The sequence below is a fragment of the Pleurodeles waltl genome, chromosome 12 (assembly GCF_031143425.1).
Source record: "Pleurodeles waltl isolate 20211129_DDA chromosome 12, aPleWal1.hap1.20221129, whole genome shotgun sequence".
Classification (NCBI taxonomy): domain Eukaryota; kingdom Metazoa; phylum Chordata; class Amphibia; order Caudata; family Salamandridae; genus Pleurodeles; species Pleurodeles waltl.
The window spans coordinates 86,513,826-86,585,914 of NC_090451.1; the positions used below are offsets into that span (position 1 = coordinate 86,513,826).

A 72,089-nucleotide genomic window follows, 5' to 3' on the forward strand; every position below is an offset into this window, starting at 1 on the left:
ACTATGTTGTAATAAAGGAAGAGGTGAAACGTGGAACTTGTCAGAATTCAGAATGTAGATGTGGGAATCCATGCAGTTACATTACTGTCCACGAACATTCTCCATTCTAAAGGGAAAACGTGGTAGTACCACAATTATGTTTCAGTCCGTGGTGTTGGTAATTTGAATGTGACATAATTACATGGGAGTGCCAAGAGCATTCATTCCAGATGTCCATTGAGAATTCCAGCCCAAGGATAACAGCCTTTATTATATTGCATTATTTTTAATAACATTGCATGAAGAACACTTTCTTATCACAAATGTTGCAAATTATTTAGCTTATTGATATGTGACTGCTTCTTTCACCTCACACCCCTTTCCTCCGTAATGTCCATCACCAGTGCAGTACATGGGTTTGACTGTTCGTTTTCATTTTAAACATTTATCAGCTATTTACAATGTATTGCATTTTAGATTTCCTTTTTAAAAATAACAACTCAAATAAAAACATTTACAAATTCTAATTCAAGAAAATCTTTCTCATTCTCATACACTTGAGAATTGGGCTTATCTATTTCCATTCATGTTTTCACAAACTAACTCCTGTTTCCCCTTAGAAACTGTGCAATATTTTGTATCTAAATAAACTATGCCTATTTTAAACATTAAAGAGCTACATTAAAAGTTATCCATTGTCCAGCTCTGTATTTCCCAGGTTGAAATCCATCTTCCTATCTTCAAGTTCTTTTTCGCAAATGAATTTGTATTTCTTTTCACACCTGTCATCATTCCAGTCCTTCGGAGATCCACAATATTCATAAGAACCCACTGTAGCACAATGTTCTTTTCCTTCGACGTTATCAGGTTGCTCACTGTTCCAAAATCTAAAACATAAGGATTAAGAAATGTATTTCAATTAACTGAATTGTTTATGTACCTGCCAGATAGCTTCAGAAGAATACCTGATGAAGGATGAAGGCTTGAGCTCCAATGAGCATCACCTCTACTGCATCTTAAAGATGGGACTTTCGAGGAGTGCACATCCCTGGTTTTAGATCAGTCAGGCTCATGTTTCCTGTTGTACAATGTATAAGAAGTCACCAACATGGGGTTTCCCCAAAATTATTGCCTCCAGTCAATCTAATGTGATAACACATGCAGCCTCGTAGGCCAGCCAGGTGTGATATGTTTTACAATAACGCTATGTTTTTTTATGTGCTGTGTTTCAATTCAAACTACTGTGTTGCAATTCAAACCTCTTTCCTTTTTCTCTGCAAGTTACATTACCGTTTTATGCCTCTCTAAGGCTATCTTGTATTTTATTAGTCTTGAGTTCAGTCTGAGGATACGTTGATGGGTCCATCATATTTGTATCCTTTCTCTCCCAGTTTCAGAGAATGTGTTTTGTTTTTAACATTCCTCCTTCTTGCTCATATATCCATTCTTCGCCTCCAGGTCTCCCCATCCCTTTTTCCAGTCTATTATTCCATTTAGCTAACTAAGTTGGCACTGATTCCCCTCCTATCTCCCTCATTTCCTCTCTACAATTAATTTCCCTCTTCGTTTGATCCCATATTTTTACTGGACACCTTTCCCTGCTTGTTTTTCCAACTAGGCCCTCGTTCTGTATGAGAGTTTCCCTGAAAGTGATAACTCCAAGTTCAGTTCCAACAACTATGATCACAAATGTCTCTGGGCCCGAATTATTGGACCTGCCAGAGACAACGTAGGCCGAAGGAAGCATCAGCGCCCAGTCCCAGCCCACCCCTTGATAAATACTGGGGAACCGACAGTGATCCGGCATTCCCCGAACCTCCACCCACCAATCCGCTTTTCCCATCGTACCTTCAGAAGACACACTGCCTCTTCTCAAGGCAGGCAGAGAATGTACGCAGGTTCACCCCCGAAACTGAGGTAAAACCCAGCCTAAAGCGCCAGGTATCGCCAGTCTATGTTGATATTCCCCGCTCAAGAGTGAAAACTTGTAATTGCGGATTGTTTGTGTGAATACTAAACTGAATAGAGATTCCAGCCCACCTTTATAATTAGGGATTCCAGCCCATCTTATAATGAAAGATTTTAGCCCACTTTATAATCAGGTATTCCAGCCCACCTTTATAATTAGGGATTCCACCCACCTTTATAATCAGGGATTCCACCCACCTTTATAATTAGGGATTCCACCCACCTTTATAATCAGGGATTCCAGCCCACCTTTATAATCAGTGATTTAATTCCACCTTTATAATGAAAGATTCTACCCCACCTATATAAATAGGGGTCCATCCCACATTTATAATTAGGGATTCCAGACCACCTTCATAATTAGGGACTCCAGCCCACCTTTATAATGAAAGATTCCAGCCCACCTTTATAAGCAGGGATTCTAGCCGACCTTTATAATCAGGGATTCCAGCCCACCTTATAATCAGGGATTCCAGCCCACCTTTATAATCAGGGATTCCAGCCCACCTTATAATCAGGGATTCCATTCCATCTTTACAATCAGGGATTCTAGCCCACCTTTATAATCAGTGATTCCAGCCCACATTTATAATCAGTGATTCCAGCCCACATTGATAATGAAAGATTCCAGCCCACCTTTATAATCTGTGATTCCAGCCCACCTTTACAATCAGTGATTCAAGCCCACATTGATAATGAAAGATTCTAGCCCACCTTTATTCCTGCACCAAAATCCAACACACTTACAATATGGGCCTGTGTGGCGTTCACTCTTACTCTACATTTTATCTCTAGGGTGTCCAATCTTCTTCCTACTCTATTATTCCATTAAGGTCGAATGCTCAAATCCCCATCTATTCTTCTACCTAAACATTTCTGTCCCAAAAACACTCCACTAAATCATTTAGACGGTGGTCTGACTAGTGTTATCAATGATTTTATCTTTATTTGCTTTGGATACAAATTCTGTTAACTCAGGTAAATAAACAGAAGATTATGAACCCTGTTATGTAGATTCGGAATAGATAAATTGTAAAGGTATATTGTTTTGCGGCTGACTTACGCCTCTTGCTGCTGTAACATACAGCCATTCACCCACTTCCAGCCATTTTCTCGATCCTGATCTGTCAGGCCAATCCAGTAGAAGGAAGCCTTTCTTGAGCTTCTGATAAACAGCTGTAGGAGAGCAAAGGTAAGAGATGTTGTAAGAGAGCACAAAGACGAGAGTACTTTGAATGTTTGTGCTGTAGCTTAGACACAGGCAGTTCCTTTATCTGGCAGACTTCTCATAAATATGCATGAAATGGGTTCATGCACAGATGCTGCAATTCATAGCCAACACTGCCTCCATTTACTCTTTATCCTATTGTAAATCATGGATTTCATTTCATGCTCCCTCTACATAATCTCCATTAACCATGTGCAAACACAGTTTCTAAGTTGTGCACATTTTGGCCCATGCACCTTTGAGTATGCATGTTCATTTTTTTGTACAAACTGATGTACATTGCAGGTCTGCACATTGTGCACTTGTGGGGTCTCATTTAATATTTCCAACCTGCAAGTCCTTAGTAAATGCAGCCAAGAGAATTTTACAATAAAAAAGTCTACAAATCTACTTCTGGAAAAGGAAAAATTCTCATTGGCCAGCTCACGCCAGATATGCAACATCTACATTAGTTGCACTAAAGTTAGCACATTGCTCGGAATTTACACTGAGACATCTTCTTTGTAGTCACCTAGAGATGTGCCACGTTTGACTATTTTAAGAGAACTGTACACAGATATGTTTTGAGAAAAGGAACACCCCACCACTCGCTTTGTTACATTTGGGTGTAGTGTGTTTCAGCACATCTCTGGTAGTAGGTGACTATCATGGCCATTTGGCCATCCTGACAAGATCAGTGACGACTACCATGATCCAACTGGGCCCCCATAGCTTCAGTCTAGTAGCATCCTACTGCAGTGTAGACATGTTTAAAACATTTTGGCTTCCAATCCGACCCTGGGAACTACAGAATCAATGATAAAAGTAAATATGGAGCAGGTCAGGAATCTAGAGAAGCTTCACATAATAATCATAGGCCAAAGAAGTTCTTACACTGCTGTGCATTCATGATGAGGTGTTCATTCATTGTAAGTGTGGCCCAGTGATCCTCTTTATACAGAGGGATACGTTACCACCCTGCAACGGAAGGCACTCCATTTTGTAACACAAAAGTGAAACTTGTAGTCTTTCTTCTAAGTCAGGACCTTCTCAAGACAGTGGGTACAGGATTGGATGGATGTTATGGCTATGAATGGGTCTATGACCTAGCACACACTACACCGAGCCCTGCTCCACCCAACTCCATGTAGTCTAGCTTGCTGCACAGTTTTGTTAAGTCATTGGTCCTCCACCTCAACTACTGCTGCTTGTGTCAGCCTGTCAGAGAATATACAGTGCCATGGGACGTAGTGCTCACTTTCCTCGTCAAGATCTCAGAGCTCTATCAGAGAGGTTAGACTGTGTGGAAAGGAAGATACAGTTCAGAGCCTACTGTTCATGAAAGAGCAAAGGTTGTAACTTCAGGCTGAATGGTGGTGCACATTTTCTCAAAGTGCTGGGTCCAACCTAGGAGGTGGCTTTGCTGTGGAGCCTTAATAACAAAAGCTGATACATTAACGTGCAGCAGTCCCAGGTTGCAAGAACCATAATATAATAATCAAACTTCTTCCAATCTAATCAATTGTATTCGACTTCTTCAATTTGTATTCATTCATCATGACTCCAATGTTCAAATGCATGTAAAATGCCCATCCATCAGTCACCTGCCTAGCCGGTAAGTGGGACATTTTCCTAAGTTCAGGGAAGGGATATAGCACCCTGTCTACATGCAAGTTCCCTATCCAAGTCACTCCCTCTTCTTTGCAACTATTTGTATTGTGAACTCGTAGAAAATCTTGCAGAGCCGGCATCTGCCACAGAGGTGTCAGTGGTTAGTACAGAGGGGAACATCTGCATACTATTGCTGGAATGTGGTGTATTAGTAAGGTTGATAGGTACCAACAACTAGTAATAAGGCCACAATCAGAATATAAGGCCCAGTCAAGGTCTCAATAAAATAATTCCTTGCTCAACCCTTGGTAGCTGGCTGGCAAGGAGCATGAGACAGGTGTGTAAATCATTTAAAAATACCAATACATTAAGTACGTAAGATACAACACACAATAAAAATCCAACACCAATTTATAAAACAAAGAATTATTTTTATGATTTAAGGAACACCAAAACAACAAAATTGCAATGTAGGGAACCAGACATATGTATTTTTAAAGAATAAATAAAAAAAATGTACTTTCCAGTGCTTAAAAACCTATAGAGCCAACATGGCACATCTGGTTGTCCTTGACAAGGACCAAGTCAAAGTTTGAAGCTGACTGCACAGGAGCCCAAGTTTGATACACTGAGCAAGAGGCCTTGGCCAAAGTTTTACCTTCAGACTTAGTCGTTTTTCTGAAGCTTTTTTCTCTTGTCGTCAGGTGAGGCTCCTCATCAGGCCAGGTTGCCAGTCGAAGATGAAGGCTTCATCCAGTGTAATTCTTCGGTCAACTCCTTGAAGCCTCGTTGATGGTCAAAAACTCTGGTACTTCAGCGGGGCAAACCTGGATTTCAGGCCAGGTCACAGTTCGATGTTGCCGGCTTGACTCTCGTCGACTGGTCAGTCACCTTTTGGGGCTTTTTACCAGATGTTCTCCAATCCTCTCCAAACTACTGGATCTTCTTCCAGAAGCCAGAAGTTATCCTTTGGGTCTCGAAGGGTCACAACAGAAATCCAAGGGTCTAGAAGCTCCGAGATGGTCGTTGGGATGTTGGGACTACAGTTTAACTTTTAAAGAGCATTTACCGCAAATACGAGGGGTGGCTCATAAACTACGCTTTGCCTTCTTACAGCTCCAAAAAAAAGTCAGGCAGTACATCGCAGATTTACCTTTTGCAGGTCGTCAGAGCACAATTCCTTCCATCACAAACCTATGGTTTGGAGTTACTTGAAGTGTGTGATGCCCCTCTGCTTGACTGGCTTCAGTCAAATATGTTTAAGTTCATTTACTATCCACCGAAGTATTTACCACAAGCTCAAGTGAGGCTGGAGTTTGGGTTGTTCCATCAAGCTCTGTTTCGTTGGGGGGCAATGATAAAAATGTGCTGGAAATTAAGCTGCCCCTGTGGATACCCTACTTGCTCTATGTTGGATGGAAATGGGGCTGCATCCTGATGATAGATCATGTTGGTAATCGGTACTCAGGCAAGCTTTGACCAATTTATACTTACAAGTAGCATGGGACACTAATATTGCTTACCCTTTGCTTAAAACATTATCAATAAGGCTTCTAAACTTTATTCTTGGACATCTGATAAAGCAGACATGGCGAGGCAACACCACAGCTGGTTTGTCTTACATACATATACTGCCTGGCATCCTTAACCTTTACTTATGACTCACCTTGCAGGCACCATCCAGCTTTTTTTTCTCCAAATCCGCATGGGTGTTTTTCCATCCAAGGATCTGGTCCCATCGTGGAAGCAAACTTGGTCATATTTTTCTTGCCGTCTTTGCGGTTTGTCAACTGAAAGCATTCTACATTTCTTCTGTATTTGTCCAGCAGTTACGCCAATGAGAAATACATTTTTAATTCCCCCATTGAAAGCTGTACAAATTAGATATTGCCATACAGCCGTGATGGTGCTTCTAAATGGGTATAATGTCCAGTTAGTGGCTAGAGCTACCAAATTTCTACTGCATGTTAAAAAGTTGCTCACCCAATTGGTTGAGACCTCGGAAGGTCTTCCCTGTGTTGTTCTTTACCAAAGGCTCATACTGGGGTTTTCACCCATGGATTGAAAGATTCTTGCGTTTGCCCTGAATAACCACGACTGACTTTTGCTTTCCTTGACATTTAAGTGTCCGGCTAGCTTCGGTCACCTGACTATCTTGTTTTAGCTTACCTTGGCACTTTGGTGACCGGTTAGCCCTGGTCACCCCACCATCTTGTTTTAGCTGGCGCTTTTAAGTTAGTAGTCTAAATATTATGAAAGCATAATTTTGCATTGGTGCCCCTGGTTCAAATTAACCCATTCAAGTTTAGCAAACCGTAGTACCCCACATGCTCAAGTTATGATATGCTGCTAGCCCTTGGCTAGCATATGCACAGGTTGGGTTTCCCAAAGGTCTAGGTCGTTAACACATTGGGTTACCGTGAATACGTCTAGATCTAATTTTCTTGTTAAGGAGGACAATTTTAAAACAAAACAAAACCTTTTTTTTAACATAGCACAGTGGTTACATTGTGTAAGCATGGTAATATTTCAATTGTTTTCTTTAGGCATTTGTAACATGTAATGGTTTTAATTAACTATGCATTCATCAACTTACTTACATGTCCTACCATATATTAATGACTTACAGGTAGGCTGTAATGACAATTGTAATTATGCTGAATTACCATGTAACTTTTAAACTGAACAGTGGCCCCTGGTCTGGTTAGCAGTGCCCAGGACACAGTCAGAAAATGGGGGTAATCAGGGCAAAAAGGATGACTTTCTCACAACTATCATCAGTTGCTGAGTCTCCCGGTAGCGCTGGGCTGGGGGACAAGAGCCAGGTGTATATGGAGATCCCCAAAAGGCAGTGCGTTACCTATGGTCTTTCACTGATGCTTGTCTTGTACATATTTCTGCGTGATGAAATGTTCTCTTGCTGCTGACAGAAGTATTTCCTACTGCTCCATGGGCTGCACTTATTGTATATGTGCAAGGGAGTTTGCACTATTTCTGTTAATATTGAAGCTGTTAGTTGTTGGAAGCGAGGCTGTCTGACATCATAGTTACTATTGTGTGTGGGGGAGAGTCAGCACTTCTGTAGCTGCTTATGGTGTGTGCTTTCATGCTTGTGTGTGTGGGTGCGTGTGCATGTGTGTGTGGGTGTGTGTGTTTATGTGTGTGTGCTAGGAAATCTCACACTCCTGTTGCCAATGTTGTACCTGTCATGTGCGGAAGGAACATAGGGGGTCATTACAACCCTGGCGGACGGTGTTAAAGCGGCAGTAAGACCGCCAACAGGCTGGTGGTCTTTTTTTGAGGATTATGACCATGGCGGTTACTGCCATGGTCATCCGCCGCTTCTCCGTTCCGCCCGCCAAGGCAGAGACGATCGCTGGGCTGGAGACCTGGGTCTCCAGCCCGGCGGCCGTGACAATACCGCCGCCGGTATTTTGACCCGGCTTACCGCCGTGGATTTCCAGCGGTAGGAACCGCCATGAAATCCATGGCGGTAAGCACTATCAGGGGCCAGGGAATGTCTTCCCTGGCACTGATAGGGGTCTCCCCCACGCCCCACCCCCACCCAGACTCCCTCCCCTACACCCCCACCACTCCTGCCACCCCCCAATGGTGGGAGGACCCCCCTCCCCGACCCCCGACATTACCTTACACATACACACCTGACATGCACGCAGGCACCACCAACACACATACACGCACACACACCGACATACATGCCAACATCCACACACACAGTCAGACACGCACACCCACATTCAAACATGTACGCACACATCCATACAGACATACCTACAGACATACACGCACTCATTCCCAAAACACGCAACACCCCCGCAAGCATACACGCACTCACACACCCCCTCTACATACACCCATGCACACCCCCATGCACCCACACAACACCCCTCCACCCCCCTCCCCTAACGGACGATCGACTTACCTGTTCCGTCGATCCTCCGGGAGGGGAAGGGAGCCATGGGGGCAGCTCCGCCGACACCACACCGCCAACAGAACACCGCCGCGCCGAATCACAGGACGTGATTCGCTGGGCGGTGTTCTGCTGGCGTGGCGGTGGAGGTGGAGCAACCTCCACTTCCCCGCCGCCCGTCACTATGGCTGTTGGCGGCTCTCCATCGAAAAAACGACGGAGAGCTGCCAACAGTCATAATACGCCGAGCGGAAAACCGCCACCACTGGCGGTCTTCAGCATGGGGGTCCCTCTGTGGTCTTGTAAAAAGACCGCCGAGGTTGTAATGACCCCCATACTCTCTGTCTGTTTCTGGTGTTGTACATGATTTCGATAAGAATGGAAGTCTAGGCTATGGGTGCTGTACCTTTCATGTGTGAAGGGAACGTCTGTCGCTGATTTCTGTAAGGTTCCCATTCTGCAACTTTAAGGAAAGCTTCTTCTACTACTGCTTGCACTGCGACTATTCTGTAAGTAAAGGAGGCTTTAACTGCTGCAGCATGTGTGTGTGGGTATCTGTGTGTGTCAACTTTAAAAACCTGCTTTCATTTATTTTGTAACACTGCATCATGCACTACAGCCATTGCTGATGCAACTATACTGTGCAATGGAAGTTTGTGCTGCTGTTACTGGTTTGGATCTGCTCTGACTTTCTGTGAGAGCAGCTTCCACTGCTGCTGTTCACTCGGTGTGCAAGAATTCTCATTGCGGAGATTTCACCCCAAGTGCAGAGACTCCCCCAGGACTGCGAAGCCCCTGCCACGAGTGCGGAGGCCCTTTGTGAATCAGGCCCAAGGTCTTCTATTTCAACAGTATCTGTATGGGTATAGCTATATAAATAGACAACCAAGCTGGTAAACAAACATGGAGATTGACAATTGACATATAGATTGATACTGATTAAAAAATCACTTTGAAGGCAAGTAAGATTACAATGGTGCACACTAAAACACTTTCAAAGTAGAAATATATCTGGGAAGATGCTTTATACCCATCACGTTATAACATTATACAAATTCTTAACTTACCTGCTCCTTCATGTTAGAGATGATGACCAGGTCGGCCTGACTTGCCTGGCAGCTGGATCTGCTATTTGCCCATGATAGCGTGGTTTGAGAAAAGAAATAGCAATTTCCATTGTACAGCTGCCAATTTATGGGACAATCCTTATAGAAGAACTCTGAAAGAGGAAGGGCAATCCATATAGAAAGAACATACAATGAGAACCAACAAGAATACGCCCGTGATCTTAAGCAAAGGAGCTTCTAACCTCATCATCCAGTGGCCTGAATGTAAATTTTAGGCAGTTACTCTCTAAAAGGGCCCCTCAAGTTCAGAGACCTGCCCCTGCATAACTGGTTTAGCTTTTTAAGATTGGTTTTGCCCAAAAGGCCATCAAACATTGCCAAAGGTCTCTGATTCTTTCTCCCGGTACTCAGTAAAAATAACATCAACATGTACCAGGAGCTGTGCCAAACCCACGGCTCCTTAACAAGGACATCACAAGACCCATCCCAGTGAAACCTAAAGTTAATCGAGACAGCAGTGAAAACAATCACCCCTTCTGGGGCCAACCTTTCATTGCCAAGATTATGGGACAACATGTAGGGAATTAATTAACCTGACAAGTTAAAGGAAATGAAACACTGAACACATTTCAGTCAGTTTCAAATCAGGGCCCTGTGTTGAAACTCAAAGGCCTTTGTTAAACAGTGTTAATGATGCTATCGAATGCACAGAAAAGGTAAAGCATATCTTCTAATCCGATTGGATGTCTCAGGTACAGTTGATGCAGCAAATTTCTTCTTAGCACATTATCCTTCCACTTCAGTATTGCAGAAAGAGTGCGAAAATGGTTCAGATGGTAACTGGAATGATGAGAGAACTTCCTAACTTTCCTTGGCCTGGCATCTCAACAATACGCTGAGACTACAACAATATATGTAATATTCAATGACCTATCTATTGACTACATTAACAAGTGTATATCTAAAATAAAAACTGGATATCCACTCTGCAACTCAAGCTAAACCAGAATAAGACACTGTCAGTATTTATCACTTGTGGCCCAAGCAGTAACACTGCAAAGGAGTTACATTTCAAAGTACTGGAAGCTAACCCATGTCCCAAACAGTTCACAAGACAAAATCACTTGGTAATACAATCAAAAGTGAACTCAACATAAATACACAGATAACAATTAAGGGAACATTTGTAAACTACAACCTAAAGCTCTTGCTAAATGTCTGAAAGAGGTTGTAGAAGCAATCCTTATATCATGACTGGAATATAGATTAGCCAGCTGACCAGGTTAGGCTTCGATTATGACAGCCCTTCTAAAATTTATCCTACGCACTGCCGTGAGATCAGTTTCCAACACACAATAAAGTATGAGCTTATTGTGCTACCACTAATACAACTTGAATGGCTCCCTCTCCAAGACTGCTGCACACTTAGACCAGTCAGCTTTAAAGAACTGAAACTTAACACAGCACACTACCTAATGAAGGAGCTTAAAACATCAGAGAAGAATAACCATATCCAGAGTACAAATAATCTCCTCATTACTAAATGGTGCAACATTACGTCAACCTTTATTCTTTTCCTTTTGTATCTGCTCCCAAAATATAGCAGGGGTTATATCCATTCATGCATTTCTCCATCACTCGTAAAATCCTGGAAACCAAACTAACGTCCTTGGCCTTTCTTTAGTCTTGAACATATCTTTGTGCCCATGACAGCCAGATGCTGTTACCTCTTAGTACAAACCATCTTTCAGTGGCACACACTTCATATTAGGTCTGCCATGGAATCTGGAGAGATGTTTGTATTTCACTATATTTATGTCAATGTCCATCTATGACATTTTGCCAAAAAGTCAATGTCCATCTAGGACATTTTTCCAACAGATTCATTACACTGCAGTGGCAGCTTTTATCTTTCAGAAAGGCATTTTTAACTTACTCTATACTCAAACCCTTAAAGCACGATTCCTGGGCTACCCAAAAAATAGGTGATTCTTTTTTATATGCTGCTTTCAGTTTTCATTGACATACCAGGGTACAGAGAGAGCTAATCAGTGGAGTTCTGACTCTCAAAAGATATTGGTTAAGCTGAAGAGCCCACTTTTTGATATGCGGTACATGGTTAAGCGCAGTTCCTCGTGAACAATCAGATCAGTGATTTGTGATCTGTGACTACTCTGAAGTTATTCACATATACAGACATATGGAAACCTTGACAACACCTTTATGATTTCTAACGCACCTCTTTCAATTTTTAAACACCTGGATTCTGTGTACAAGGTGGCCCGACTGCCATATACAATAAAAGGCCACGACTTCTTTGCTGTTCCTCTAATAGCACCAACTACCAGTTCAGCGGCTTTAGTAGGATCAAAACAATATATTACTGTGTCCGGTAGTAAGGCTTTATTAGTATCTTTCAATGCCCAAGAAGAATTACATTTACCTTTGTTAGAGCACATAGTGGCTTTGTGATAGTGGTTAGGTTAGTAATAAATCTACCATTGTTTAGAGCGGTGCAACATTTGCATAATTTGCTTTTGCATTATTATGCAAAATCTTGGAAAAATAAAATGCAAATCCATCATTTAGTGATTTTGTTTTATCTCAAATGCGTTCTTTATCTATTTTTGCTGCAACAATGCATTTTGTGCTTAAAAAAAGCACAAAAACACAATTGTTGCAAACAACAGTGGATCACGTTCTAGTTGCTTACAATGTTCCTCCACTCTTGCCATATAATTTTGCCGCAAATAGTGGGCTGATTACATAACGTGGCATAATGGAATAATTTCAGAAATTTTTCATAACAAGCTTAATGTGAAATTTATGCAATTCATTGAATTACACCAGTGTAATTTACATTTCGTCTGGGCCCCATCTTTGTGTTAGAAAACATGTTGTTTTGAAGTATTCTGAGGTGGCTATAGCAACTTGATATCTGAATTCTCCTTGGAATCCCTTATAAAACCTAAAAGCTATCTTTTAAGAAATCTCATTTCTTCTTGTGAAGGCCCAGTCCACACTCAATTATTTGTTGTAGTACAGCTCTTAGCGGTCCTTAGAGTTAATACACTCCTGTGGTGTACACAAAAATATAATCACTGACATTCATAACTTCTATGATTGATGCAAGGGATTCCCAAAATAGTTTTTTTAGGTTCTCACAAAAACATATTGCATTCTTTAGATCAGCCAAAATGTCATCTATTGTGCAGGTCAAGTCATCTCAGTTTGGGTTGAGTGGGAAGTCTTATGTCCTTGCATATTCTGAAAGCTGCCCACTGTTTTGGTTTTGTGGAAACAATCATTGCAGACACTTCGGTTGCAGTGCCTGTCACTTTCTTTATACTCCATCCTTTTGAAGCATACAAAACTTTTCTCTTACCTTCGAGTGGCTATGAAAAGATAGAAGTCCATTGGTTGGTGGTACCAGCTTGATAGTTGGGTCACTGAGCTGTTTCAGTTGGTCTGGTGTTCTGAGACCCGAGTCCATCTAATACATTTTTAAACTCCTTTAGAATATCTTAAACTCCAAGTGTGTTTATGCTACTTGAAAAATAAATCATCCCAAACTCTTCAGCTGATTAACAGCCTAGCTGTGATTCAGTACCTTTCTATGCATGATAAAATGTAGTTTTTAGTTTCTTATCTTCATGTTAAACAATGGTCTCAAGAGTGGTAGTGGTTGGGACCATGCTAACTATTAGGTGTACAGGCAGGTCATTGTTTGCCTTAAATTTGTGCATTGACCCTCGAGCATATTCATATCATTCAGACATGCTTAAGTGTTAATTCAAGCTGTTATTTGCAAGATTGGGACTTTCACACCACTTTTGGTATAAGTTCTTCACAGCTTTGCAGTGTGATCTACGAAGCATCGTATGAATACATTTTAATTTTCCTTAGTTGGATTCACTGGTTGAGTCTTGGCCCAGTTGTACTCTTGAATGGTCTTGGCTCTTATTTGCTTAGTTTGCAGCCCCAATTGATTGGCACAACAGGAGTGAGGTGTACAAGTGCACAACAGTTTGCATGACCCCAGTGGAGCATAGTTTTCGCTGGTCAAGGAGGAATTGTAATGTTTGTCAAGGAATGTGTGTGTAAAAGAGCAGTGTGTAGACGTATGGGACAGAATAAGGGCTTCAGTCATGTTTCTAAGTACTTTGCCGTAGGGTGAATAAAGAACAATGCTTGCAGCATGAAAAACAACTGCTTGGAATGGTAGTGTTGCACTGTCCCTGTGGTATGGGGTTTGGGATAATCTAAAGTCATGCTTCCAGTGGATGTGAGAATATTTCTCGTATACAATGCACACAGAGAGTGGTTGATATAAGAATACATCTAGTTTGCCAGGGATATTTCTTGGATATCAAAGGTATCTCAACATGACATGAGTCTAACTGAAACATACCTTAGCTGTCACCTGGGTCATTCTTCTGCATCAACAGATAACTCTTCATTAAGGTTTCATTGTTGCTGTAATTAATGAACACATCCAAACAAGAAGGACAGAATTCAGACATTTCTAACACTTGAAAATATTGGCCAGTGCAGCACATGCCAAAACAACACAAACTCAAGTCACCCAAATGTATGGTAGATTTGAGTTTTGCCACAGGCCCTCTATTTTTAGAGTTCAGAAGAGGTGCTTAGCAGCACAGGTCTGACTGAGAGCCTCCCAGCGTGGAGTATTTTCCAAGGAGCTGTGACCATGAACATTTGCTACAACAAATCAAGGCTCACTATAATTGACATTACTGGACTGGAGTAACATGTGACATTATCATTTAGGTGACTCAACAACATTTGTGGCTGAATAGATACAGTTAAAATATTGACCTACACATATATCAGAATCATAATACCTACTACCAACTTATCATCAGTTTACTTCACGAGTTTCGTTCAGAGATCAAAAAAGCAACATAATAAATATACAGTAGGTAGCATAATCACAAAACACAACAAATATAAAAAACAATAATATCAGGATACAGTGTATAAAACTACGAATAAAAACAAAAAACTAGTGCTTTAAAAATCAGTAAAACCACATAGCAAAGTAGAATGCACAAGCTCTCTGGGGACATCAACCAAAAATTACAATCTTTAATCGTTTTTAAAGCGGTACCCTCTGCAACTGTGCAACTTCCTGCCCAGTAGACCTTAGATTTCTCCTGGATAAAGCCTATGTTACTAAGAATCAGTAGATTTGTTAACTGGATCTAGAAGATTCTAAGGGAGCTGGATGGGAAAGACTCTTCATTCATATAGGCCAGATACTCTCTAACAATGTAGAAATTAAAAACACAATAAAAGGGGTGGTATCAGACCTACAGATTTTAAGGGTGACCTACAGCTGGCCCATACCCAGAGAGTGACATAAGGGAGCAATCCATTGCCTTCGCTGCTTAGAGTAATGGGGACGAAAAAAACAAGAAATGATCATCAGTTTTGCCAGTTACTCTGCAAGCTGGGCAAATTTTACTGCTTTGGAGTGGACCCTTCCCGTTGGCAGGAAAAGTAGCAAGAGGAAGAGAACCCTGTCTGAAACTTATATAAAGGTCTTTTGTAAAAGGAGGATCAATCTATTTGTTTGTTAAGGATCCCAGACATGAAAACTGATTCAACTTCCACTCCTCTGACTCCCAAAAGAGGGAATTCATCTTTTTGATGGAAGAAGATGTGATTACTGTTGGATCTGACCAGTACTCTCACAAGTACAGGTAATCAAAAGCCTCACACTGCCCCCACTGTTGCATGCAGTTGCCATGGAATCGTTGGCTGAGTGCCTCCACATTGACGTGCAGATAAAGGGGTTTGAGTGGGGGCAGGTGCCTCAGACAGGGTGGCCTTATGCACAGATGATGTCCTGATCTTTCTGGCAAAACCGGAGAGCTCTGGTTAATGGACACTTCAAATCCTCCAAATCTTTGGTGAGACATCAGGCCTCTACATCAATCTGGTCAAGTCTCCAATCTTTCCACTCCCCTTCTACCCCTAGGGACTGGGATGGGCACCCAAACTGCAGGATGTCACTCACAGCTTCAAATATTTAGGAGTATACATTACCCCAACCACCACCACAGCATAGGAAACGAACAGCCAACCACTAAGGTACGCACTCACAGCAGATATCAAGACGTGGTTCACCCTTCCTCTGTCCCTGATGGGTTCTTCAGCTATTCCGAAATGTTCTCACTGCCCTGTTTTGTTCATATCAACTGCAAAAGTACCCATACAACCTACCCCATTCTTTTTTCCAAAAGAAGCAATGTGAACTTCACAGATTCCTGTGGGACCGAAGCTTCCCCCGGTATTGCTCTCAATAAATGCTTTAAAACCATATACAATGGAGGCACTGTAGTAGCCAAAATCGATTCATACTATATGTCCTCACAGCTAGTAATAGTTAATGAATAGTGGTAACACTCCCCAGAGGACCGACCAACGCAACTGATAAACAGGCGCTCCAAGGAACCCATATATAGCACCTCTTCTATGGAGGCCAGAATCAGCAAGCCACAGCTACAGTGGAGGAGGAGAGTACATGTCCCTGATCACCTAGGGCCTCAGGAACTGGCCCTTGGACTACCCACACCTGTTCCACATGCCGAGCGCTAAACAGTGTGTTTTATCTCCTGCTGCACAGGGCATACGAGGGCTGTGCCCTGTCCAAGGGCAGGACCATCCTGGCGTGTTAGAAACTCTAGCTTGCTCTGTAATTTTTATCTACCGCAAAGGGGAAAAGGAAGAGCACTGGTAGCCCTAATGGAAAACCAACAGGGAAAAAAGCCATTAGGTCCAACTTCGGCAGTAATATCCTTTGAGGCATCGATAACCTCATGGAAGTGGTTGAACACATACTGCACCAGAGGGAACTCATAAAACTGGTTCCAGGCCAAAGAAGCCCCTGTGTAAAAAAGGCAGGTTTGGACTCTAGTATTATAACAAGAGAGAGAGTAGAACCCACAGAAGAAACCTCTAATTGGCCATTGTGTCCAAACCACCAATTCCCTTACAACCTGCAATTCTATGTTCAAATTACTTTTCCCCATTGATTTCTGATGCACTGCTTCTAAATGAATCTGAAACACATGCTACTTCGGCCCAGCAGCCTGCTGAATAAGTCTCTATTTGTGCCCAGTTAGGTAAGCTCTGGATGTTTATTCCCTCATAAAAAGCAGAGGTACTGGATTTAAGAGCAAAGCTTCAATTCCTTAAGGATACCAAACAGCCAGGGCCTCGGCCAGCGGGTCGTGGGGAGGGTAGAGCCCCCTCTATTCAGGGAAGAAATCCATCCTGCCCAGAGCCACAGAAGGAACTTTCACTAACCAAAGGCTGTAAGTTGATGCCTTTAGGTCCCGCAGCAACCTCTGTGACTCCAGCATGTAATCTCTGATCACTTTTTCTCACGGGTGGTTTCCAGAAAATACCTAGTATTGGCTATGCTTATTACTCTGGTCAGACATGACAGTGATGAGTTCAATGCAGCCACGCTGATCACAAGTCCAGTTTCTGCCAGCCTTTTCATGGCGGGCCCCTGCCAATAAAATGCTGGCAGAAACACAGTGCAGAGGGGCCCCCATTGCCCATGCCCTCATTGGGGGAAGTGCTTTGCAGACAGTGCACATTCTGAGGGTGCTGGTGTGCTACGGTATTGGTCTTGGCTCCCTTAAGGGAGCTGAGACCAATACCGTAGCACTGTTCCCACCGGGCTGACCAGCATGAATGTCATAATACGATGTTTGTGCCAGCCAGCCCGGAGGGAACATCGTAATGCGATGGGGGGTGAGGAGGCCAGGTTGAATGCCACCACATCCGTGCGACTTTGGCAGTCAGCTCGTCCAACCGCCAAACTCATAATAAGCCCCTAAGTCTGGTAGACCGTCTGGTGGTTTAGCCATTTGGGTAAAGGTTACCCTAGATAGATTTGTCAAACAGTTACCTATCTACTCACTTGATTTGTTCGGTCTCTAGGTTGCCCCGTGGAAAAATGCAAAATGATTCCTTTTTGATGTTTATAACACAAGTGTTCCCAGAGTCCACCGTTCTACATGAATTGAGCGATTACATAAATATGATGATTAGGGGGGAGGCTGCTCTGATTGTGGCAGGGGACTTCAATGTGTGTTTTGAACCTTTTACATTCCAATGGGAAATAATGGGGAAAAAGATTCATTTTGAGTTATTCCCCAAACTGCTGGCCCCTCCCTAAAGTAGTTCCCAAAGTAGTTCCCAAAGGTAGCTTTGCAATTGTTGAATCTTTGTTTATGTTGTAATCTTAGAGCTTGCAATGGCAGAAGAAAATCAGATGAAGATAGGCATCACACTTTCAAAAGGAGTGCCCATCAGAGTCGCATTGATTATATTCTTTTAGATTTGCACTCTTAGGAGAGCCTAGTAGATATGGATGTTATTGTGCGAACCATTTCACTTTGCTACTCACCCTTCAAGGAATTATAAAGTGAGTGAATAGAGCTCCCCGATCGCATTATGGAGAAATGTCTCTTAGTAATAATCGTAGGAAGATCAGGTGGAACTTTGTTGTGGAGAATGAGAACTTACATGCCTGTCTGTACCAGGAGGTGGCCTCTATTTTACCTTTAATAGCTGATCCAGAGGCTGCCACAATAAGATCTTGGAAGTACATTCCAACTGGTTTGACGATTGAAATGAAGGCCCATATTTATGGAATCTTAGAGTTACCTTAGCGCCATTTATTTTGGCACTAAAGCAGCTCTAACCTAACTCCATATTTATATTTTGATGCTAGACCCGTCTAGCGTCAAAATATTGGAGTTAGGCCATGTTCAGGATGCACAAACCCACCTTGCATCAATGAGATGTAAGGTAGGCGTTTCAGTCCTAAACATGACCCTAGCCCCTCAGCAGCATACTTACCTCCCGACGCAGAAACGACGCACATGTGGGAGGCAGACCTAAACAATGGCGCTAAGCCAACTTAGTGCCATTATTTAACGCCTGGGTCAGACCAGGGGTTAGAGTGCAGGTAGGCCCATTTCCATGGTGAAACACCATGAAATGGGCACAATGATGCCCACCCCAAGCCCCAGCAACACCACCACCCACTCCACAGGGACACTACAAGAGGAGGGAGCCCATCCCAGGTAAGTTGCAGATGAGTGTTTGTGTATGTGAGTAGTGTGCCATTGGGTGCCCTTCACATGGGGCCCCCTGCCTGGCAATGGGAATGTAGGGCTTTCCCAGGGGACATTGGTCCCCTGTGGTGGGCATTGGGGTGGTGGTGGGCATGACTCCTGTCTAAACTTAGACAGGAGTAATTTTTTGACAGCTTGTGCATCAGAAAGTGATGCTAGGCTGACTAGTGGCAGAATTTTGCTGCTAACCAGCCAAATGTCATTTCTGACCCACTAGCGCCATTCTCCCTAACACCGTTCCTCACACCCCACTCCCCCGGCTAGCGTTTTTTTTTTTTGGATGCTAGCCATTCCCTAGCACCATCGTGCATCATTTCATGAATGTGGTGCTTGGATGGCATTACGGAATGGTGTTAGCTCACGGTAAGAAAAAAGAAGCAATAAATATGGAACTAAGTTTTTTCACCAAACCTGTGCCCAAAAAGAATTCTATTCCCCTATCGGATCCCACATGGTACAACAAGGACTACAAAGTAGCAAAGAGAAATCTACTTAATGTGCTTAAGGGAGGGTGTACACAAGAGATTCAGATTGATGAGCCCTAAAGTGTGTTAAAGCAGCTCAGAATACAGCCGTCTGAAGTGATATTCTACAAGGTGTCCATACGGGGGACCATTCAGCCTCTTGGCATGTAATTTCACATGGCACCAAGCCAATTAAAATGCGGGCTGAACTTCACATTTTACCACATGACTGGGTGACTCATTTTAAATTCTTATGTCTCCCGTCCCCCCCATTACCACTGTTACACCAAGCCCTGCACTAGATTTTGTGCTTCCTTTGATCCCGAATATTCCTGATGTTAGCAAAGTTAACAAATACTTTTCTTTGGCTGAAATCACTTTAGAAATTAGAACACAGAAGTCAGGGAAAGCTCCTGGGTTAGATCTAATCCTACCCGATCTGTTTAAATCTGAACCTACTGTCTGGGCACCTTATCTTGCATTGCCAATTGCATTATGGCAGGTGCGGAGATTCCTTTAGCATGTAAAGGTGCGGAGATTTAACCCATATGCAAAAAAGGCTCAAAATCAAACCTAGCAAACTATTGCCGATTAGTCTTATTGACTGTACCCAAAAACTCGGTAGCAAGTTGATTCTGGACGTACTGGTCTCCTGAATTGACGACAACAGCACCTTGATCCAATTCCAGGGCAGCTTTCGCTCCAGAACCAGAACGATTGATCAGGTTTTTAGATTTTCACTGCTAATATAGAAAGAGGTGGATGTAAGAAGAGGTAGTTTATATGTCACCTTTGTGGACTTAAATGCTGCTTTTGACATGGTGCCTAGAGCTAAGCTGTGGTGTACTCTCAAAGATTTAGGGCTTTCTGGTACCCTCCTCAACATCATTATCAGGTTTCATTGTGATAACTTTGCCCACCTCGCTGAGGGGCCCAGGGTAAAATTACTGACCCCATCAGGGTTGATAAAGGTGTAAGAAAAGGCTGTGTGCTTGCCCCCACATAGTTCCTGTTATATATCAATGAATGTATTGGTTATTTAATGGCTTGTGACAAGGATTCACATGTTCTGGGGTGGGGGATTCTACAGTGTCTGCACTTTTGTTTGCTGATGACAACCTGCTGGTCTCCAGGACACCTGGAGGCCTTGAATTACTATTGGAAAACTTTAATTGATTCTGTACTGATCTTGACCTTGTAATTAATGCAAACAAAACAAAGTGTATGGCCATACATCAACATAAAGGTTTTAGAGGCATAAGGCTAGATGGGTCGGCCCTCGAGAGAGTGCATGACTGATTATCTTGGAATCCGTTTGTCCTGCTCTAACTCTTGGGCAGACCAGGTTATAAAATCACCCTCATACCGAACCACACGTCAGCTGCTATCTTAAAATTTGCTAGTAACACTACCCTGCACTCTATATCCCCCCTTCTTACAGTCTGGAGGGCCCAAGAGGTTTCTGCTGCTACTCATGGAGCAGAAATGTGGGGATATGACACCATAAACACTCTGGGAATATCGGAAAACAAATTTCTGAGAGCAGCACTTAAAATCCCACAAAGCTCTCCATTAGTCTTTAAACAAGACCTTGGCATGCAATCAGTTATCTCTCTAATCCGCCTTAAACCTATTTTAGTTGCGTTTATGGGTCATCCCAGAGCTGGTGAATTACAGAATGGCCTAAGGGTAGTCTTGGCTAGACCATAGAGTGGGGTTAGGTTGCACTGTCTGACTTTCATTAAACAGTTTTTTCATTCCATAGGTATGTATGAGTGCAGGATAGACCCAGATTCTATCACATTAACAACAGTTAATAAGGTGAAGACCGCTTTCTGGGAAAGTGAGGAAGCCAAATTGTGCAAATAGGCAAACTTGGGGCACCTGACAGAATGCATTATAGAGTTTAAGCTTTTCTCTGCCTTTAAAATCCTTCTTAGATAAGATCGAAGCCCCTTCCACAGAGTCATTATATGTAAGGTGTAGATTGGGTTCGCTTCCCCTTGCCAAGCACACAGTTAAATGGAAAGATTCTTGTGGGATTAGTAGGATTTGCCCAACCTGTAGTATGGATGAGAAAACTGATGACCATCTATTGTTTTTCCCCCAGCTATTACAAATAGCATAGGCGCTAGATTGTCCCATTATGCCGTCACCTAGGAGTTTGTCAGTTCAAGGTAGCCCTAACAATACGTAGAGCTGACATGTCCCCTGTTATGGTGTTTTCCATTATCAAGTTCCTGGAGAGCATTTGGCCAATTCGTCGTACATTTATATCCAGCCCAGTTGCTAAAGTGATTGCACTACCATAATCACACATATTTGGGTTGCACGTTTAATACATTTTTTTACTTAGTATTTATTGCATAATGAGTTGTATTTTAGTTTTTTTTGTTCACTTGATCATGTTTTTAAAATTCTGTTTCTTTGAAATGCTTTGAAACAGTATTATTCTGTTGTTACTTTAATGGGCTGTGGCCAAAATAAAGTTAAGATTGATCTCTTCTATGGGGGAAACACATGACTGCCACTCCCCCAGGCAACCAGGCAGAGGAAACACATGACTGCCACTCGCCCAGGCAACCAGGCAGGGGTGGCTCCTCCATTAGGGCAGAGGAGCATAAAAGGGATGGGGACACAGTAGTGACGTGCACTGAGGTGCAGTGCACAGCACTCCCCCTCACTGCGCATGTATGTTTGGCCGGCCGTCTCGGGCCAGCCAAACACATAAGTGCTACAGGGTCTCTCCAGCCCGGCAACACAGTTACCAGACTGGAGAGAGCCTGCACAGGCTCCCAGTCTACCTGGGAGCACTCTGGCTGGGTGCTCCCGGCCAATCCCGACGCTGTTCTGATTGGCTGCAGGGCAGGCTGGGTGCCTGTGCCTGCAGGCTGTTGGCAGAGAAGAGAAGAGGAGAAGAGCAGTGCAGTCGTGAAGGCAGTGGCGGCACAAGTAACTTTTTTTTTTTTAATTATTCACCCCCCACCCACCCGTACACCACTCCGCCCCTTTTCAGTACCGCAAGCCGCTCCTGCAACCAGGGAAGTTATTCAAACATTGAGAGCCACTCTGAGGTATATGGTAGGGGCAGGGAGGCTCACAGAACAAACACAGCTCAGGGAGGGATCTGAGATGCCACGTGTGGCAGCACAGGGTGAATTTAGAAAATGGTACACAATAGACATTTCCACCTTTGGGAATATGATGGGGGAGACATTACTTAAATCAGATAAGACTCTACAAATGAGCCATTTCTACTTACAACTACGGCATGCATTATCGCCCAACGTATTACATCTTGAAGAGCTCCCGGAGAATAACCCTGGAAGCAAAGATACTCATGTGCAGGGCCACTGGAATTATGCATCAGAGGAGGGCAAAATTATGCGGCAGGGTTGACTCAATAATGCAGCAAGAAAGGGCAAATTGTGTGGCATAATGTAGCACATTTTGTGATAGTATTATTCCAATATTTTTTCATTTTTGCTCTTGTTAACTCTCGCTGGGCACAGGTTGCACCTTATTGGTACCAGTTTAACACCTAAATATGTGACTAAGCAACAGAAAAGTGACCAGTCAACCTTTGCAAAGGGCTTTACTCTGTCTGGCACTATATGTTGCTGTGTTTTAAGTAACTTCTGAACCGTTCGAGCTAGAAACGGCCGTCAAGATACCGTGGCTGCGGCAGAAATCCGCTAAAGATATTACGACCCACATCTCGTAATCCGCCACAATACAGACACCCACACAAGTCTGCCACACCAAAGGTCAGTGATAAACTGTCGATACCAAAACCTACACTGTCACGGCAACAGGAATACGCCCACACTATCACGACCCACGAATCAACGCAGCAGTCTTTCAACTGTTGTAATCCATTGGCACTACACACCACCACGCTCAAAATACACACACACTTACAAAACACAACCACATTTGACAGTTCCAAATACACACACCTGATACACATACACACACCACACCCACACACTCACACCACTATGAAATACCCACCCACATTACCCACAACCACTTACAACACATTTTTTTGAAGACACAGAGAGAGAGAGAATAGCAAACACAACACCAGCATCCACAGGCACACAACACCATCACTCATACAACATCCATGCACCTCAAGGAACACACCTCAACACAACACATAACACAGCACAACAAACATCACCTCACACATCATCCACACCACATTATGGCACCTCAAAGACACCCCAGGTTTTCTGAGGAGGAACTCAGGGTCATGGTGGAGGAAATCATCCGGGTAGAGCCACAGCTTTTTAGATCACAGGTGCAGCAGACCTCCATTGCTAGGAAGATGGAGCTATGGTGGAGAATTGTCGATAGGGTCAATGCAGTGGGACAGCACCCCAGAAAACGGGATGACATCAGGAAGAGGTGGAATGACCTACGGGGGAAGGTGCGTTCCGTGGTATCCAGACACCAAGTAGCAGTAGAGAGGACTGGCGGAGGACCCCCACCTCCTCCCCCACAATTAACAACATGGGAGGAGCAAGTCTTGGCAATCTTGCATCCTGAGGGCCTTGCAGGAGTAGCAGGAGGACTGGACTCTGGTAAGTCAAATCTTTACTACTACATCCCCCACCCTACCTGCATGCCATCACAAACTCCTACCCCTACACTCACCCCCATCACTCCACCACCTCACATATGCCCCACCATCACAACCCACCCATCCCAATACCAAGCCCTGCATGCAACACCTATGCATGGACCCCCATCACCAAAGCATGTCCAGTACAGATACCCACCCAGGCCCAAAAATCACTAATCACACAAGGACAAACACAATAATGCAAGCACAGGAGTAGAGGGTGACTCACCCATTGCACAAGATGGCACACAGAGATACAATAACTATGCATTCACACCCCAACAGAACCCATACTCAACGTCACCAGACAGGAGGTGCCAGACATATCCAGTCCCCCCACAGAAGAGGCCCACAGTGATGACAGCAGCTCCGCACGCCTGGATCAATATGACCAGCCTGGCCCATCAGGGGCCTCTGGACAGTCGGTTCCCCTGCCACAGTCACAAACCACCACTGAACCTCCCCCCTCAGGAAACACCACCACACACCCACCCAGTGGGCCCATCCCTCTGTCCCCAAGACACGTCAATCAGCAAAGTGACCACCACTACAGGGACCTCAGGCAAGCCCACCAACCCAAGACAATCAGGGACCTGGGGTCAGTGGCAGTGGGCACATGGTTCAAGGGACAGAGGCACAGAAAAACAGGGAAACTGGGAGGACTGCTGTGCGACAGGAGGAGGACAGGCCCAGGGAACCTACTCTCCACGAGGCACTCTCCAAAATCATGGGAGCATATCATCATTCCGAGGAGACCATGGGCACGGTACTGGCCAAGTTTCAGGAGACACAGCGGCTGCAAGAGAAACACTACCTGGGGATCAGGGGGGACTTGAAGTCCATCAACACCACCCTGGTCACCATTGCAAGGGTGCTGGCAGACATGGCCAACACCATGAGGGACACAGTGGCACACAAACGGGCCCCTGACACTAGCCTGAATGATGAACAGCCCTCCACCTCCGCCGGCGCTAGTGGACAGGAGGTCCCACCACAGGACCAACAGGCCACCAGAACCCCACACCCTGCAGAAGGAGAACCAGCCCACAAATGGTCCCTGAGATCCAGGAACAAGACAGAGAACATTGCCAAGACCCCCACCAGGAAATAAGACTCTCCTGATTGTCACCCTTTTGTCCCACTATGTCACCCTGACAGCTTTGAACTGCCATTAATCCACTTCCTGTGCCCCCCTGGACAATGCACCTGTGATACCAAGAGACTGGACTCTACCATGGACATTCCTCCACCATCACCCCAGCACATTGCACAGCACCCTCCACTTATTAGCACAGAAATAAACACCCTTGAATCACAAACCAATCTGGAGTTAGTCTGTACTTTCACAAATGTGTAATTGCAACCTTTACGAAAAATATCAATGTCAATGTTAATTTTCACATACCAATGTTCGACAGTTGTTGGGCATCAGTAAACATAGCAGAAGGCAGAAAGTGGGACCCAGATCTGTGAAATGGAAAGCCAAAGTGACATGTCATGGTCCATACACAGAGGTAAAAAGGCAGATTCATGCAATGTCCAACAGTAGTATGATATGCGAGGAGCAGTGCCAGTCTCTTACCTGTGTCTCACTGGAAGTATTGCATGATGATGTTGTTTTGGTTGTCTATATCTTCTTCTTCTGCCTCCTCTGCTTCACTGTCCACAGGCTCCACAGCTGCCACAAGACCAACATCAGGCCCATCCTCCTGCAGAAAAGGCACCTGGCGTCGCAAAGCCAGGTTGTGCAACATACAGCATCCCATGATGATCTGGCACACCTTCTTGGGGGCGTAGTATAGGGAGCCACCTGTCAGATGGAGGCACCAGAATCTGGCCTTCAGGAGACCGAAGGTCAGCTCAATTATCCACCTAGTTCAGCCATGTGCCTCATTGTAGCGTTTCTCTGCCCTTGTCCTGGGATTCCTCACTGGGGTCAGTAGCCATGACAGGTTGGGGTAACCAGACTCACCTGCAAATATCGAGGGACAACTGTTAGACATACACCAACCCTTAGGGACTCACCCAGACACCTATGTAAACTGTGTTGGGACCTTGGGCTCACCTATTAGCCACACATGGTACCTCTGGAGTTGCCCCATCACATAAGGGATGCTGCTATTCATCAAAATGTAAGCGTCATGCACTGAGCCAGGATACTTGGCATTCACGTGGGAGATGTACTGGTCTGCCAAACACACCATCTGCATATTCATGGAATGGTAGCTTTTGCGGTTTCTGTACACCTGTTCATTCCTGTGGGGGGGGGACAAATGCCACATGTGTACCATCAATGGCACCAATGATGTTGGGGTTATGTCCCAGGGCATAGAAGTCACCTTTAACTGTGGGCAAATCCTCCGATGTACGATGTAGCTGCGCATGTGTTTCAACAGGGCAGACAACACTGGACAACATGTTAGAGAACATTGGCTGTGACATCCCTGATGCCATGGCCACTGTTGTTTGAAAGGACACACTGCCCAGGAAATGGAGTACTGACAGGACCTGCACTAGAGGGGGGATTCGTGTGGGATGGCGGATAGCTGACATCAGGTCTGGCTCCAACTGGGCACACAGTTCATGGATTGTGGCACAAACAAGTCTGTAGGTGATAATGATGTGTCTGTCTTCCATTGTCGCCAGGTCCACCAGGGGTCTGTATACTGGAGGGTGAGGCCATCTCCTCACCTGCCCCAGCGGACGTGCCCTATGGAGGAGAAGGGTGAGCAAAGGGTTATACACCACATAGGTTTCACAAGGGTGTTTAGAACAATCCTGATGTAATCGGTGTGTGGTACTGTCTGTCCGTATTCCTTGCCAAAAGTGGTGTGACACAGTTAGTTGCTCTGCCATGTGGCCCCCTGAAATGGCGGCTGACTGACCTGTATGGAGGGACAAGGGGAAATTAGGTAACTGCGCTGGCGTTGTGCTGTGTTGCGGTAGGCGGTCGAAGACCGCAGCGCAAGTCAGCATTGGTTATCATTGGGCCCTATGGGTTCCAGGAGCCAATGAGGATGTATGCCGGCGGTGACGGTACGCACCGCCGCGGACGTGACCGCCATTTTCTATCTGTTCACTCACTTGATACCTGACCTTCAACAGGAGAGGAGCTACACTGCAAGTGCTGCTGTGACCTGAGTCTGGAAGCGACAATGGCTACAGTGTCTGGGGAAAGAGCTCCTGCCTTCACCGCGGAGGAGGTGGACAACCTGGTAGCTGGGGTCCTCCCCCAGTACACGCTACTCTACGGTCCTCCAGACAAACAGGTGAGTACACTGTGAGCATGATGAATGGGACATGAATGTATGAAGTGGCGTGGATGGAAGATACGGGGGGGGCAGAAGCCAGCATGTGAGGATGGTCAGTGTATGTTTTTCTGGGCCAGGGTGGGAGGTTTGTGGCCAATGAGTAAGAAGAACCAGACAGGGGAGTAAAATCCATTCTTACTTCACTTTTCCTCTGGGTCAGTGCCCACCAGAAGAAGGTTATTTTGCGTGCCATCACCAAGGAAGTGCGGACCCTAGGGGTCTACCATAGACGGAGCACCCACTGCTGCAAAAGATGGGAGGACCTGCTCCGCTGGAGCAAGAAGACGGCGGAGGCCCTGCTGGGGATGGCCTCCTAACATGGAAGGGGTGCCCGTCACACCATAACCCTCCTGATGTACCGGATCCTGGTGGTGGCATATTCTGAGTTGGATGGGCGCTTGAGGGCATCACATCAGCCACAAGGGGGTGAGGGCAGTCTCATTCAGCTGACTCTGTGCACTTCGTGAGGTTTCTGGGTGGGGGAAGTGGGCTGTGGGTTCCCCTAGGCCAGGGAAAACGTGCCAGGGTAGATCCATTGTTTGGCAGGCTCAGTGGCACTCCAAACCCAAAAGTGGTAGTGGCCCTCTACACCTAGTCAGGCTCCTGTGGGTTCCGTGTGTGCATCAAATGGATTGAGGCACAGTCCCCCATGGGCATTTGCTTTTCCCCTGAACTGTTGCATGGGCTAGTGCATAGGGCTGCTCCCTATTTGTTGTGTCCACCAACAGTGGTGTTGTTGCAGGCATTGACCATGAGTCTCTTCTGTCTTTTCTCCCCTTTTTGTTTTGTCACCCTGTCCTTGTGTGCATTAGCATCATCTGGCGGAGGAGCATTGGCACCGGAGCAGGAGGGAGCTGCAACCCACATGGCCCAGGAGGGTGAATGTACGGAGTCTGAAGGCACCAGTGGGACGGAGGGCGAGGGGAGCTCCACAATGGAGACAGGAGGAGACATCAGCGACTCCTCTTCTGATGGGAGCTCCTTTGTGATGGCAGGCATCTGTGTGCCCACCGCATCAACAGGTACATCTGCAACCCCCTCTACCAGCACCGCCCTCCCAGCAGCCCCTCAGCGTGTTTCCTGTGCCCGCTCACCCAGGAGGGTGGGCATCTCCTTTGCCCCAGGCACCTCAGGCCCTGCCCCAGTTAGCTCTGCTGCCCTCAGTGAGGAGGCTATTGACCTCCTGAGATCCCTCACTGTTGTGCAATCAACCATTTGGAATGCATCCAGTGTATCGAGAGGCATTTGCAACAAACAAATGTATACCTGGAGGGCATTCATTCTGGCATGGCAGCCCAACAGAGAGCATTTCAGGCTCTGGCCTCAGCACTGATGGCAGCAGCCATTGTCCCTGTGTCAGCCTCCCCCCTCCAACTTCCACTACCCAGACCCAATCCTCTCTGCCTCAGCTTATCCCAAGCACACCATCAGACCAGCATGCACACTCATCAACACACAAGAGTGGACATGGCAAACATAAACACCACACATCCCACAGGCACTCACACAAGCACCATCCCCATACAGACACGCCAACATCCACTGCCTCCTCGGTGTCCCCCTCCTCCCTCCCAGTCTCGTCTCCACTCACACCTGCATGCACTATATCCTCAGCCACTACCTCCATCACCAGCATGCCCTTCCCCACACACCGCTCATGTGCAATTACCACCACCACTACCATTCACACGTCCCTCTTGTCCTCTTCCAGTGCCTGTGAGCCCTCCACCCAAATTACACAAACGCAAGCACACACCCACGCAACAGTCATCCACCTCACAACAACCTCCAGCCCATGCACCCTCACCCAAACTCAGAAGACATACACCTCCTACAACCACTACCTCTTCCTCCAATCCCAAGCCCCCTCTATCTTCCCATCCCAGTGTGTCTAAAAAACGTTTCCTGGCTAACATTGACCTCTTCCCTACACCTCCCCCCGTCCTTCCCCTAGGGCCAGGATGTCCAGATCCCAGCCCAGCACCTCAGCCACGAAATCATCGAGCAGTGTGGTCCCTGCAAGTCCAGTAACAACGTGGGGGGCACCCATCAGGGCTGCCAGTGTGCCACCTAGTGAGGCCAAGGATAACCCTATTCCTCCACCTGCCAAGGTGAAGAAGGGGCCCATATGCCTTAGGGAAAAGCCACACCAACCACCCAGCAAGGCCTCATCCAAGACAAAAGAGGACAGTGCCAAGGTCCCAGCAGCGACTTCCAAGGTGGGGAAGGGACACAATGCTAAAGGGAAGTCAGCTCAGAGCACGGAACCTCTGGGTGAGGGACTGGTGTCACTCCTTCTGCCAAACAGAACAGCAACATGTACGGCGGTGGCCAACGCCGCAACCACCGCCACCTGCACCACCATGTGCACCGCCACCTGCACCACCACCTGCACGTCTGCTGCCTCTGCAACAGTCCCCAGCATCATCCCCAGTGGGCAGCCATCCGAGGCTGCAGGAGACGTCCTGCTGTCTCCCTCCACAGGTGCTGACACATGCACCACCGGCAGCATCTCCGCCACAGACACCGCCGCAACCACCGCCACCTGCCCCGCGACGTGCACAGTGCCACCACAGCCGATATGAACATCATTCCCAGTGGGCAGCTGTCTGAGGCTGCAGGAGACGTCTTGGACCCTGCACAGACTACATGAGGCACCACAACCAGCACAGTTAGTACCAGCAGTTGGAAGGCAAAGTCACCACAGGGTGGAGTGTGTCTCTGCCTCCATGGAGTATCACGCTACCTGTTCCCAGAAAATCACATGGCACACACACCCAGGTGAGGGAATGGGAACTGCCACACACCATGTGCAGCACTCGGTGCACCATGCCCCCCCCAGAGCCAGTGGAGAAAAGCATCCATTACCCCAGCCCTTGGCAGGACGAAGCACTCTGGGCCCCATGCCCCCTCCAGAACCAGTGGAGAAAAGCATCCACTACCCCAGTCCTTGGCAGGATGAAGCACTCTGGGCACAAAGCCTCCACCAGAACCAGTGGAGAAAAGCATCCACTACCCCAGTCCTTGGCAGGATGAAGCACTCTGGGCACCATGCCCCCTCCAGAACCAGTGGAGAAAAGCATCCATTACCCTAGTCCTTGGCATGATGAAGCACTCTGGGCACAAAACCCCCTGCAGAACCAGTGGAGAAAAGCATCCACTGCCCCAGTCCTTGGCAGGATGAAGCACCCTGGGCACCATGCCCCCTCCAGAACCAGTGGAGAACAGCATCCACTACCCCAGTCCTTGGCAGGATGAAGCACTCTGGGCACAAAGCCTCCACCAGAACCAGTGGAGAAAAGCATCCACTACCCCAGTCCTTGGCAGGATGAAGCACTCTGGTCACCATGCCCCCTCCAGAACCAGTGGAGAAAAGCATCCATTACCCTAGTCCTTGGCATGATGAAGCACTCTGGGCACAAAACCCCCTGCAGAACCAGTGGAGAAAAGCATCCACTGCCCCAGTCCTTGGCAGGATGAAGCACCCTGGGCACCATGCCCCCTCCAGAACCAGTGGAGAACAGCATCCACTACCCCAGTCCTTGGCAGGACGAAGCACTCTGGGCCCCATGCCCCCTCCAGAACCAGTGGAGAAAAGCATCCACTACCCCAGTCCTTGGCAGGATGAAGCACTCTGGGCACAAAGCCTCCACCAGAACCAGTGGAGAAAAGCATCCACTACCCCAGTCCTTGGCAGGATGAAGCACTCTGGGCACCATGCCCCCTCCAGAACCAGTGGAGAAAAGCATCCATTACCCTAGTCCTTGGCATGATGAAGCACTCTGGGCACAAAACCCCCGGCAGAACCAGTGGAGAAAAGCATCCACTGCCCCAGTCCTTGGCAGGATGAAGCACCCTGGGTACCATGCCCCCTCCAGAACCAGTGGAGAACAGCATCCACTACCCCAGTCCTTGGCAGGATGAAGCACTCTGGGCACAAAGCCCCCTCCAGCACCAGTGGAGAACAGCATCCACTAGAGAGACTGTGGCTTTGCACTCTCCAGGACCGATCAGTGGGCAAACCACACACTTGAGAAACTTGTGAGACTGTGGCTTTGCACTCCCCAGGACCAATCAGGGGCAAACCACCCACTTGAGAAACTTGTGAGACTGTGGCTTTGCACTCCCCAGGACCAATCAGTGGGCATGGAGCCCCCTCGTGGAGCAGGGGCGTTGTCCCTTCATCTGGCTGAGGTGCCCCCCTCCCCTTCCCCCTGAGGTGCCTGTTTATTTTCGACCTGATGCCCCTGCAGTGTTCTCTTCGTTTTGAGTCAGGTATCATGTGTGGGTTTTGCCCATGCATTTTGGGATCACTGGTCCACGGACAATGAATGGAACACTATACGGACTTGTGTTGTTGCTGTACATATGTGTATATTTTGATCTTTTACAGACCTGTTTCTCTATCTGGATTTTTGATGATTACACTTGTTACAATCATTTCATTTGGTCCTTGCGTTCTTCCAGGGGATGATGGGGTGTAAATGTAATGTTGATGCATGTATTTGTGTGTCTGGTGTTGGGGGTGAGGGTGGGGGTGGGGGTGTTGTGTGTTGCATGTGTGTGTCACTCTCTTTTTCCTCCCCCCTCCCCTGTGTGCTAGGTGCAGTACGTCTTTGATGTTCCTGGTAGAAGAGGAGGTAAACCAACATTGGTAACACCTGTAACTCAGGCTCCATGGCGTCCTGGTTCCTTGTTGGGTGTCGAAAGATGAGTGGTTTCCCTTCTGTGTACTGTTTCCGCCGTGCTTTTGATGGCGTTGGTACCGCCCTGGAAAATCTGGGGGGATTGGTGCCTTATAATACAGTGAGCGGTACATTGTCTTCCGCCTGTCTGTTGGTGGTTACCGCTGCGGTGTTTGTTTCTACCGCCGTGGCGGTCGGAGTGTTAAAGTGGCTGTCTGTGTTGGTGGTTTCCGGCATGGTCGTGATTCCATTTTTTTTTTCCGCCGGGCTTTTGGGGGTATTACCGCCGCTTTAATACCGACCGCCAGGGTTGTAATGAGGGCCATTGTGTTTTATGTTTAAATCATCTTTATTAAACACATCTGAAACACAACTCATTGCAAAAGAATAAAGCAACACATCAGCATGGTCTCACCTTAGTTCAATGCAAGCTATTGTTTTAATGAAATCAAAATGCTAACCATTATTAAAAAAACTCCCCACCCCAAAATGAACCGAAAGAAGGGAAACAAGTGACAGCAGACAGATGCAGAATGAGTTCAAATGGGTAAAAAACATGACCAATTTATGTTTGTTCTTAATAGCCACCACCCTCAAGATGACTGCATTTTCTGAATGTTAAGTGCATCCGTTTCACTCCATATTAGTTGAGCCAGGGTGCCTTGCTATCTAATGAGCTCCGTTGTGTTCTACTTTCAGAGGTATCACAAAGAGATGGCTTTCCAACAGCAGAGGAGACTTTTAGAAGTGGCCATACTATGCTTTTTTGTACTACTTGTGAGAGTGTGCCTCTTTTGACATGGTTAGCCCCCCACATTTTGCCTGGTATATGATGTGATTTCAAAGTTGTAAGTGCCCTTAGCCCCTCCTAAATAGTTTCCCAGGACCAGATCTCTTTCCCAAAACTGTTGTGACCCACTGGCACAATTGGCAATACCTTTAGATGCCACTATAAGTCCCTAGTAAATGACACTTAGGTACCTAGGGCATGGGGTACTAAGGGTAGGCCCCTGAGGACAGCTGCACAGATTGTGCCATCCTCAGTGATCCAGGGACCCAGGTGCACCCAGCACTGCCATTGCAGTCAGAGTGTCATGGTACAATCCTAAAATGCAAAACTGACAGGACACACAGTCTATGTGCAAATATAAAGTGGTACACTGTTCCGAATAAGAGGAAAGAAAAGGAGTCCTGAAATTCAGGAGCAATGGTCCTCACACACCTTAGTTGGTGTCATGCTTCATCATCGGACAGCTCCTCGTCAGACCGGCGCTGCAATGTCTGACGGGCACCCCCCGAAGGGGGGCTCTTTGCCGGAGATCTTTTTATATATTCGATGATGCCGTGGGACCTAATATGGATCTGAGAAAAGGACAAATCCACAAGAGAGAGAAAGATAAGGATAAAATTGGCTCAAATCCCTCACTCAATGATTTATTGCTTGCTATTGGGAGATGGTCAAGATTAAAAAAAATGTAGGGAGTGGAAACAGAGGTAATGCTCGGACACACACAAAACATTTAAGAAAAGAGGATGGTGGAAATAATCCACTCCTCATTAGTATGCGGTCGACATGTTTCGCGTCTATGATGGTCCCACAGGATCCAGTGACGCTTCTTCAGGACCTACTAAATCAAGAAATCACTCTCAAAATATCAATATACCTATACTCCTGCTGACTATCGTTCACAGTCAAGGCGTCATCAGTCACTTACTGAGGTCAAACCGGACTGGCTTCTCTTTCCTACTAGTCACCCTAAATCAGGGGAAAAAAAGGGCTCAAATTAGCACTGTAAAAAATCACTCCATCAGTACTAGAGAGTGATAGATTTGTGATGAAGAAAACAAATTGTGACAAACTGTGCAACACTCAGTGACCAGGTGGGTGCAAAGCAAGCCATGCTAATAACACATAGGGAGGCTTACCCTCTTTACTGAAAGAACAGGTTCCATGGGATCACGCTGGCCTCTTGCCTGGCTTACCGAAAATCTGGTTGGTAAGAAAACATATACCGAATGGGGGACCACATGTTATAGTCCAACATTAGTCCAAGGGATATTCCGCAAAGTAGCTGGGTATCAGTAAACCATAGCGTGGAAACAAAATTCAAAAGTAATACTTCACAACTGTGTGTAGGTATCTCATAAACACACACAAATAACAATATCCACACAGCAGAAAAAGATAATGCATAGTTTATTACTGGTACGTCACCCTTAGAAACGAATATGAAGTAGGGTGTTCAGTACAACCATATTTAGGTAGAAAAAAATGATCGTTTACTCTAATAGGTAATGCGATGTGGCACACATCAAAAAGTAATTCGCCCATGCGAGGAAAATGAAGTTACGGCACCGATACATCTAAGAATGGTATACACATTCTGAAAGTCACCTCTTGAAAGTAAGGCGTCTCATTTGGCCAAAAATAGAGTACATAACAGAACCGGGTACGAGGAAAACAAATTGCTCTTTTTTATATCACTCGCCCAGAAAGAAAACGTCCCATAGACTTGTGGATACAGGCACCGTCTATCAAGATTGAGTACGTCTTCAAAGACACTCGAAAGAATCTATCAAGAGAGGCTGGGTCAGGGCACTTACTTTTCAAGTAGCCGAGGTCCTCCGTAACACCTACCCTGGGGTTCGCGGTCCCGGATGTGATCGTAGCCCAGGGACCGGCGAGTTTAAATATAACGCGTGATAGGCGCGTATGTCTTAATTAGGGGAATCGGTATCCTAGCAACCTCCTAGTGAGTTGCAACCATATCTGGAAATAGACGATGGACTATAAAAATCCACTGCTCATTAGTATGCGGTCGACATGTTTCGCGTCTATGATGGTCCCACAGGATCCAGTGACGCTTCTTCAGGACCTACTAAATCAAGAAATCACTCTCAAAATATCAATATACCTATACTCCTGCTGACTATCGTTCACAGTCAAGGCGTCATCAGTCACTTACTGAGGTCAAACCGGACTGGCTTCTCTTTCCTACTAGTCACCCTAAATCAGGGGAAAAAAAGGGCTCAAATTAGCACTGTAAAAAATCACTCCATCAGTACTAGAGAGTGATAGATTTGTGATGAAGAAAACAAATTGTGACAAACTGTGCAACACTCAGTGACCAGGTGGGTGCAAAGCAAGCCATGCTAATAACACATAGGGAGGCTTACCCTCTTTACTGAAAGAACAGGTTCCATGGGATCACGCTGGCCTCTTGCCTGGCTTACCGAAAATCTGGTTGGAAAGAAAACATATACCGAATGGGGGACCACATGTTATAGTCCAACATTAGTCTAAGGGATATTCCGCAAAGTAGCTGGGTATCAGTAAACCATAGCGTGGAAACAAAATTCAAAAGTAATACTTCACAACTGTGTGTAGGTATCTCATAAACACACACAAATAACAATATCCACACAGCAGAAAAAGATAATGCATAGTTTATTACTGGTACGTCACCCTTAGAAACGAATATGAAGTAGGGTGTTCAGTACAACCATATTTAGGTAGAAAAAAATGATTGTTTACTCTAATAGGTAATGCGATGTGGCACACATCAAAAAGTAATTCGCCCATGCGAGGAAAATGAAGTTATGGCACCGATACATCTAAGAATGGTATACACATTCTGAAAGTCACCTCTTGAAAGTAAGGCGTCTCATTTGGCCAAAAATAGAGTACATAACAGAACCGGGTACGAGGAAAACAAATTGCTCTTTTTTATATCACTCGCCCAGAAAGAAAACGTCCCATAGACTTGTGGATACAGACACCGTCTATCAAGATTGAGTACGTCTTCAAAGACACTCGAAAGAATCTATCAAGAGAGGCTGGGTCAGGGCACTTACTTTTCAAGTAGCCGAGGTCCTCCGTAACACCTACCCTGGGGTTCGCGGTCCCGGATGTGATCGTAGCCCAGGGACCGGCGAGTTTAAATATAACGCGTGATAGGCGCGTATGTCTTAATTAGGGGAATCGGTATCCTAGCAACCTCCTAGTGAGTTGCAACCATATCTGGAAATAGACGATGGACTATAAAAACGAGGTGGTGAGAACCCCTCGTTCGTGTCGGCCATCTTAAAATGGTAAATGGCCACAAATAGTGAGCCTAGTCTGCAGTGATTGACCAGACATAGGACAGGTCATTTAGAAATGCCAATGATATCGATCGTGGCATTCATCAAATCACACAGTCTGATAATTTTGTACATCGTATGGTGAAAAACGGGGGTGACAAAGTTGAAGACTGACATGAAAGGTGTCGTCATAGGGAATCTATCCAAACAAAAAAGGTTATATATAGGGGGGTTACGTAGTCAGAATGAACATACTGTCTATTCGGATAGGTGGAACCAAGGGATGTCATCATTGAGTCCCTGACGGTGGGTATTCAAACGATACACCCAGCGTTGTTCCAATTCAAAAAGTGAATGTGTGCCTGTCGAGTTACAAGTCTGTAGCACCACCCACCACATGTCATCTGGTGTATGTTTAAGTTCAATGAAATGGATGCTGAGTTTGGTAGTGGCGCGTCCACATCGGATATTACTCCGATGTTCATTTATCCTGATTTTCACAGGTCGTGTAGTCATCCCTACGTATCGTAGCTCACACGGGCAAGTAATCAAATACACACAATTCCGAGTATTGCAGTTAGTGTGTTTCCTCAATTGCCAAGTGAGGAAGGGTTCAAGGTCTAGAGTGTCTGTACGCTTGGTGAGTGAACAGATGTTGCAATTTCCACACGGAAAATGGCCCACGACTGGGGGAAGGTCCCATAAAGTCCTCTGTCTAGGAGGGGTGATGGTAGGTTTTGGTCGGGTATGTACCAACATGTCTTTAATGTTGGTGGTCCTCTTAAACGCAAACACAGGTTTGGGAATGTCTTCACCACCACTGCAGAGGACTGACCATCTCTTATTGATTATCTTCTTCACCGTATTTGAGAAGGGAGTGAACGTTGATACACAGGTGAGTTTATGGTCTGTGGGTTTTGGAGTTAGTTGTAACAATGACTCTCTATCACTGTACTTAGCTCGTTTGTAAGCTGTATTGATAACTCTCTCTGGGTAATGACGTTCATGTAGTTTGATCTGTAGATCAGCAGCTTGGGTGTTGTATAGTCGTAAATTGCTGCAGTTCCGTCGAAGGCGTAGGAATTGTCCAAATGGTAAGTTTTGTCTGAGTGCCTTAGGATGGTGACTATCATATAATAGTAGGCTATTCCGATCTGTAGCTTTTTGAAAAGTGCGGGTCTCTAATCGACCTTCCTCAATGCTGATTAGCAAATCTAAAAAAGGGACCTCAGTGGTAGAGACAGAGGAGGTAAATTTGAGGAAAGGATCCAGATTGTTTATCCATGTAGAAAAAGAGTCTACCAAGGCTAAAGGTCCGTGCCAAATGACAAGGATGTCGTCAATGTAGCGACGCCGTAGCTTAATATTTGTGAAGAATGGATTAGACTCTGGCAAGATAAAGCGTTTTTCAAAATTGTACATGTACAAGCATGCTAAGCTAGGGGCGAATGTACTGCCCATCGAGGTGCCATGAATCTGGTGGAAGAGTTTATCCTCGAACTGGAAAAAATTCCTAGTCAGGGCCAAACTGGCACAGTGCATGATAAAGTGAACAGGTGTCGTTGATTCTAGGTTGGTAGATGTAAGAGCTGACTCAACTACATCCAGTGTGGCTGCTTGTGGGATGTTGGTGTATAAAGCCTCAACATCAAGGGTGATCAGGGCATCAACAAACACTGTTGAGTTTATGGTTTTGATCAGATTGAGGACGTCTTTAGTGTCTCTAAGGTAAGTAGAGGACCGTTGTACAAGAGGTCGTAAAAAGTGGTCACAAAATACAGAAAGTGGTTCAAGAACAGACCCAATGCCAGAGACTATCGGGCGTCCTGGTGGAGGTAGAATACCCTTGTGAATTTTGGGAAGACAATAAAAATAAGGAATACGGGGATCTTCCGTATTCAAAAAATCCGCTTCTTTTTGTGATATCCAAGTATTGTTAACAGCTTCTTCTAACATGCCCCGTATCTCAGTTTGCAAACAGGCCGTAGGGTCCTGATCAATTTGGGCATAATAGGTAGCATCGTCAAGGAGGCGAAGACACTCTTGTCTATACTCCTCTGTGTTCAAAACAACGATGGCGCCTCCCTTGTCTGCTGGTTTAATAGTGATATTAGTTTCAGCTGCCAGAGTTCGAAGTGCCTCATTCTCAATTTTAGACAGGTTAGTAAATCTGCGTTGTGGACGTATATTTAATATGTCGGAGGTGACTGCTTTCTCGAAAGCCAGGACCTCGCAAGGCATTGATGTATGTGAGGGTATGAACTTGGAAGGTTTTCTAAGGCCGGAGTCCTCAGGGGAATCAGTGGTAGGTCTGTCTTTAAAGAAGAATTGCAAGCGTATTTTTCTGAAGAACCGAGAAAGTTCGCATTGTAAGCGAAAAGGATCCTCCTTAGGAGTGGGGACATATCCCAAACCTTTGTTCAGTACCTTAGTTTCATCGGAGGACAAAGGCCTAGAGGACAGATTTACCACTAGATCTTTGCTGGAGGGGTTTTGCCCTGGCTCCGTGTGACCATCTGTGGTTCCTCCTGTGACCAATGGACTCGTCTTCCTCTTCCTCGTCTTCTGCCTCTTCCTCTGCCCCTGCCTTGGCCTAAAAAAGGCCCAAAAGGTGGCATTGGTCGGGGTTGGTAAAAGGGGAAGGGGTGTTGCCATGCCATCGGGGGACCCTGGTGGTATTGTGGGAAGTTGTAATAAGGTTGGGGTCTTTCGTCTTCCGTGCTCCATCCATCAGAGGATGAGCTATGGCTATATTTGCGAGGTTTTCGACCAGATATAGAGGAATCATCTGATGAAACGGAAGGTATATCACCTGTGTAATCTTCTTTGACATAGGGATAGACCTTCTCTCTATTGAATCTATTAATGTCTTTCTGTAGCTTAGTGATCTTCTGTTGTGTTAGGAACTCTTTGGTATTATTAAGGTCAGCGGTAATTTCTGCTAATCGGCTTTTGAATGCTGTTATGGAGATAGTGGTTTTGAGTGTGTTCTCCATAAGGGTAATCTGTATGGCTAAGGATTCCGCTAATCGTCTGGAAGTATTGATGATAAGGACCAGCCAGTCCCGGGTGCACTTCCATGCAATCTGGGCCCAGTCCTTCCTAAAGGCCAGGTCTTGTAGGAAGATCCTGGGCATATTGGACACAAGTAGTCCATTAGGGGCTATATTAGCCCTGAGGTATTCGGTCATAATAGTCCCATGGAGGACTGTTTTAACCAAGTCACGTTTGAGTGAGGACAGTTTATCCCATTCCTCTTTGGTGGGGCCAGATGGTCCCGCTCCATCATTAGTCAGAATGGAGGGAGTCTGCAAAATAGCTGACACTATATCTTCATCAAAGCTGAGACCTTGAAAATTATCCATGTTAGAAATCTCAGTGAAATTCTCAAATTGACACCCCACAGCGAAACCGCTGTACTAAATACTTTAAAACACAAGGGGGGGGGAAGGAGAATTGGGCGGTCCAGTGTACGTTCTCCCAATAATATGCAAATATAAAGTGGTACACTGTTCCGAATAAGAGGAAAGAAAAGGAGTCCTGAAATTCAGGAGCAATGGTCCTCACACACCTTAGTTGGTGTCATGCTTCATCATCGGACAGCTCCTCGTCAGACCGGCGCTGCAATGTCTGACGGGCACCCCCCGAAGGGGGGCTCTTTGCCGGAGATCTTTTTATATATTCGATGATGCCGTGGGACCTAATATGGATCTGAGAAAAGGACAAATCCACAAGAGAGAGAAAGATAAGGATAAAATTGGCTCAAATCCCTCACTCAATGATTTATTGCTTGCTATTGGGAGATGGTCAAGATTAAAAAAAATGTAGGGAGTGGAAACAGAGGTAATGCTCGGACACTCACACAAAACATTTAAGAAAAGAGGATGGTGGAAATAATCCACTGCTCATTAGTATGCGGTCGACATGTTTCGCGTCTATGATGGTCCCACAGGATCCAGTGACGCTTCTTCAGGACCTACTAAATCAAGAAATCACTCTCAAAATATCAATATACCTATACTCCTGCTGACTATCGTTCACAGTCAAGGCGTCATCAGTCACTTACTGAGGTCAAACCGGACTGGCTTCTCTTTCCTACTAGTCACCCTAAATCAGGGGAAAAAAAGGGCTCAAATTAGCACTGTAAAAAATCACTCCATCAGTACTAGAGAGTGATAGATTTGTGATGAAGAAAACAAATTGTGACAAACTGTGCAACACTCAGTGACCAGGTGGGTGCAAAGCAAGCCATGCTAATAACACATAGGGAGGCTTACCCTCTTTACTGAAAGAACAGGTTCCATGGGATCACGCTGGCCTCTTGCCTGGCTTACCGAAAATCTGGTTGGAAAGAAAACATATACCGAATGGGGGACCACATGTTATAGTCCAACATTAGTCTAAGGGATATTCCGCAAAGTAGCTGGGTATCAGTAAACCATAGCGTGGAAACAAAATTCAAAAGTAATACTTCACAACTGTGTGTAGGTATCTCATAAACACACACAAATAACAATATCCACACAGCAGAAAAAGATAATGCATAGTTTATTACTGGTACGTCACCCTTAGAAACGAATATGAAGTAGGGTGTTCAGTACAACCATATTTAGGTAGAAAAAAATGATTGTTTACTCTAATAGGTAATGCGATGTGGCACACATCAAAAAGTAATTCGCCCATGCGAGGAAAATGAAGTTATGGCACCGATACATCTAAGAATGGTATACACATTCTGAAAGTCACCTCTTGAAAGTAAGGCGTCTCATTTGGCCAAAAATAGAGTACATAACAGAACCGGGTACGAGGAAAACAAATTGCTCTTTTTTATATCACTCGCCCAGAAAGAAAACGTCCCATAGACTTGTGGATACAGACACCGTCTATCAAGATTGAGTACGTCTTCAAAGACACTCGAAAGAATCTATCAAGAGAGGCTGGGTCAGGGCACTTACTTTTCAAGTAGCCGAGGTCCTCCGTAACACCTACCCTGGGGTTCGCGGTCCCGGATGTGATCGTAGCCCAGGGACCGGCGAGTTTAAATATAACGCGTGATAGGCGCGTATGTCTTAATTAGGGGAATCGGTATCCTAGCAACCTCCTAGTGAGTTGCAACCATATCTGGAAATAGACGATGGACTATAAAAACGAGGTGGTGAGAACCCCTCGTTCGTGTCGGCCATCTTAAAATGGTAAATGGCCACAAATAGTGAGCCTAGTCTGCAGTGATTGACCAGACATAGGACAGGTCATTTAGAAATGCCAATGATATCGATCGTGGCATTCATCAAATCACACAGTCTGATAATTTTGTACATCGTATGGTGAAAAACGGGGGTGACAAAGTTGAAGACTGACATGAAAGGTGTCGTCATAGGGAATCTATCCAAACAAAAAAGGTTATATATAGGGGGGTTACGTAGTCAGAATGAACATACTGTCTATTCGGATAGGTGGAACCAAGGGATGTCATCATTGAGTCCCTGACGGTGGGTATTCAAACGATACACCCAGCGTTGTTCCAATTCAAAAAGTGAATGTGTGCCTGTCGAGTTACAAGTCTGTAGCACCACCCACCACATGTCATCTGGTGTATGTTTAAGTTCAATGAAATGGATGCTGAGTTTGGTAGTGGCGCGTCCACATCGGATATTACTCCGATGTTCATTTATCCTGATTTTCACAGGTCGTGTAGTCATCCCTACGTATCGTAGCTCACACGGGCAAGTAATCAAATACACACAATTCCGAGTATTGCAGTTAGTGTGTTTCCTCAATTGCCAAGTGAGGAAGGGTTCAAGGTCTAGAGTGTCTGTACGCTTGGTGAGTGAACAGATGTTGCAATTTCCACACGGAAAATGGCCCACGACTGGGGGAAGGTCCCATAAAGTCCTCTGTCTAGGAGGGGTGATGGTAGGTTTTGGTCGGGTATGTACCAACATGTCTTTAATGTTGGTGGTCCTCTTAAACGCAAACACAGGTTTGGGAATGTCTTCACCACCACTGCAGAGGACTGACCATCTCTTATTGATTATCTTCTTCACCGTATTTGAGAAGGGAGTGAACGTTGATACACAGGTGAGTTTATGGTCTGTGGGTTTTGGAGTTAGTTGTAACAATGACTCTCTATCACTGTACTTAGCTCGTTTGTAAGCTGTATTGATAACTCTCTCTGGGTAATGACGGTCATGTAGTTTGATCTGTTGATCAGCAGCTTGGGTGTTGTATAGTCGTAAATTGCTGCAGTTCCGTCGAAGGCGTAGGAATTGTCCAAATGGTAAGTTTTGTCTGAGTGCCTTAGGATGGTGACTATCATATAATAGTAGGCTATTCCGATCTGTAGCTTTTTGAAAAGTGCGGGTCTCTAATCGACCTTCCTCAATGCTGATTAGCAAATCTAAAAAAGGGACCTCAGTGGTAGAGACAGAGGAGGTAAATTTGAGGAAAGGATCCAGATTGTTTATCCATGTAGAAAAAGAGTCTACCAAGGCTAAAGGTCCGTGCCAAATGACAAGGATGTCGTCAATGTAGCGACGCCATAGCTTAATATTTGTGAAGAATGGATTAGACTCTGGCAAGATAAAGCGTTTTTCAAAATTGTACATGTACAAGCATGCTAAGCTAGGGGCGAATGTACTGCCCATCGAGGTGCCATGAATCTGGTGGAAGAGTTTATCCTCGAACTGGAAAAAATTCCTAGTCAGGGCCAAACTGGCACAGTGCATGATAAAGTGAACAGGTGTCGTTGATTCTAGGTTGGTAGATGTAAGAGCTGACTCAACTACATCCAGTGTGGCTGCTTGTGGGATGTTGGTGTATAAAGCCTCAACATCAAGGGTGATCAGGGCATCAACAAACACTGTTGAGTTTATGGTTTTGATCAGATTGAGGACGTCTTTAGTGTCTCTAAGGTAAGTAGAGGACCGTTGTACAAGAGGTCGTAAAAAGTGGTCACAAAATACAGAAAGTGGTTCAAGAACAGACCCAATGCCAGAGACTATCGGGCGTCCTGGTGGAGGTAGAATACCCTTGTGAATTTTGGGAAGACAGTAAAAATAAGGAATACGGGGATCTTCCGTATTCAAAAAATCCGCTTCTTTTTGTGATATCCAAGTATTGTTAACAGCTTCTTCTAACATGCCCCGTATCTCAGTTTGCAAACAGGCCGTAGGGTCCTGATCAATTTGGGCATAATAGGTAGCATCGTCAAGGAGGCGAAGACACTCTTGTCTGTACTCCTCTGTGTTCAAAACAACGATGGCGCCTCCCTTGTCTGCTGGTTTAATAGTGATATTAGTTTCAGCTGCCAGAGTTCGAAGTGCCTCATTCTCAATTTTAGACAGGTTAGTAAATCTGCGTTGTGGACGTATATTTAATATGTCGGAGGTGACTGCTTTCTCGAAAGCCAGGACCTCGCAAGGCATTGATGTATGTGGGGGTATGAACTTGGAAGGTTTTCTAAGGCCGGAGTCCTCAGGGGAATCAGTGGTAGGTCTGTCTTTAAAGAAGAATTGCAAGCGTATTTTTCTAAAGAACCGAGAAAGTTCGCATTGTAAGCGAAAAGGATCCTCCTTAGGAGTGGGGACATATCCCAAACCTTTGTTCAGTACCTTAGTTTCATCGGAGGACAAAGGCCTAGAGGACAGATTTACCACTAGATCTTTGCTGGAGGGGTTTTGCCCTGGCTCCGTGTGACCATCTGTGGTTCCTCCTGTGACCAATGGACTTGTCTTCCTCTTCCTCGTCTTCTGCCTCTTCCTCTGCCCCTGCCTTGGCCTAAAAAAGGCCCAAAAGGTGGCATTGGTCGGGGTTGGTAAAAGGGGAAGGGGTGTTGCCATGCCATCAGGGGACCCTGGTGGTATTGTGGGAAGTTGTAATAAGGTTGGGATCTTTCGTCTTCCGTGCTCCATCCATCAGAGGATGAGCTATGGCTATATTTGCGAGGTTTTCGACCAGATATAGAGGAATCATCTGATGAAACGGAAGGTATATCACCTGTGTAATCTTCTTTGACATAGGGATAGACCTTCTCTCTATTGAATCTATTAATGTCTTTCTGTAGCTTAGTGATCTTCTGTTGTGTTAGGAACTCTTTGGTATTATTAAGGTCAGCGGTAATTTCTGCTAATCGGCTTTTGAATGCTGTTATGGAGATAGTGGTTTTGAGTGTGTTCTCCATAAGGGTAATCTGTATGGCTAAGGATTCCGCTAATCGTCTGGAAGTATTGATGATAAGGACCAGCCAGTCCCGGGTGCACTTCCATGCAATCTGGGCCCAGTCCTTCCTAAAGGCCAGGTCTTGTAGGAAGATCCTGGGCATATTGGACACAAGTAGTCCATTAGGGGCTATATTAGCCCTGAGGTATTCGGTCATAATAGTCCCATGGAGGACTGTTTTAACCAAGTCACGTTTGAGTGAGGACAGTTTATCCCATTCCTCTTTGGTGGGGCCAGATGGTCCCGCACCATCATTAGTCAGAATGGAGGGAGTCTGCAAAATAGCTGACACTATATCTTCATCAAAGCTGAGACCTTGAAAATTATCCATGTTAGAAATCTCAGTGAAATTCTCAAATTGACACCCCACAGCGAAACCGCTGTACTAAATACTTTAAAACACAAGGGGGGGGAAAGGAGAATTGGGCGGTCCAGTGTACGTTCTCCCAATAATATGCAAATATAAAGTGGTACACTGTTCCGAATAAGAGGAAAGAAAAGGAGTCCTGAAATTCAGGAGCAATGGTCCTCACACACCTTAGTTGGTGTCATGCTTCATCATCGGACAGCTCCTCGTCAGACCGGCGCTGCAATGTCTGACGGGCACCCCCCGAAGGGGGGCTCTTTGCCGGAGATCTTTTTATATATTCGATGATGCCGTGGGACCTAATATCTCCGGCAAAGAGCCCCCCTTCGGGGGGTGCCCGTCAGACATTGCAGCGCCGGTCTGACGAGGAGCTGTCCGATGATGAAGCATGACACCAACTAAGGTGTGTGAGGACCATTGCTCCTGAATTTCAGGACTCCTTTTCTTTCCTCTTATTCGGAACAGTGTACCACTTTATATTTGCATATTATTGGGAGAACGTACACTGGACCGCCCAATTCTCCTTTACCCCCCCCTTGTGTTTTAAAGCACACAGTCTATGTGACCTGTCCACTACCACTACACACTGCATGCAATATAGGTAAACTACCCCTCTTGCAGGCTTTTCAGGCCTGGTCAGTACAAGTTTCACATCTACATGATGGCCACTCTGAACCCTGGGTTGTTTGGTATCAAACAACTCAGAACAATAAATCCAAACTGGTAGCAGTATTTAATTTATTGCAAAATGTACCCAGGGCCCACCGTAGCGGCGAGCTCTGCCAAAGCTAAATAACCCTGGCATAGCTGACCCTGGCATGGCTGCTGGACGGTCACAAACAGCCTGCCACCACCAGACAAGATTCTGGAACCCAGGGGTAGGAGCCTTTGCTCTCTGGGTCCAGAGGACAAAGCCCTTCCTGGGCAGAGGTTTTACCCCTTCCCCCAGGAATGCGCACAGCCCTGCCTGTGAGCTTCAAAGGGCATGCCGCCCTTGAAACTTGACCCCTAGTCCTGCTGCTAGCAGCAGATGGCCACCCTGATCAAAAACCACACTTTTGGCAGGAGCAGGAAAATGCACAAAGGATTGAAGGAGTGGCCATTCCCTGCCTGCACCACCTCTAAGGTGCTGCATGTGAGATGACCCCTCCATTTCATTTTCCTCCATTTTGCATGTTAGGAAAATAGCCAATCAGGAATATGGATGCAACCTCTGCCCACAGGAAGTGGCCACATAGTGGGTATAGCCACCCCAAGGTAGATGGCCCATTGACCACTACTAGGTACTTCTTTAAACACCCACTAAATGCAGTACTTAGTGGGCATACCTAGACCTGCAGATCAGATTCGATAGACTCAAGAAGGCCAGTGACAAAGAGGACCCAAGCCTCGAAAACAGAAGTCCTGCTGCACCAAGAAAAAGGTGACAAACCCTGCCTGCTGCACCCATCACTCAACAATCACTGCTGAAGGGTCGACTGGACAGCAGGTGGACTCTAAGAATCCCCAGGGGACCTCCAATCTTCTAAAAATTGCAAGGACCTCACTCCACAGTGAAGGGATTACTCCCTGCAAGAAAGACGCAGAAACCAGTGAAGTGCAGTTCACTGACTGGCTGCTGACCAATGAACCAGATGCAGCACCCAGACCAAATTCCACCACACAGTCCTGGAGGAAAAACCTTGCAAGTGTGCCAAGTTTTGTGGTACTGCAATCTCCAATGGCCGAGCCGTGCAATAGCCATGGGTACTGGACCCCCAACGTTGGACACCCAGAAGAAAAGTACACTCTGGAATCTCCAAGGACCAGAAGCAAGCACCAGTTGAGGCACTTCAGGATGTGAAAGAATCAAACCCCAGATTGGCCATACTAACCTGCAATCCACCCTCAAAGTAACTTGCCTCCTGCTTCCAAGGGCACCTTTGCACACAGCTCTTGGGTGCACCCAGCCTCCCGTACCTCTGCACCACAGAGCCAGCTATTCCCTAAGAGTCCCCCACCCCTTACAAACTGTACACTCCAAGGAGACCCACCGGACTCACCTTGAAGTTAGCCTGTGTATTGTTTTTCCAAGCGCCCCCACCCCCCATGGTCCTGCACCAGCCCCAAAGACTTTCAGCAGCTGCTTTCACCAAAACCGGGAGCCACCTCAACTTCTCCAGCTGGCCCACAGGACATCTTGATGACCTCGGCCTAAAAAGCCTGATTTTATTTGCATTTTTGAAGATTTCTCCCATTGATTCCTATGGTGCATGATTATGCACAGAAACAGGACATTTTCTAAACTTTGAAAAATCATAACTTAAAAAGTACTTACCCAATTTTGATAATCTTGGTCTTAAAAAGTTTTATAAAAATCTGAAGTATTTTTGTAAATTGGTGTTGAGTAATTATTTTTTGAGTGTGTGTCCACATTTATTCATACTATGAGTACAACAAATGCTTTGCACTTCTCCAAGATTGGCCTCTCTGCATGACCAAGCTACCACAGAAATTAGAGCATTAGGTGGTCTAGTTTTCACCTCTGTAAACTGAGGTGGTGTTGCTTGGACTCTCTGCACAGTGCACATAATGTCTGTACACTATATAGAGAGCCAGCCTCCTATACTACCTCGACAAAGGTGTCTGGGAGCAGGTGCCAATAAGTTCATTGATTTAGATGTTCGAGAACAAATACTGGGTGGTACCACAGGCTGTGCTTTCAGGCCAGGCACGTGTGAGTGATCAGTGCATAAACTGTGATCTAAAGCAAAACCAGTGTCACAGTCCCGTTAAAGCAATGTCAGTCACTGAAATTGTGTACTGGAGGGGTATGCTGGAGAAGTTGGCAGCTGCAGTACCATGTGCCCCACAATCATCAGGTAATTATTCACACACATTTAGATCTCTGGTCCTCTCACTGCATCACAGACCAAGGGAGTGACACACTGTCAATGAAGTGAGGAGCCCTCTGAACTGACAAACTGCAGTGATGCTTTGAGTATTTTGCACTAGGTCCCTCACAGACAAATCTGAGTGTGCTGAGCACGACAGATCAGATTTGTGGAGGTGAAGAGCAAAGAGGAGGTTTTCATGACACTCCCTGATTCCTGCTGAAGTAGTATAAAGAGAGGGAAGAAGATCCTATGAAGAATCCCGATCTTACTAAAGGGAAACAATCTCTGCTAAACTAAGTCACTGCCCTGCATAGATAAGAAAACAAACAAGGTTAAAGATGTATTGGAAACTCTTCATGCCGGTCCATCAATCTCCTACGTACCCTTCACTGCAGGATCATTGAAAACCACTCTTGGAACAACTCCAAGATCACATTAACAGCAACAATCTGCAACACTGCGCCAGCTACCTTAAACATCATCCACAATACCTTCCTGGTCAAAGATAGAGATGGCCCATGTCTCTTCTTATTACTCAACCTTTCATCTGCCTTCCAAACTGTCAACCATCTAACTCTCATCAGCACCCAAAAGTCTTGATTGGTATACACAGGCCACGTTCTTCACTGTTTCTCCTGGTGCAGCTGGTTCATCTGTTCTCCTCCATGTTCCAGAAGCTCCCTATCGCCTGCAATGTGACCTAGGGATTCCTCATTTCAGCCATCATTCTCTACCTCCATATGAGCCCTCAATACCCACTAACTGATAACAGCATCAAGATAAACCAATACGTCAACAACAAATAATTGTGCTTGACACTGTCCTCCACTCCAAACACCCAATGCTTCAAGTTTCTCCTGCACCCCATACAAACCTGGATGTCCAGCACCTCCTTCAAGCTCATGCCCTCCACAACAGAATTCGTATGTGCGCCCGCAACAACTTGCATCCGCTAGTGAAATCCTGGCACAACAACATGACCTTGGACTAGTCAAATCCTGGCACAACAATGTGAACTTGGACTTATTCATGCCACAAGTTTCACCCAATGCCAAGACACTCGGATACACACAGGACACAGAACGTATCCACAAGGAACACATTGCTAGGAATCAAAAAGAACCTGGAACCATCTCTTTCTTCCAAAGAGAGTGAACTATTTCCTCCCAGAGGTTTACTTCAGAGCTGCTGGTCAAGTCCGTGTTCTTTTGTGTCTGGGTGGTGGCAACAATCTCCTACATTGCCCTCCAGGGCATTCTTCACACCATAACATGCATCATCAAGGGTCTTAGGAAATAAGGGCATATCACTCTACACTCATGGAAAGTCTTTCTGAGAAGTTCACCATCCCTAATGCATGCACACCCGAGCCAGAACAATATCAGACTCCAGCCGAAAATTACAAAACTCAAAATCAAAGCAACAGGCCAATTCCATCAAGTCACTATGGACTTGTAAGGACTCTGGCAACAATCAGGACAATCCAAAGGAGCTCTTTAGTCAGTGCGTAGTAGTCTGACAGATGTATGGTTTGCTCCAAATACTTGTACTTGGACTCTGTTTCTTTTCTCAGTCCATGAGCCTTTCACACTCCATGTCAGACCATTTAGCCCTGAAAGCAGCTGTGTGGAATGGTGCACCATTTTTTTAGTAGACAATTATGTGATTTGACATGCAGAGAACAATGAACTTTGGGAGTGTGCAGTATTCTTAAGTATTTTCTGGTGTTTGCATTTTCTGGTGTTTGCATTTTTGAAGGGGTTTGTAGAGAATAATATGCACTCAAACTCATCTTGGAGCTGTTGGATGCACAACACTCAGATTAGCACTATTGGTCTTGAATAATAATTTGGAAATATTTTTAAAGCTTTTCTGAAACAGAACACTCTTGTGTAGTTCATAAATTCCTTTTCAGACATGCCTGAAACAAACCTTTGAATTTTGTCCACTTTTTATGGGGATGTGTGCTACAGACAGTAACAGTAGTCCCATTTTGTAAAGAATGTTCTTTATGGAAGAGTTCAGAGCTGCTGTCTTGTCCATTCAGCATAGGTCTGGCATTCAAAATTTGCAGACCTGCTTGTGACTCTCGTTTGTCTGTAGCACAGTACACATCCTGGTCCATGCTAGAGTACTTACCTCCACAATCAGTGCCAGAAGTTCTATCTTTGCACCTGATGTACTTCATTGCCAGACTGAGATTCTTCTCCAGTTGGGCCAACTTTTCCTGGGTGACCTGGGCTCTTGCAGTAACTACTGAATCTAAGAAGATTGGGGAAAGGAGTATTAGTGCCTTGAACTAAATTTTATTTAAAGGATAATATTTCATGTCAAATAATCTCTGGTTCAAAAATAATAGGTACAGGCACACACTGTCTCCTTAATTGAACTACGAAAGGGATAAAAGGTATTGAATGAAAGTAAAGTAAGAGGGCGACAAAATAGGCAACAAAAGGTGATTTGATGATGCTAATTTGATTACATTGTACTCCAGCATAATCAGCAGGGACTTTGAGAAAGTGTAATTTCCAAGTAATTCATTACATCTCTGTGATATTTTTCAAAGACTGTGAATTTTACTTACAGAGTATTACACGGGCACACAACGTAGCGAGCAGTAGAAGGCTGATCACCAGCCCTAAATCCACCAGATTCTTTGTTGACTGCATCTTCTTTTTCTCGGTCTTTGTCATGGCTAAGAAACAAAACTTTGTGTCCATTACTTGGTCACTGTAGGCCAAATTCACAAAAAAGAAATCCCTTACATTTGTTTCCTTGCATCCAATTCAAGACTCTTCCTTACACTTACACAGGGAACACTTTTACTGTTTGCCTGCTAAGATTTCTTTGTGGAGTGTAAAGTGCTATCAATTACCATTGTTGAGCGTGGGTTGGCGCAGTGGCTCATGGAAAGTAAAGCCCTGATTGGATCCAGGTGTCCCTCCCTTCCACCAGCAAAGGTAACCAATAGGATCTTACCCGCAGTAGAACTGAATGTATGGCTTAAACCACATTATTTATCATGTGTAGACGTTACATATACAGGTATTTCATCACAAGAGGAATACAAGGTGTTAAATACATGAATTGTAATAAAATCAGAATAAAATACTCTGTTGCTAATAGTAGAGTTGTTTTCTCTGTAAAGTCATTAACTAATCCAATCTGTAATTCAGTTAACATGTTTTTCCCACTGTTTAGACTGTACTATGACCTGATATCTGCTTTGTAGTACTAAATGGACGAACATACATTTTTTAGTACACTGGCTGCAAAATGTGTTTTTCGAGTCACATTTATTTTTACGAGCATTGCATACATCTGGATAGTTGTGAGTTATGAATGTGGGTTTGTTACCCACTATTGAAAGCTCCAAAGTTTTAAGGTAGTGTTACTCACTGTTGTTGTAAGTCGTTTATCAACATGCTGGTATTTGTAACTATTCGAAAAATGGCTTTTTATCTCAACTAAATAAAGTCAAACCAACGTTTTTAGAGTTGACTTGAAATGACACTAGTCATATAAATGTAGACCATGCTGACTGGTAAAAGAAGAATGTCCACATGTTCCAGTGTATGCCTTTTTCAAGTGTGAACAGTAAAGCAAGACCTACTCATTATGCCATTAAACATAGAAGAAATACTTTATGTAGTTAGCCATTCTGTTAGAAAGAACAGCTATCATTTGGTCAGTACACCCAGAAGAAGAACAATTGCAACTCATCTTGAATTGTATATCAATATTCCTTTGTTGTTCGAGAAATTCATAATAAAACCACTCTCAATTTTTTCAGATCAAACCTAAATTTGGCCCTTCAGTGGGGTGCAGATTAGTTACAGTCAGATAGCGGCATGGAACTCACGTCTAGGCACACCTATCATACTTAGGAGGTCACAATGACAATACAAAATAGTGATGGATAGGATGCTTGAATTAATGTCAGCCATTGGTAATTACTCTGGGTCGCATCGGAGTGCATCTTTTTTAACTCACCATGCCACAATGGAGTAGACCCAGCCACATTCAAATCAGCCTTGATCTTGCTCCAATAGGAATAGTCCAGATGGAAAAGCCAAGACAGGACCTTTCCAAAGCAGAACACAAGCAGCCGTCGACCCAAAACCCAGGGTGAAACTGATTTCATGCTGCTTGTATTCAGGTTCATGGAGGACCTGGCCCACTCTTTTTTTGTATACTTTGGTTCACAATTGGAGCAAAGTTTAAAAGTATAGCATTTTGCAGTTGTACATGTGTTCTTCTATATTTTGTGTTTTGCAAATTTGAATGTCTCAAGGCTTCTGAGACAGCCAACTCCTTATTTCTCAACATCCCCCCCCAACTACCTCTGAAATCCTTCACCATCTACTCCTCAACCTGACCAAAGGCATGTCTCCACCAGCGGTCACTTTGTTTTCTCTAACCTCTGGCTGAGGGAAGTGCAGAAGTTGTAGTCAGTCACTTGAGAGAGACAAATTTTGCAAGTCAGTTTCTCAATCTGCAATCTCAAATAGAGAGCTGTATAGCAATATGAGGTCTGTGAGTCCTGATCATAAGATTATGGGGAAGATCCAGATATTGAGACTGAGCTATCTCTCTGTCTCTCTCAACCTCTCTCACTCCCCCACCTCCCTCTCCTGATGGTTCCACATTTTCATCCACTTGAGACAGGTATCAAACTCACTTCTCTGATTACTTCCTATATACTATGTCCTGATGCCATTGACAACTAGAACTGCAAAGTGGCTCCTGAATAGACAAGTATGAAATTGGGGGATTCACAGTTTTACCTATTCTATCATATCTGTGAAGTCTGATGCTTGTATTGCAGTTGTATTTGCACCCATATAGCGCTTGCTACTCTTTAGAAGGCAACAAAGGGTTTTACGCAGGCAGCACGCTTCTTCAAAACCTAAGGTTAGTGCTTGATTCAGTGGTTATTGGTCATTGTTGTTTAGTGAGATTATATACACAAAATAAGGAGAGGAACACTAGCTTGCTCATACTTGCTCTCTACAATACAACATTACACATCAGAATGGCTAGGCTTCTACAATCCCATGGTGAGGCGTGTTATGAGCTTTTGTTTAGATCACAACCACTAGTTATTGAAAATAGTAGCCCTCACCCACAATCAGTGGCCTGTGTCATCATAGAGCCCTATGTTCAACATTGTTTCTGTTTGGGATGGTTTCAACCACTCGAATGAGAACACTTACACTTTTGCGTTAGGGATCTGAGGTACCTGAGCTATTGGAAATAAAACTTCCATATGAATTTTATTGCCTTTGGTTTGTCTTCTGCAATTTAAAAAAAATACACATCTAAGTAAATTACTAATTGCATAAAAAGGTAAGTTGACTTTCATCAGGACTGAATTATCCCCTACGTGAGGCAACAATTTGACGTTTTAAGGCAGGGTCAATTTGTTTATTGCAGAGTTTTAGGTATACAGATAAGGGTTTTTGAGATTGCAAGCTATCTGACGGTGCAATCCTGTAGATAGAAACAAAATTATTTGCTGGTAACATAATGCTATATTAGTGACTTTTGGTAAGTACTAGAATTAGGTGAACTGTCTATCCACTACTAAGCTTCCGCTAGTCCACAGTTTCAGCAAGTACAGGTGATCAGCTTAGGGGCTGGAATTGTATAATAAAACCTGGACTCATATTTAGGGAAATTTCAAGAGCTTTAGGCTCTGCTTGAATGAAGCATTTACTTTAACATCATAGCAACTTAAGCGAATATTCAAAGTAAATCATACAAATGTCAGAAAGGAGATTCTTCAAATGCTTGAGTGGATGTTTTCTGATGTTCACTCTTAAAGTTTGTCTCATAGTATTCATTACAAAAGTTAAATGACAGGTGCATGGGCTGGAGGCTGTTGTAAGGTGGAGGGCTGTTAGGTGGGTGTGTGCCTGCGTTTGTGTATCTTCAGAGGGGGCGTCACAGACACACTGGGAGAGGACACAGGGGACGTGGAAATGGTAGTGGGGGTGGTGAGTGCACATGAGTGGGGTGTGGTGGTCGGTGTGCTAGTGCGGGACGTAGTGGCTGTAGTGGTAGTGCATGCAGGTGTGAGTGTAGACGAGACTGGGAGTTAGGAGGGAGACGAGGAGGAGGGGGACACAGTGGAGGCAGTGGATGTTGGTGTGTCTGTATGTGTGAGATGCTTGTGTGAGTGCCTGTGGGATGTGCGGTGCTTATGTTTGCCTGAGCTTCCCTTGTGTGGTAAGGTGTGTGCAGGCTGGTCTGATGGTGTGCTTGGGATAGACAGAGGTACAGGGGATTGGGTCTGGGTGGAGGAAGTTGGAGGGGGGAGGCTAGAGACAGGGACAATGGCTGCCATCAGTGCTGAGGCCAGAGTTTGAAGGGTTCGATGAAGGGAAGCCTGACCAGAATGAATGCCCTCCAGGAATGCATGTTTGTGTTGCAACTCCCTTTCTACACCCTGGATGGCATTCAAAATGGCAGACTGCCCAACAGTGAGGGACCTGAGGAGGTCAATGGCCTCCTCACTGAGGGCAGCAGAGGTGACAGGGGCAGGGGCTGAGGTGCCTGGGGCGAAGGTGATGCCCACCCTCCTGGGTGAAGGGGCACGGGCGAAGGCAGAGGGGCTGTTGGGAAATCGGTGCTGGTAGGGGGGGTGGCGGCTCTACCTCTAGAAGTGGGGGGCACAGATGTTGCAGCCACCACAAGGGAGCTCCCATCGGAGGATGAGTCCGTGTTTCTGGTTGCAGATCTTGTGACCGCCGTGGTGCTCCCCTCGCCCTCCGTCCCACTGGTGTATTCTGAGTCCGTAGTGTGGCCCTCCATGGCCATGTGGGATGCAGCTCCCTCGTGCTCTGGTGCCACTGTACCTCCGTCTGATGATGCTAATGCACACAAGAACAGGGAGACCACAAAAAGGGGGGGGACGACAGAAGAAAGACAGGTTGAGTGCATGGCTTACCGCTACCGTTGGCGGACAATACAGACACAGCAGCCCCCTGCACTACGTCGCGCTGTTGGGCTCTACAGATGCACTTCCTGGGAAATGGCCTACAAGGCTATGGACGACATCTGCATACATAGATGACACAGGGGCATGAATACCTGTACTTGGCACTCTACAGAGGTGGGGTGGGGTGCCACATGGCCTGCCTTACGGAGGGGCCTTGCCTACAGAACTCGCCCTTGTAGGAGGCTGGACTGGCTTCTAGTGAGTACCAAGGGGTACTTACACCTTGCACCAGGCCCAGTTATCCCTTATTAGTGTATAGGGTGTCTAGCAGCATAGGCTGATAGATAATGGTAGCTTAGCAGAGCAGCTTAGGCTGAACTAGGAGACGAGTGAAGTTCCTACAGTACCACAAGTGTCACTTGCACAATATCATAAGAAAACACAATACACAGATATACTAAAAATAAAGGTACTTTATTTTTATGACAATATGCCAAAGTATCTTAGAGTGTACCCTCAGTATGAGGATAGCAAATATACACAAGATATATGTACACAATACCAAAATATGCAGTAATAGTATTAGAAAACAGTGCAAACAATGTATAGTTACAATAGGATGCAATGGGGGCACATAAGGATAGGGGCAACACAAACCATATACTCCAAAAGTGGAATGCGAACCACGAATGGACCCCAAACCTATGTGACCTTGTAGTGGGTAGCTGGGACTATTAGAAAATAGTAAGGGTTAGAAAAATAGCCCACCCCAAGACCCTGAAAAGTGAGTGCAAAGTGCACTAAAGTTCCCCAAAGGACATAGAAGTCGTGATAGGGGAATTCTGCAGGAAAGACACAAACCAGCAATGCAACAACAATGGATTTCCAGTCGAGGGTACCTGTGGAACAAGGGGACCAAGTCCAAAAGTCACAAGCAAGTCGGAGATGGGCAGATGCCCAGGAAATGCCAGCTGTGGGTGCAAGGAAGCTGCTACTGGACAGTAGAAGCTGAGGATTCTGCAGGAACGACAAGGGCTAGAGACTTCCCCTTTGGAGGATGGATCCACCACGCCGTGGAGAGTCGTGCAGAAGTGTTTTCCTGCCGAAAGACCGCCAACAAGCCTTGCTAGCTGCAAATTGTGCAGTTAGGGTTTTTGGATGCTGCTGTGGCCCAGGTGGGACCAGGATGTCGCCAATTGCGTCTGGGGACAGAGGGGGCATGGAGCAAGACAAGGAGCCCTCTTACAAGCAGGCAGCACCCGCAGAAGTGATGGAACAGGCACTACAAAGAAGAGTGAAACGGTGCTCACCCGAAGTTGCGCGAAGGAGTCCCACGTCGCCGGAGGACAACTTAGAAAGTCGTGCAATGCAGGTTAGAATGCCGTGAACCCAGGCTTGGCTGTGCACAAAGGATTTCTGCCGGAAGTGCACAGAGGCCGGAGTAGCTGCAAAAGTTGCGGTTCCCAGCAATGCAGTCTGGCGTGGGAGGCAAGGACTTACCTCCACCAAACTTGGACTGAAGAGTCACTGGACTGTGGGAGTCACTTGGACATAGTTGCTGGATTCAAGGGACCTCGCTCATCGTGCTGAGAGGAGACCCAGGCTACCGGTAATGCAGTTCTTTGGTGCCTGCGGTTGCAGGGGGACGATTCCGTCGGCCCACGGGAGATTTCTTCGGAGCTTCTAGTGCAGAGAGGAGGCAGACTACCCCCACAGCATGCACCACCAGGAAAACAGTCGAGAAGGCGGCAGGATCAGCATTACAGAGTTGCAGTAGTCGTCTTCTCTACTTTGTTGCAGTTTTGCAGGCTTCCAGCGCGGTCAGCAGTCGATTCCTTGGCAGAAGGTGAAGAGAGAGATGCAGAGGAACTCTGATGAGCTCTTGCATTCGTTATCTAAGGAAATCCCCAAAGCAGAGACCCTAAATATCCAGAAAAGAGGGTTTGGCTACTTAGGAGAGAAGATAGGCTAGCAACACCTGAAGGAGCCTATCAGAAGGAGTCTCTGACGTCACCTGCTGGCCCTGGCCACTCAGAGCAGTCCAGTGTGCCAGCAGCACCTCTGTTTCCAAGATGGCAGAGGTTTGGAGCACACTGGAGGAGCTCTGGGCACCTCCCAGGGGAGGTGCAGGTCAGGGGAGTGGTCACTCCCCTTTCCTTTGTCCAGTTTCACGCCAGAGCAGGGCTAAGGGGTCCCTGAACCGGTGTAGACTGGCTTATGCAGAAATGTGCACCATCTGTGCCCATGAAAGCATTTCCAGAGGCTGGGGGAGGCTACTCCTCCCCTGCCTTCACACCATTTTCCAAAGGGAGAGGGTGTAACACCCTCTCTCAGAGGAAGTCCTTTGTTCTGCCATCCTGGGACAAGCCTGGCTGGACCCCAGGAGGGCAGAAACCTGTCTGAGGGGTTGGCAGCAGCAGCAGCTGCAGGGAAACCCCTGAAAAGGCAGTTTGGCAGTACCAGGGTCTGTGCTACAGACCACTGGGATCATGGGATTGTGCCAACTATGCCAGGATGGTATACAGGGGGCAATTCCATGATCATAGACATGTTACATGGCCATATTCGGAGTTACCATTGTGAAGCTACACATAGGTAGTGACCTATGTGTAGTGCACGCGTGTAATGGTGTCCCTGCACTCACAAAGTCCGGGGAATTTGCCCTGAACAATGTGGGGGCACCTTGGCTAGTGCCAGGGTGCCCTCACACTAAGTAACTTTGCACCTAACCTTTACCAGGTAAAGGTTAGACATATAGGTGACTTATAAGTTACTTAAGTGCAGTGGTAAATGGCTGTGAAATAACGTGGACGTTATTTCACTCAGGCTGCAGTGGCAGGCCTGTGTAAGAATTGTCAGAGCTCCCTATGGGTGGCAAAAGAAATGCTGAAGCCCATAGGGATCTCCTGGAACCCCAATACCCTGGGTACCTCAGTACCATATACTAGGGAATTATAAGGGTGTTCCAGTAAGCCAATGTAAATTGGTAAAATTGGTCACTAGCCTGTTAGTGACAATTTGAAAGAAATGAGAGAGCATAACCACTGAGGTTCTGGATAGCAGAGCCTCAGTGAGACAGTTAGTCACTACACAGGTAACACATTCAGGCACACTTATGAGCACTGGGGCCCTGGCTGGCAGGGTCCCAGTGACACATACAACTAAAACAACATATATACCGTGAAAAATGGGGGTAACATGCCAGGCAAGATGGTACTTTCCTACAGCCCTGGCCTAGGGAAACCCACAGCCCTCCTCCCCCACCCAGACACCTTCACTGCGCGCAAAGTCCGCTGAATGATAGTGTACTCACCCCCTTGTGTCTGCTGTGATGCCCCCAAGCGCCCATCCAACTCAGGGTAGGTGACCGCCAGGATCCTGAACATCAGGGGGGTCATGGTTCGACAGGCACCCCTCCCACTTTGGGAGGCCATCCCCAGCTGAGCCTCCGCCATCTTCTTGCTCCAGCGGCGAATGTCCTCCCATCTTTTATGGCAGTGGGTGCTCCGTCTGTGGTGGACCCCCAGGGTCCAGATGTCCTTGGCGATGGCACGCCAAATATCCTTCTTCTGGTGGGCGCTGACCTACATAACATGTACAGAGGAAGAAGAGAAGTCATTACCAACTGCACCGTCAAAGTGAGTGGCCCACATCCCTACCCTTGCCATGTGGCACATGCATTCACAGTCCTTCATGCACACAGAACTGTGCCCCCTTCCTTCTTACAACCAGCCCTCTCCACACAGGCATAGCCCATACAACATGCTCCCTGTGTACTTACCTGTTCGTCTGGAGGACCGTACAGTAGTGTGTACTGGGGGAGGACCCAGTCCACAAGCTTCTCCAACTCCTCTGCAGTGAAGGCAGGGGCCCTTTCCCCAGTCGCACGAGCCATTGTCTCTTCCAGACCGAGGTCACAGCAGCACTTGCAGTGTAGGTCCTCTCCTGTCAAAGATCAGGTATCGAGTGATTCAACAGCTAGAAAATGGCAGTCACGTCTGCGGCAGTTACGTCCGCGGCGGTGCGTACCATCACCGCCGGCGTACATCGTCATTGGCTCCTGGGACCCATAGTGTCCAATGTTAACCAATGCAGCATTGCTCCGCGGTCTTTGACTGCCTACCGCGATGGTGTACAACGCCAGCGCAGTTACCTCACATCCCATTGTCCCAGTTTAGAGGTCAGGCAGCCGCCATTTCAGGGGCCCACATGGCCTAATTACCAACTGCGTCACACATACCTAGGCCTTGTCTCACAACACAAATTCAGGCCACATTTTGTGTATGAATGCTGTTCTGTGTAGACTGTGGGTACATACCTCTGAGTTGTTTGACTCTGTGGTCGCTGTTGTCCTTCATAGGCACCGTCCGCCGGGACATGTGAGGAGATGGCGGAATCCTCCGGTGTACCGACCGCTGGTGGACCTGTCGACAATGGAGGAAAGAAGTTTGATCATCACCTACAAGTTTGACCGTGCCACAATCCAGGAACTGTGTACCCAGTTGGAGCCTGACCTGATGTCAGTAATCCGCCATCCCACAGAAATCCCCCCTCAAGTGCAGGTGCTATCAGTGCTCCATTTCCCTGCAAGTGGGTCATTTAAAACAACAGTGGCCATGGCATCAGGGATGTCCCAGCCTATGTTTTCCAACGTGTTGTCCAGAGTGATGTCTGCCCTTCTGAAACACACGCGGAGCTATATCGTTTTCCCTCAGGTGGAGGATTTGCCTACAGTGAAAGGTGACTTCTATGCCCTTGGACATATCCCCAACATAATAGGTGCCATTGATGGGACCCATGTAGCTTTGGTCCCCCCCCACAGGAATGAACAGGTGTACTGGAACCAGAAGAGTTATCATTCCATGAATGTACAGATGGTATGTTTGGCAGACCAGTACATCTCCCAGGTAAATGCTATGTTCCCTGGCTCTGTGCATGACGCCTACGTCCTGCGGAATAGCAGCATCCCTTATGTGATGAGTCAACTCCAGAGGCACCGGGTGTGGCTATTTTGGGACTCTGGTTACACCAACCTATCATGGCTACTGACCCCAGTGAGAAATCCCAGAGGACCAGGGCAGAGGAACGCTACAATGAGGCCCATGGGCGGACTAGGAGGGTGATCGAACGCACCTTCGGCCTCCTGAAGGCCAGGTTCAGGTGCCTCCATATGACAGGTGGTTCCCTATTCTACTCACCAAAGAAGGTGTGCCAGATCATCGTGGCCTGATGTATGCTTCACAACTTGGCTTTGCGACGACAGGTGCCTTTTCTGCAGGAGGATGTTCCAGATGGCGGTGTTGTGGCAGCTGTGGAGCCTGTGGACAGTGATGAGGAGGAAGCAGAGGAAGAAGACATTGACAACAGGGACTCAGTCATCCAGCAATATTTCCAGTGACACACAGGTGAGAAAACATTCCTGCCTACTACAAGTACTTTAACACTTCTACCTCTATCCTGTCTGTCGATTTCAACCAATGTATGGTCACTGAGTTGTCATTTTCCCTTACGGTTTCACAGGTGTGGGTTCCAACGTGTGTCATCTGCTTAGATTCCTCATGGACTTGAGATGTGTGACATAGGTATGTTGACATTACATTTGAAAAAGCATTTTGTCACTGTCATTGCTAATACACAATTTCAAAATCACATACTGACTCCAGATTGTTTTGTGCTTCAAGAGTGTTTATGAAGTGCTCAATATTGGAGGGGGTTGTAAAATGGTGAGGGGGGGTGGTGGAAGAATATCCATGGCAGAGTCCAGTCTATTAGTCTCACAGGTGTATTGCCCATATGGGCATAGGAAGTGGAGCTGGGGCAGTTCCAACATAGACAGGGTTACAAAGTGGGACAGTGGTTTGACAATCAGGGTGGTCTCATTTCTTGGCGGGGGTCTTGGCATCGTGCTCTGTCTTGTTCCTGGATCTCAGGGACCGCTTGCGGGTGGGTCTCAGTCTGCAGGGGGGGGTGCTGGTGTGATGGTCCTGTGGCAGTGCCTCGCCGGCAGAGGTGGTGGGCAGTTCATCATCCATGCTAGTGTCAGGGGCGCCTTGTAGTGCCACAGTGTCCCTCCTGGTGTTTTCTTCAGCACCCCTACGATGGTGCCCAGGGCGGAGCTGATGGTTCTGAGTTCCTCCCTGAACCCCAAATACTGTTCCTCCTGCATGCACTGAGTCTCCGGAAACTTGGCCAGGACCGTTGCCATCGTCTCCTGGGAGTGGTGGCATGCTCCCATGATGGAGGAGAGGGCCTCGTGGAGAGTGGGTTCCCTTGGCCTGTCCGCCCCCTGTCGCATGGCAGCCCTCCCAGTTCCCCTGTGTTCCTGTGCCTCCGTTCCCTGGACCGTGTGCCCACTGCCACTGCCCCCAGGTCCCTGTTGTTGTTGGGGTGGTGGGTTATCCTGGGTTCCCTGTAGTGGTGGACACACAGCTGATTGACGTGTCCTGGGCACGGAGGTATGGGCCCGCTGGGTAGGTGCTGTGCTGGTGTTACCAGAGGGTGGAAGGTCTGTGGTGGGCTGTGCCTGTGTGAGGGGAACCGACTGTCCCGAGGCCCACGATTGTCCGGGCTGGTCATCTGGATCCAGTTGGACAGAGCTGCTGTCATCACTGTGGGCCTCTTCTGTGGGTGGGGTGGAGATGTCTGGACCCTCCTCTCTGGTGACGTTGGGTAGTGGTCCTGCAGGGGTGTAAAAGCATGATTATTACATCTGTGTGTGTCATGGTGTGCAATGGGTGGGTGACCGAGTACCCCAGTGCTAGCATTCCTGTGTGGGGGCTTGTGTGATGATGGTTGAGGGGGGTGTTATGGATATGTGCAGTGGGCATGCTTTAGTGATGGGTGTCCATGCTTTGTTGTGTCATGCAGGGCTTGGTGTTGGGATGTGTGGTTTGTGTTATTAGTACATTTGTGAGGAGTTGGAGTGATAGGGGAGGGGGCGAGGGTGGTGGTCTGTGATAGCATGCAGGTAGGGTGAGGGATATGATAGTTAAAGGTTTGACTTACCAGAGTCCATTCCTCCACCGACTCCTGCGAGGCCCTGAGGATGCAGAATCGCCAAGACCTGCTCCTCCCATGTTGTTAGTTGTGGGGGGGGAGGTGGGGGTCCGCCGCCAGTCCGCTGTACCGCCAGGTGGTGTCTTGAGACCACGGAACGCACCTTCCCCCGTAGGTCATTTCACCTCTTCCTGATGTCGTCCCGATTTCTTGGGTGCTGTCCCACTGCGTTGACCCTGTCGACTATTCTTCGCCATAGCTCCATCTTCCTAGCTATGGAGGTGTGCTGCACCTGTGATCCGAATAGCTGTGGCTCTACCCGGACGATTTCCTCCACCATGACCCTGAGCTCCTCCTCCGAGAACCTGGGGTGTCTTTGCCGTGCCATGGGGTGGTGTAGGTGATGTGTGGGGTAGAGTGTGTGATGATAAGTGTGGTGATATGTAGTGGTGTGTGGTGTTTTGTGCGTGGAAGTTGTGTGGGTGATGGTGTTGAGTGCCTGTGGCTGCTAGTTTGTGGATGGTGGTGTCTCTTTCTGGCCTTCGTTCGTGATTTGTGGTCAAAGGGGTTTGTGGGTGATGTGGGTGGGTGTTTTATATTGTATTTGGTGTGTGGGAGTGGTGTGTGTATGTGTATCAGGTGTGTGTATTTGGAAGTGTCCAATGTGGCGGTGTTTTGTATGTGTGTGTGTATTTTGAGCGCGGCGGTGTGTACCGCCAATGGAATACCACGGTTGAAAGACCGCCGCGTGGATTCGTGGGTCGTGATAGCGTGGGCGTATTTCTGTTGGCGTGACGGTGGAGGTTTTGTTTTCGCCAGTTTATCACCGACTTTTGGTGTGGCGGACTTGTGTGGGTGTCTAAATTTTGTCGGATTTCGAGATGTGGGTCATAATAGCTGTGGTGGAATTCCGTGGCCGCGGCGGTGTGTTGGCGGTCCTCTGCACGGCGGTAAGCGGCTTTTACCACCAATGTTGTAAAGACCACCTATATGTCCTACCTTAGCCATACACTGCACCCTGCCCATGGGGCTACCTAGGGCCTACCTTAGGGGTGTCTTACATGTAAGAAAAGGGAAGGTTTAGGCCTGGCAAGTGGGTACACTTGCCAAGTTGAAGTTACAGTTAAAAACTACACACACAGACACTGCAGTGGCAGGTCTGAGACATGATTACAGAGCTACTTATGTGGGTGTCACAACCAGTGCTGCAGGCCCATTAGTCACATTTGATTTACAGGCCCTGGGCACCTCTAGTGCACTTTACTAGGGACTTACTAGTAAATCAAATATGCCAATCATGGATTACCCAATCAACAATACAATTTACACAGAGAGCATATGCACTTTAGCACTGGTCAGCAGTGGTAAAGTGCTCAGAGTTCAAAAGCCAACAGCAACAGGTCAGAAAAAATAGGAGGCAGGAGGAAAAAAGATTGGGGATGACCCTGCAAAAGGGCAAATTCCAACAGTAAGAAATTGCAACCTGCCTCATGAATTTTAATGAGGCAGGTCCTGACCCATTTGGGAATCACTAACAGTGTCTCAGACACAGTTGTACATTACAGATTGAGACTCACAATTTGCGACTCACAAAAAAATGCAAATTGCGAGTCGCAATCCGTAATGGTCACACATCGGGTCCAATATCTGTTATTGTATGCCACAGAACTGATTGTAGGGTAAGGCAAGACTAGAGGGCTACCTAGCAAACAAGATTAACCACTACCAGGACTAGGGGAAGTGTAATATGTATTTGCAAAGTGCACCCTTGGGCCTCTTTTCAAGCTGTAAAAACAGATATTTCTTGTTACCCAATTCTATTGTACTCATACTATTGACCTCAGAAGGATGAAAAGCTGAGTGGGCCTATCAGTATGAAACCTGTTATCAAGAAGTCAAATACAGAACTCTTAAGTGGATGGCACTAGTCCATGGTACCATAGACTGATTTCTCTGTAGCATCTAATATACATATATATATATACATATTTTGGGGTTTTATATAGTGTAAATTTGGCCCAAGGTATTTAGAGACCCTTCCATGAACACAGTACTGCATTACACGTTTGTTAAAGAATGGGGAGATAAAGTGATGTGCCCAGAATCACAAGATCACTCGAACCTATTCCAGCAGGTCTAGCCACTAGGCCACACTTCTGAGAGAAAATATTAATTTGCTTAGAAGGGCAATGCTTTTTGCAAAAGTATTAAGTGCCATATTCGTTCATAGACGTGCACCGGTATATCAATCTACCCATGGCTGCTAATCTGGATTAGTACTGTTATTCGTACTTACTTTTAATGTTGCTTCTGTTTTTCCCTTTTGCTCTTGCGCTGCACAGGAACCCTGCTCCTCTGTTTCTACAAAACTGGACTTCAGTTCTATTATTTTGTCTCTGGTATCACTTGGGATGGTCAAGTTCTTATCGATGGTAGAGCAGGGCTCAGCTTTTGATGATATGCCATCAGTTCACACGAGAGAAGTTCTGTTCTCAGACTTCTCTCACAGACTTCTATTTAGAAATGTGTGGTTCCCTCAAGTTCCCCTTTGCTGTCACGGCTGGAGGAAGTTTCGGAAACTATGCATCCTTAACGGGGCCATTCGATGAATAATGTCACAGTTGGTCTCAAATTCCAAGCAGAAGTCATCAAACAGGTGGTTGAAGTGATGCAGAACTGGGTAGAGAGAGAGATTATGTTTTCTTCACTGGATGCCCCTTTTAGATGTCAATACAGTGGCCCATCCACCCGCTGTGGTGACAATTTACCAGTTTGCTGTGACACCGCCCTGAATTAGCATTGAGAAGCAAGCAATGCACATTACCACAATTGCCACAATTGCATGAATACATACACTGGACGCAGACCAAGTAAAATAACAGTCAACACGCACTCTTTGATAGAAGAAAGTTATGCCGCAGGTTAATTAAACAAGGTAATGGGTCATCTTACGGGCGTTCCAAAAGTAGTCAGTGACGATGCAGCCTAGCATCAGAGCAGCATACAACTAATGCAAAACTCAAACTGCTTCGACTGGATGTACCCTGGTGCTAGAGACTGGAGATGAGGGCAACGTGGTTCTCACTGAAGATGAATGAATAGAAAGGCATTGCCACGAAGTCTCCTCTCCTAAGCACATTTTCTTGGTTTATTTCAATTATTGATTAGATATCTGTCCTGAGGCTGGTCTCATGTAATTGGGACAACAGTGACCAAAACATCGATGCTGACTTCGTCTCTGCCCTGGATGAACTCAAGTGCCACCTACTCAACACCTGACCAGAGTTTATAGACACTGTTTATCTTTATAGAGCAGTAGAACCTGTATGTGCCTTACAGTGTTGTGGGGGTGTTGAGTGTGGACATGTATGTGTGGATTCAAACTGGACCAGACTTTTAGTAATGAAAAACCATAACCCATAAATTATTAAATGTGTTGCTGCAGACGATGTACACTATTCTCAATATGTCCATATATGTGTACTCTCACTCATATACTTCGTAGGGTAAGAAACCAGTACATTTACTGAGGTGATTCATTCATTCATTCACAAACCCTCTGAATAAGCTCTACCGGGGTTTTCTTTGGGTTCAGTTTTGTTGTATTTTGCATGAACCCAAACTTTCAATGGGCTATTGGGGTGCCATTTAGTGGTATTACCTACAATAAGAACGATCCCATTAATAAAGAGCACGCACATTAACCATCTCCTGATAGGGTAAACAGAAGGGTAGGTTTCGCTGCAACTACCCAAAAAGAGGTCAGGCTGAGGACTCAAATAGAGATTAAGCCTCCTGACCCCACCCTGGATGTAACCTAACCGCAGGAAGGGTGAAAACGACCACAATATGAGCTCGCCAGATTGTACAGATAGCCACAAACCTCTTCCCTGTAGATAAGAAGGGGTCAAGGGGCGTACAGGCATGGGAATGCAGTGTGAAGATGCTCCCCGCCAACTGTGTCTCCTTGGGTGAGACACGGGCAGCGACATAGCACTGATACCCCATAGTCAAGCAACCAGTCCAAACTCATCACAATGGCATGGATGCTTATCCAGCATTCAGGCCGCACAGAAAGAGGTCTGGCTGTGGACCACAATGGAGGTAAGCCTCCTGACCCCTTCCCAGAAGTAACCTGGTTATAAAGAGGATGGAAGAGCCTATAGGGAGATTCCCTGATTACCCACCTGCCACGTTCCAAGCTCATCCTTTAGAAAAGGTAGGTGCAGGCATGGGAATGTAGCACCAAGATGCTGTTAATCAAATGTGTCTCTGATTGAGACACGGACAGCAACATTTCTGTGCTTTCAGTCTGCCTATTTATATTATTTAGTATTATTCTTTCATTTAAAATGTTATAGAACGTCAACTTTGTCCAAGGCTTACAGAGGATTTGCAGGTAAGTGGGGTTGGAGGAAGGGGATGGAGGCCTGCCAGCCTGTGGTTCATTGTTATTGTTTTGGAACAATATAAACAAACTGCAGGCTGGCACAGCAGTGCACACACTCGAGGGCTCAGGTATTTATAATTGCTTCCTTTGTGTACCTTTATCATGCAGGGGGACTTTTTTCTTTAGTACATCAGCTTATACCACTATATCGAGAGACTTTTATTAAAACTGTTAATAAACGCCTCCCAATATAGTAATATAAACTGATGTACTTAAGTGAAACGCTCCTGCATGTTAAAAGCATACAAGAGAGCACTTTTAACTATGTGAGCACAGGATGTGTGCATCCTGAACTCACATATTTAAAAGTGCTCCAATCTCTTGTAAACTTTTAAAATGCAGAAGCGTTTCACTTTCGTACATCAGTTTATATCCCTGTATTGAGAGGCATTTATTAACAGCTTTAATAAATACCCCTTAATATAGTGACATAAAGCTACATACTAAAATGAAATACTCCCGCCTTGTAAAAGCAAACAAGGGGCGCCCCACCCCTTTCAAATTCCATCAGCCGTCCCACTATCGTCATTTAGATTTAACACATTAACTCCTGTTGCCCCATGGGAATTGTGCATTCTGTTGTCTTGTCTGGCTCGGTATTTTACAGAGTGAAATCCACCTTCTTGTCCTCCGCCTCTTTTTCGCAGATGAAGTTGTACTCCTTTTCACAGGAAGTGTCATTCCAGAGACTGGAAGGACCACATGGTCCTTCAGTACCCACTGTGACGCAATGCTCTCCGGCTCCAAAGTTATCAGGTTGTTGAGTTCCAATATCTGTACAAGCATTAGCAATGCAATGGGTCTCGTGCTTGCTCGAGAAAGTTATTGGCCTAAATTCCTAACTGGACTTTTCTTGCCACTTAAATTGAAAATGAAAAGTAAAACAGTTGACATAAGCGAGCTGATTCAGAGCGCCATGGCCACCCTAAGCATGAGCGCGAAGGAGAGACACAAAAAGAAAAAGAAGTTCGTTCGCAGTCAAAAGTATCAGCAAGTGTGCAATTATCCATGTAACAGGGTCGATGACAAGGCGGTAACAAAACTGCCCCAAGGAGGTACAAATGTAAAGCATTCCCCAACGATAACAAAGGATTTTTTGAAAGGCAAGCCCATGAACGAGTGATAGTGATGGGTGTGGTTAAAAGTCCACAGATAGATTACAGCAGTTCAAAGCGCTTTCACACTTGACCTAAAAATAAGGAACAAGCAATGTGTTACAATTAACAGAAATGTTTGCGTATCTACCTGATAGCGTCAGAATATATTGTGTATTTGGGGCTGAGTAACAGGTGCTTATTTTTACCCAATTTGTTGGTATTATTTCATCGACCTCATAAGGATGAAGGGGAGAGTGAACCCAATGGATTCAAACCTGTGGCTATGAGGTGAAGCACAGGTTTCTTCAGTGAATGCATCAGTCCACTGAGCCACCAGACTGCACCACCTCTGGTCTGGGCTTGAACTGCAGTGAGCATTGCATATACTGAATGCAGAAGATGATCTTTGAGAGAAGTACATACTCCTGATGATAGATATGTCAGTCTCATTCGTACTGATGCTTAGGAGGTTTTCTTGCCCCAATATTGCCACAGGTCAACCTAATTGAGGTAACACAACCACATAAGCCAGGTTACTTGACCCGTTCTGCGATGATCCTTGCTTGTATGCTGCAGCGTGACATGATGTGGGGTTAGTTGCTCAGGTAATGTATCTTATTGATGAGATCTGCAATGATCTGATTATCTAGCCGGTATGTACTTAAGTGAATTGTTATTCTCTTTTTTGTTCCACTGTACCTGATGATTATGTTGCATCACTGTTGTTTGTACTTTGTACTCCTAACAATAGAACTAGTAAAATAAAAAAAGAATGGAGCTTGTCTCATTGATTTATCTGTCTACCAATCCGACTATTGTCCCGTGACTCTGCTCTACTTGTTTCCTCTATTTTGTTCTGTTTTTCTCAGCAATACACATTCTTCTCTGATACTGACCATCATCTTTATCCTACTCGTATCCCTCCTCAATTTTCCCTGTCCATTTTTACCTGAGCTTGTATTCTTGCAAAGAGTCTTTCACAAAAACACAAAGCTCTAAACCTTCTCTTCCCCTTCGTCATCTGCCATTTACAGCTTACACCTTCATTACACTCACAATTTTTATATGAGCGCAATCTTCTGAAGGCAGCAAAATTCAGGATTTCAACCTAGGAGCAAATTGTGCACCCCAGGGTTTTAGTACAACCAGTTGAAATCTGGGTGGGCAATAAGGGCACATGTGCTCCTTGTTGACCTCAGAATGGGAAATAAGTAGTAAGTCATCTCCAATTCCAACCTGCTTCACTCAAAATGGGCCCCTAATTAGATATCGGGTAAATACCAACCCTTTCTCTGGGTGTTTACAGGGTGCAGCCTGAATCTGGGAACAAGCCCAAGTTGTGGCTCAATTGTATGGTGATCCTTAGACATTTTCCTATTTCTCTTCCTCTAACTGTGAAATTACATCTCTGATCTCTTGTTTTTGCTCAGCCACCTCCTATTTGGATGCAATCTCCCAAGCTTTCTATCATACAATTGGTCTAAAACTATCAATTCTGGATTCTGAGTTTAACACATTTCTTTATTGTGATGTATTCCTTTGTTCCTTCCATATAACCTTTCTTAAAAACATGATTTGTGACAAATGTAATATACACGATTGAGTCAGGAGATAGATGATTGGATGCATGAGTTGAAGATAAATGCCAAAGCATATAAGATGAGTTATTGCTTGCACAAACCCACCAGTGACTGAAGATGCCATTTTGGAATAGGTGAAAGCTATGTCATTGCCTATGCTTGATATCTATAGTTAATATCTGTTAGAAATGGGGTCTTTGGTTTGCAGTCAGGTTACCCCCTGTCCAAGCAAGGACCCTCACTCTAGTCAGGGTAAGACACACACAATCCAAATTATCCTGTGCCCACCCGCTGGTAGCTTGGTACTGAGCAGTCAGGCTTAACTTAGAAGGCAATGTCTAAAGTATTTGTGCAATAAATCATGCAATAAAACAGTATAACACCAAAGAAATACACCACACAGTGTTTAGAAAAATATAGAATATGTATCTGGTTAAATGTAGGTCAAAACGATCAAGATTCAATAAGTACATGTAGAAATATCACTTAGAAAATGATATAAAGTGTCTTTAGTTCTTAAAAAGCAACAAGTATCTCTTGCAAGCACAAAGTACCTGGTTGGCGTTCAAATTCTCCGCAAGGGACCGCAGAGGAGGAGATGCGTGGAAAACGGGGAGGTGTGTGTCGGTTTCTCTGGGGGGGGGCACAAAGATGATGCATCGATATTTTTCACACAGGGAAGGGTTTGCGTCGATTTCCGGCGCACGGACTTGGATCCTCTTCGGGTTGGGGGGTATTTGGATGCTCCGGGGATGACGCAGAGAAATCCTGGGCATGCAGGGTGAAGCCACAGGAGCTGCGTCGATCCGGTGGGCGATGCATGGAAATGTCTGTTGCACGGCAGGCACTGCGCTGATCTTCTCTCAGGGAGCCGGGCTGCATCATTCCAGTTCGGTATGTGGTGATTTTCTCACCGCGATGCAGGCTGTGTGTCGTTTCTTGCAGGCTGTGCATCGAATTTTCACCACACAGGGGGCCAGATGTATGAAGGCATTTTGCATTCGCAAACGGTGCAAATGCCCGTTTGCGAATGCAAAATGCCATTTCAGAATGTATGAAATACATTCTGAACGCAATTTTAAGGAATCGCTAAAATAGCGATTCCTTAAAATTGCAACCCTGTTTAGAGAGTCGCAAATTGCGACTCTCTAAATTAGAAATCGCAAATAAGGATTCCTTATTTGCGATTTCTTAGCACATGTATGAAGCAATTCCTAAATGCGATTTTGGCATTTAGGAATCGCTAATTACCACCAAGTTGAACTTGGTGGTAACCATGTGCAAAATTTAAAAATGCATTTAAAATGCATTTTTAAATTGTACATGTAAAGCACACATGCCCTTTTGGCATGTGTGCACCTTACATGTCCCCAATTTATTTTTTGGGGTGCAGCAGAGGGGGCCTTAGCCCCCCAGCACCCTGGGGTTTTGCATTTCCAAAATTGCGATTTCTGGTTCAGAAATCGCAATTTTGGAAATGCAAAAAATTCGCAGATATGGCCAACAGGCCCATAGCTGCGAATGGGGCCGGTATTGCAATTTACGATTCGGTAATAGCATTCGCGTTTTTTAAGAAATCACTATTACCGATTCTCAAATGTGATACATGGCACTTTGCGAGTCGGAAATAGCGATTTCTTAAAAATCGCTATTTCCGAATCGCAAAGAGCTGTGATGATACATCTGGCTCAAGGAGTTCTTTGCAGAGATAAAGTCTTTTTGGAACAGGAGGCAAGCTCTGTCCTAACGCTTGGAGAGCACTTCTCAGCAGAGCCAGAGGACAGCAAGGCAGTAGGGCAACAGCAAGGCAGCAGTCCTTCTCAGAAAAGCGGTCCAGGTGAGTCCTTTGGGCAGCCAGGCAGTTCTTCTTGGCAGGTTGCAGGTTCAGGTCCAGAAGTGTCTGACAAGAAGTGTCTTGTCAAGAAGTGTCTTAGTTGGTAGGGTCCGAGATCCTGCTTGAATACCCAAATGTGCCTTTGAAGTGGGGGAGACTTCAAAGAGTGGGTTAGAAGTGCACAAGGTCCCCTTTCATTTCCATCCTGTGTGCCAGGGTCCCAGTAGAGGGTGTGGCAGTCCATTGTGTGAGGGCAGGCCACTGTCCTTTGACATGTAAGTGTCAGGCCCTCCACACTCCCAGGATGGAAAGACCCATTCAGTATGCAGATGTGTGCAAGTGTGACTGAGCATCCTGTGATTGGGGTTGTCTGAGTGAATGCACAAGGGAGCTCTCAACTAAACCTAGCCAGACGTGGATTGTAAGGCACAGAAGGATTTGAGTATAGAGAAATGCTCACTTTCTAAGTAGCATTTCTAAAATACTAATATAACATCCAACTTCGCCAATAAGCAGAATTTTCTATTACCATTCTGGCCATACTAAAGATGACCTGGCTGCTCCTTTCAGATCAGAATCTACCACTCAAACAGTATATGAGTGTAGCCCTAATGTTATCTTATGAAAGGAGCAGGCCTCACAGCAGTGTAAAACGAATTTAGGAGTTTTACACTACTAGGACATATATAACACACATGTTCATGTCCTGCCTTTTACCTGCACAGCACCTGGCCTATGGGCTACCTAGGGCCTACCTTAGAGGTGACTTATATGTAGAAAAAGGGATGTTTGAGGCTTGGAAATTACTTTTAAATGCCAAGTCGAGGTGGCAGTGAAACTGCACACACAGGCCCTGCCATGGCAGGCCCGAGACATGGTTAGGGGGATACTTATGTGGGCGGCACAACCAGTGCCACAGCCCACTACTAGCATTTAATTTACAGGCCCTGGGCACATGAAGTGCACTTGACTAGGGACTTACGAGTAAATTAAATAAGCCAATTGGGTATGAGTCAATGTCACCATGTTTTAAGGAGAGAGCATATGCACTTTAGCACTGATTAGCAGTGGTAAAGCGCATAGAGTCCTAAAGCCAACAAAAAATGAGGTCAGAAAAAGAGAAGGATGATGGCAAAATGTTTGGGGTGACCCTGCAGAAAGGCCATTTCCAACAATATCTCTCTAGATGTGTAGCTTTGGTAAATAAAGTAAGGTAGAAAAAAAAAGAAAAAAACATATAGAAATGTAAATTATGAACTTTGTGCATAGAAGCTGACTTACTTTTGCGATTGTAATGTGACAACATTCACCCACTTCCAGACACTTCCTCAATGCTTATCCTTCAGACCAATTCAGTGGATATCAGTCAAACACACCAAGGACTGAAGAGGCCCTTTTAGAAATAAGAAATACCTGCTGGCTTTGCCTATGCTTGTCTATGCTTGTTACCTTTAGTCAACACGTCACTGTTTTAGATTCAATACTTCGGTAAGTAAAACAAGGTAAAACAAGGAAACTAAAATATACAGGAATATAAATTATGAACTTTCTACTTTGAAGCTGACTTACGTTTCCGGTTGTAATGTGACGTCATTCACCCACTTCCAGACT

At 45.8% G+C, this 72,089-nt stretch overlaps 1 protein-coding gene across 1 annotated transcript; it reads right to left on the minus strand.

Moving 5' to 3' along the window:
• Positions 1-522: 522 nt before the first annotated feature.
• Positions 523-49,834, minus strand: LOC138267465 (C-type lectin domain family 4 member E-like). The gene is made up of 4 exons (XM_069216414.1): positions 49,718-49,834; positions 9,764-9,915; positions 3,011-3,123; positions 523-866 (listed from the first exon to the last, which is right to left on the minus strand). The coding sequence occupies exons 1-4, from the start codon at positions 49,764-49,766 to the stop codon at positions 668-670; spliced, it is 513 nt and encodes a 170-aa protein (XP_069072515.1). The 5' UTR covers positions 49,767-49,834; the 3' UTR covers positions 523-667.
• Between the last annotated feature and the right edge of the window lie 22,255 nt (positions 49,835-72,089).

What these genes read in the sequence shown, in the direction of transcription:
- LOC138267465 (XM_069216414.1), bottom strand. Translation starts at nt 49,766, where the DNA reads ATGAAGTACATCAGGTGCAAAGATAGAACTTCTGGCACTGATTGTGGA. An exon ending in TTCTGGCACTGATTGTGGAG is followed by an intron (nt 9,916 to 49,717) that starts GTAAGTACTCTA and finishes TTCCTCTTTCAG; the next exon opens with AGTTCTTCTATAAGGATTGT. An exon ending in ATGTTACAGCAGCAAGAGGC is followed by an intron (nt 867 to 3,010) that starts GTAAGTCAGCCG and finishes CTTATGTTTTAG; the next exon opens with ATTTTGGAACAGTGAGCAAC.